Source organism: Hibiscus syriacus, unplaced genomic scaffold (genome assembly GCF_006381635.1).
Source record: "Hibiscus syriacus cultivar Baekdansim isolate YM2019G1 unplaced genomic scaffold, ASM638163v2 tig00111402_pilon, whole genome shotgun sequence".
Taxonomy (NCBI): domain Eukaryota; kingdom Viridiplantae; phylum Streptophyta; class Magnoliopsida; order Malvales; family Malvaceae; genus Hibiscus; species Hibiscus syriacus.
This window is the reverse complement of record NW_024063082.1, coordinates 3,477,491-3,549,579: the sequence shown is the minus strand read 5'-3', so window position 1 is coordinate 3,549,579 and position 72,089 is coordinate 3,477,491. Positions and strand designations below refer to the sequence as shown.

Genomic DNA, 72,089 nt, shown 5'->3' with positions numbered 1-72,089 from the left:
TTTGATAAGTCAAAGATGTTGTTGTTAAGTTATTAAAAGGAATTGTAACGTGTATGGAAAGAGTGCATATGTTTGAAGGAAGTCAAGGATATGTGTATTATGATTTGAATAAGAACTTTACGAAGAATAAGATCTATGCAAGCAGTGTTGATTATCAAAGTTATGAAGAGATGATAAAGATCAATAATCAGAGATGAGCATAAGTAAGAGGAAAAGAGTATGAGAGCACAGCTAAAAGATATAGTTTAGTTATGCTATAAAGAGATCTTGATTTATGGAAAATATTGGAATAAGAAAATGAGATGATGAAGTTTAAGGAATTAGATATGATAAAGGTTATGTTTCTTGGTCATGTAGACGTAATCAGAGAAATAAAGAATGATTTATATGTATTAAGGAAGGTTAAGAAGTAATTAAGTGATGATGGAATAAAAAATTGGCTACTACTGCAAGGTAATTAAAGATTGATAAAGAATTTGATGGATTAATGATTTTGAGTGATAAGAATTGATGCTATTGGTTATATGATAAGTGACATGATAAGGATGTATAAAGGAAAAAGGTAGTTGAGGAACTAAGGGAAGGAAATATTAAGTAAAGGAAACAACATAAGAACATTAGAATATATGTTCTTATTGTGTGTGCAGTGAAAATTCGAGGATGAATTTTCTTTAAAGGGGGGGAGATTTGTAACATCCTGAATCGGGGTCAGTGACTAAATTACAAATTTTGAAAAGTATGTGCTTGATTTCGAAATAAGTTAAAAGTTCATGGATTTAATTAAAGAAATTTGATGTTGAATTTAATGGTAAAGTTTGGAAATAACAAGGGTATTATGGTCTTTTTTAAGAAAAGATATTTATTCTCTTTTTAAGGGATATAAAAACGTGAGAAATGAGGGATGTATCCAGAGTCTTCTTCCTCAGCTTCTTCTTCTCCCCGTAAGCCTCAGTTAAAGGTAAATATAATTTCAGCTGTTTAATTCTTGGATTTATAAGTGGTTTTTGATTCTTTGGGTGTTATATAAGCTTAAGGAAAGCTTATATAATCTTTAAACATCACAAATAGTGAATTAAAGAGGAAATTATATGAAGGGTATAGAAATGAATTGTTAGAATAAAGAGGTTTTTGAAGTTCTAATTATGAATTTGGCTTGTCATCTATGAGAATAAGAAGCTAGAAGTGTTATAATTAAGTTTGTGTAACATGAAAAATTTGGTATGATTATTGATTTCTATATGGAGAATAGAATTTTGAGGTTTAAGATGAAATAAATAGGTATAAATTAGTTTAAGTATATATATTTGAGTTAAGAATATAAAAGGGGTTGAAATATGAAGAACTGAAGTTGGAATAGTGAATTTTCGTAGTTGAACAGTGATTTATGGGCTAGGGGAATCGGTACCCATTCAAGGGGAACCGATACCCCCTCAACCGAACCAGAAATTCCAGAATGTCATAGGGGAACCGATTCCCCCTAAAGGAAAGTTGTGAATATTGGTTTAATAGGTTCGTTTAAGTTGCTAGTATCCAATTACAAAGTGTAGGTATCTAATAATTGCCTTAAAATGTACATTTATGTAGATTCTAAGCGTAAAGCAATTCTGGAATAATTGGCAAGTAAGATCGATCAAGGAAAAGATGAGATCGGTATTGACTAATGAGGCCAGGTGAGTGCATATTGTTAGAATATACGTATTGTATATGGAAATTGGACTTGCGACAAGTCTGTTTCCAATATGATTGTAGGAGTAGAAGTATGATTATGTTTGATATTGTGTGAATATGTTTTGTTCGTATTATATGTTATGTGGTATGAATTTATATGATATGTGTTATATGACAATGATTTATGTATTATAGGAAAAATGTTATATGAGCTATATGAACATGGGATATAAGTTATAGGATCACAAATTATGTAAAGTAACCACGACTTATGTGTTAACAAGAGAATGTGACATAAAATATGGAACAATATATAAATTACTTGATTTAGATATAAGGGAATTGGTGGAATCAACTTAAGGGATTAAATAAAATGTGAGATAAGTTAAATAACATTGACCTATAGAACAATATGAGATTAATAGATATATATATATATATATTAGGAGATATTGATAGAACTGGTTATAGGGATATGCAAGATTAATTATATGGTAAAGATCTATGAAGCTATAAGAAGATATTATAGGAGCTTTTGATGATAATTTATTAGAAGACTTGCATATGTGATAAGTATGTGAAACTGAATTAGGTAAACATGTGTAAAGGTTATATAAATAATAGAAACATAAATGAGACAAGTAAGTAATGATATGATCAATTATGGGAAATTATGCAGTAGAGTTATAAGATTTATGAAGAATGAAGGAAAACTAGATAAGACTGAACTATAAAAGGAACTGAGAATAATATATCAATTAGGAGATTTGGATATAAAGTGATGATATGCACATAGAATATAAAATACATGTTTATAAATATGACATATGTTATGTGTTATATGATAAATATGAATATATGAGAATAAGAGATAAAGTAAGTGACTTTGTGATGGAAGCTATATGACCATGAATGATGTAAATAGGAATAATTTAAGTATTGTATAACTATGAGTATTTGAGTATATATCTAGGTGATGTGATGTATGAGGTCGTATGAAATATTATAAGACTATGTGATTATATGAGAAACAAAATAGGTACAGGTGAATTATATGGAAATGAACTACGTGAATGGATGTGATCTTATGGAAATTTATGATGAGCTATGTGAATGAACTATAAGATTATGCGTATATGTAATTATGAGAAGTCATAATAATATAATGTAAGCAAGGTGTCAAGAAATGTAAAATGACACGAAAAGTTATATAAGCTACGTGATATGTGAAAGTGAACTATGTGTTATGTGAAATAATAAGTATAAAAGAAAATGCCCATGTTATGTGTCTTGAGAGCTAGGGGTATAGTTGGCATGCCAAGAATCGAGGGTCTACGCGGTCCTTCGGGACATATATGTATCATTTGGAACATCTATGAGGTCTTTTGAGACACATATTTGGTCCTTGGAATAGGTATATGATTCTAAAGGAATTTTTCTATGTGGTCCTTCGGGATAAATTTCTACGCGGCACTTCGGTGCAAAACTCTACGCGGCACTTCGGTGCAATTTATATGAGCTGTGGTGACATCATTAGTGCACAACCTCTATAGACTCACATATCTATGGTTCTCACATGTGTACATGAGCTAATAAAGGAAATAATATAAAAGAACCTTGCATGATAGTATGTGCTTGGTTTGTAATCTTTATGGTGTGAAGTGATATATGTGATATGATGATGTGTATATAGCTTGGTTAAGAGGAATAGATACAAGAACATATGACAAAAAGATAAAGAATGAAAATAAGACTAATAAAGAGATAATAATAAATACTTTACATATGATTTACATGTTTTGTGCTATGAAACCTGTTATAAGAATTATATGATGTGATGTGTCCTTCCTTGAGAAATGATATGCGTGTTATATGACAAAATTAATATAATAGGTACCAGATCAATTGTTAAATTGGATTACTTATAATGAAATATGATAAGAATATGTGAATGATGTATGTGTACAAGTGGATAGTGGTTGCATGACAGAATGTATGATTTTGTATGATATAATAAGTATAGATTATAAATGCATTAGTGGTGGTTATATGTTTTTTGCCTCACTAAGTCATCGACTTAGCGTGTGAGTGTTTCAGATGTAGGTTCCGGAAAAGCTAGAAGAAAAGTGAAGAGGAGCAAGACAGGTTAGTTACTTCTTACCGAAGATCATATCAGAAAAGATATCTTGAATTAGATGTATTATGTATATTGAATATAGTTGGCATGTACTAATTGATTGAGTTAAATAAACCGATGTGACTTTAATGAAAGTTTTAAATTTTCTTGAGTTTTTGTCATGAGTCAAAGTATGAAAAGTCAATGTGACACCTCGAACTCGTATCTGGGTCGGGTACGGGTTGGGGGTGTTACACCATCTATAAGACTTTCAGTGCAGGATGTTTTCAAATGAGGTTTAAGAAACTAAGCCTTTGGGGTTTCTTGATTCGTAAGTTCTTCGGGCCATCAGTAAGTCTTTTGGGCATGATGTTTTCAAATGAGATTTTATAAACTAAGCCTTCGGGGGTTTCTTGATTTGTAAGTCCTTCGGGCCATCAGTAAGTCTTTCGAGCATGATGCGTAAGTCCTTCGGGCCATCCATAAGACCTTCAGTGCAGGATGTTTTCAAATGAGATTTAAGAAACTAAACCTTCAGGGGTTTCTTGATTCGTAAGTCCTTCAGGCCATCAGTAAGTCTTTCGAGCATGATGTTTTCAAATGAGATTTTAGAAACTAAGCCTTTAGGGGTTTCTTGATTCGTAAGTCCTTCGGGCCATCAGTATGTCTTTCGAGCATGATGCATAAGTCCTTCGGGCCATCCATAAAATATTCAGTGCAGGATGTTTTCAAATGAGATTTAAGAAACTAAGCCTTCGGGGGTTTCTTGATTTGTAAGTCCTTCGGGCCATCCATAAGACCTTCGGGCAGGGTGTTTTCAATATTTTCGATACTTGGTTCATCACAAATGGGGTTGAATCAGTACGTCTCACTCAATGGACCAACATTGTCAATAGATGATTCATAATAAAGAACTTGTTCAACCTTGGATCAACATTTCCAGAAGAACCTGCGACTTGAAGAACTGAAGATGAAGACTCAGGCAAGAGAACGAAGCAAGATGACATCATTTGCAGCAAGGACTCGATGATTTCACAGAAGGAGAAGAATTGACATTCCCAGTGAAGAGTTCGTAGCGTGACAAGAAGAGTCCAATGTAAAAAAAATGGCGTTCTTTTATATTTGCTTCATTCCTGTTTCACAGCAATGAATAAAGAGGGGCAGTTGTGAGCACCCCATTTTTTTTATTCAAACCATACTAAGCCATCACCAATGCCTCCACGTGAAACAAGTTCCAATGTGAGCACCATTTTCTTATTTTAATTAAAACCCATACAGCCCACGTGAAGTTCCCCCCACATGCTGCCATTTACAACCCCACGTGAAACAATTTAAAACTTGTGCCCATACCTGGTTGCAACTCTCCAGCAAAAGACTCACGCACCAAGCCACCCAAGCCCATGTTTTAGCTCGGTTCCCCACTTCACCACTCTCAACCGAACACATTAGGAAATCAAAAAATTTGTTTCTCTGTTTTAGAATCTTTGTATGGGTATATAACCCAATCGAAAAACAATGTAAGGGGGATGGATTTTTATCAATAGAAGACTACATACAATTTTTTTAGCAATTGAAAAACTAGAATTGATAAAAAAATATTCAAAGGTATTCTAATTTTCTTATATGCTTTGTTTATTTGTTAATTTCTTGGAATGTAACCAAAATATAGTTTACATTGTAATTCTGTTCTTTATTTCCATGCTTTTTTTATGGTTTCTAAAACAAAATAAATAAAGGAAATGGGAGAGAATACCTTACTGCCGATTGGGTTTCGTAAGGGTAGCAGTGTCGTTAGGGATGGGTCGAATGGCCATTGGTTATTTGAAGTCGAATGGCCACCGCTTATGGTGGTTTGGTGCTCGGTTCTCGCTCGAGAAGGGAAATAGCGTAGGTGGTGGTGTTAGATTTAGTGGTGCTTCCCACGCCTTGTAGGTCTCGGCCGGAGTAGAGTGGCCACCCATATAGGGTGGCCGAGGCGGCGCGACTCTATTTCGTCGATGAGTTGGCCGCCGTGGGAGTGATAAGCATGGAGAAAGGGGAAGAGGAGAAGAGATGGAAAGTTAGGGATTCTCGAGCAGAACTGAATTTGGGAAAGGGAAGAGAAGTTGTTTTATTAAGTTTTGGGCCAATCACGTTAAGGTCCCTAGACCTTTAGCGTGTTTTGCATTCTGATCACTAGTTTTTTGGTTAAATCACTGGTTTGGTCCTTTCTGTTTAAAATTATTCGTGTTTTAAAAGCTTTTTAGGGTTAATCATGCATTAGGTCCCTTCAAGTTTAGCGTATTTTGCATTTTGGTCCCCATTTATGTTTATTTTCAATAATTTACGAATTGGATGCATGCTTTTACATTATTTTAATTTAGTCCTCTGATCAGATGTATTATTTTTGTTCAAATTTGGCTACTAGTATTTATGTTATTCCATTTTAGTCCCATATTTATGGTTTTATTATGATTATGGTGTTTCTATTGTGATGTTTTCTTGTTTCTATTGTGATGTTTTCTTGTTTCATGCTATAATATTTGTTTTATTAATGTTTATAATACCTATGTTACTTTATAATCATTTTGCCACTATATAATGAATAGATTCATATATATATTATTTATTTGTACCATTAAAATATGTTTTTGATTTTTTTAGATATTTATTTTGCTTGTATTATTATATATTATAATATTATATAAAAATTATTTTTATATTAAATTTTTAGGAAAAATTATTATATTCTTTTTATTTCAGTTGGAAAGAGAAATATTTGTCCTAAAATATTTTAGGGAGTATTTTCTCTTCAATTAGAAATATGAGAATATTTTCTATTTTTCCTTTGAATTTTTGTTCTATAGTATTATATGGTTAAATTCGGAATAATGGAATCGTGATTTAAATATGTATTCCAATTCTTATATTTCTACTAATTAGAGACAATATATAATCGATAGGTACCAATTTTGGGCGTTGTGGGGGTGCTTATCCTTCCCCATACGTAATCGACCTCCGAACCCGTTTTATTATTAAAAAATGAATTTCTGGTTACACGTAGCTTGGTAAATCTTTTAAATGACATTTTCCTAAAATCTCTTTTAAAAGAACATTTTTGGGTGTTCGGCCTACCTAACTCAAAAGGTCGATGGTGACTCCAAAACATTTCAAAATCCTTTTCAAAGAAAACCCCCCCAAGTCGTACCAAATTTTTTCCGCTCCCGGGCGAAAATCGGTTACGACACCTACTAAAGACAACCGTGATGAAGGTGAAAATCGAAGACCAAAATCAGCAGTAGCCTGCAGATACCTCAGTATTCGTTTCACTGCCTGAAGATGAACCTCACATGGTGCTTGCATGAATTGACAGACCTTGTTTACAGCAAAGGCAATGTCTGGTCTCGTGATGACAATGTATTGCAAGGCCCCAACAAGCTGTATCCTCAACTGGTACTCCAGTGTCAACCTCCAGCTTGCAGTTTGTGACCATAGGTGTATGAAGACCCTTAGCACCCTCCAATCCGCCTTGAATCAACAGATCACGTATGTATTTTTGCTGACTTAAGACAATTCCATCACATTCTCGACATACTTCGATTCCCAAAAAAAAACTTAAGAGCCCAAGATCCTTTAGTGCAAACTGATTGTTAAGGCCATTAATCATATCTTGTACTTCTTCTCCACAGCTTCCTGTGATGATGATATCGTCTACATACACTAGTAGATACATGATGCTGCTAGCAGTCTCCCTAACAAACAGTGAAGCATCAGACCTTGCTAACATAAAATCCTGAGCCACTAAAAACTCCTTTAGCCTCTAAACCACGCTCAAGGAGCTTGTTTCAATCCATAAATGGCTTTGTTAAGTTTGCAAACCAAATTTCCATCACCTTCCTCATAGCCTGGTGGTTGTGCCATATATACCTCCTCAGTTAGAACTCCATTGAGAAAGGCGTTATTTATATCCACTTGCCTCAACTGCCATCCCTTAGCTAGTGCAAGCGAGAGCACAACTCGTATTGTTGCTGGCTTGACCACAGGGCTGAAGGCTTCATGATAATCGACACCAGGCTGCTGCAGAAACTTCTCAAGACAATGACTCCTCACAGCCAAAAGAATATGTTGTTTTCACAACAGGAAATAGAATTCATCAAGAACCACATTAATCCTTTATTTGTAAACACCTCGTCAACCTTAAAGGATGAGTACTCCAATCCAAATCTCGCACAACCATCAGCAGTAGAAGAGTGAGACGACATCGTTGCACAAAGAAAAACAAAAAATCGTCCAACAGAAAAAATAAACAAATCACACCTGATCGAAAGAATCTGATACCATGTTAAACATACTGAAATACCTCAAATTATTTCTTAGTCAAAAGCCTAGCATAGTATACAACTCTACACGTATTTAAAGCATGCACACCTGCATGCGCTTACCACATGTTAGGTAAAAACCGCCTAACTAACCTCCAGTCGTAAGCCAGCTAATATAATCACTTACCTAACAACCCTCCTACGGCATACTACAACAGATTATTACTAATATAATACATTTTTTAATATTTTATTATACAAAACTAAGGTCAGAATCAAAATTAGTGTACTAGATGGATGAGATAAAAAAAATAAACAAAGAAAATAAAGAATTAAAATAAACTTAGAGGTTTTGAGTTCGAGCACCAACGATTGCAAGGATTATTAAACGTTTATTGTCAAATGGTTGAAAGTATTTAAAATAAATGCTACTTTATAATTACAAAATGTTTTATATAAAAAATTATTTTAACAAATAATTATTTGTGAAATAATAAAAAAATGTATTTATAGGTTATATATATTAATTAGTATGAAATGATTATAAATTAAATGTAACACCCCAACCCGTACCCGACCCAGATACGAGTCTAAGATGTCACGTTGACTTTTTGAAATAATATTCTTACAAAATATCAAAACATTTGAACTTATATTAAGAAAATACAATAATATGCCATTAAATTATGCTTCATCATAAAAATTTAAGGCAAAAACGTATTTATGAACAGTACTATATGTATGAATAGTACCATTTATTTACATAAAATGAGTCTGATGCATTGCTACAATACAGCTACAGTAATTTTCGTAAAACGTACATAAAACTCGTAAAAATTTAACCTTTCATCGTTATACAGTTACATTTACATAAATACGTTTAAAACATTACAAAACTCGATCAGAGCATAAATACTTAATTTGCGGACTTTATTTATATGCCAACCTGTTTATCACATATTAAGACATACTATCTAATCTACTTCTGATCTGACCTTCAAGTGGAGATATGTTGTTCTATTGAGTTTATAATGGATCTCTCTTCTTTTCGGTACCTACGTATAAAATACTTACACGCTAAGTCATCGACTTAGTGAGGCATAATAATAATGACAATAAAATATAATGAAAATGTCATAATGAAATGCAATATCATGAAATCATATATTCAATCCATGCAAATTGCATAATCATGTATCTTACCCATAATCTGATCAAATTTACCATCATGAATTCAAATAATAAGTTCAATAGCCCATGATACAATACTGAGAACCTGAGGTATGTGAGTGTTGTGAGGTTGTGCACTATGCTGTCACCACAGCTCGTATAAATTTTCACCGAAGTGCCACGTAGAATTTGTCCCGAAGGACTGCGTAGAAATTTGCACCGAAGTGCCACGTAGAATTGCACCGTAGTGCCATATAAGATTGTCCATAAGGACCATATATAAATTCCTTAAGAATCATACACATATACCAAGGATCAAGTAGGTGTCTCAAAAGACCTCATACATGTTCCAAAGAATACATATATGTCCCGAAGGACCACGTAGAATTGTCCCGAAGGACCGCGTAGACCCTCTACTCTTGGCATGCCAACTATACCTATAGTTCTCATCTACATAACATGGGCTTTCATAATGTATCTCATAGACATATCATTTACATACCTTTATCACGTAGCTCATATAACTTTTCCTGCATATTCATGTCGCATAATGCATATAATATGAATTCATGTCATGTATCATAATATAGAATGTAATCATGTATCAAAGTATTGAATCTAGACTTATCAGAAGTCTAGAACTGAATATAATACTATATTCATGCTATGCATATGCACTCACCTATATCTCTTTGCCTTTTACTCGATCGATCTTACTTGTCACTTGTTCCGGAACTCGTTTAGGCTCGATATCTACATAAATATAATTTTCAAGACAATTATAAGAAGCCTAAACCTTATAACTTGGTATTAATAACTTAGGCTAATTTAATGAACCAAAAATTCACTTTTCCTTTAGGAGTATACCGATGCTGCATCGGTACCCAAAATAGCTTCGAAATATTCATGCATCGATGCATGCCGGTGTGTATCGATGCACCTTCAAAATTGGTCTTAGTGCATCGGTACCCATTCATAGTGTATCGATGCACCTATCCAAAATAGGTTATTTCCCCCCGAAATTCATCAATACTTCACCCAAATTTTCATGTATATAATCTTTATTATGCTATTAAACTCAACTACAACCATTTTAACTAACTTTTATCATTCCAACACCCAATTATCTCCCATATCTCATTCAAATTCTTAAAACTAAGAATCATACCAAAATTTACATGTAATCCAAACTTATTTCTAACACTTATAACTTATTATTCACACCTATGACAAGTCAAATTCATCTTCCAAATCTATTTATACATCCTTATTCAAAATTTCACTTATTCACTTCCTATCTTTAATCCTTCATAACTTACAAATCTTTGAGTTTCTATGACCCTTTTCATCTCCATTATGTTTCCCAAGTCTTCATTAACCAAAGTCATACTTTAATTTTAAGGACTAATCAAAAGAAATCCAACTTACCTTGGCTTGGGTGCTTTACGATTAGGAGAAGAAGATGAAGATGAAGGAATTGTCTGGAAACTTTTTTTCCCACAATTGTGTTCCACGTGGGTTATAAGATAACCCAAATAATATTTTATTATTTCACTTGTTCAATGACCCTTTTACCTTTTTACTCTTCCTTCATTTGTTAATTCACCCTACACCAACATCTTTCAATTTATTTAACCTGGTCATTGAATTTTAAAAATCTTACACTTTAATCACTAACCCGATATTGAGGATGTTATATTAATATATCTTCTAAATATTATGAATCAATTAGGCACTAATTCAGATAAAAAAATTGTTATAAGAATACATATATACTTTTTTTTAAAAATCAAACATTATTATTATTTTTCCTTATGTTTATTTCATATAACCTTTAAATAAAATATTTAAAAATATTATATAAAAGTCAAACGTAAAAGAATTGAAATAAAACTTTCTTATCATTTTACTAATAATTATTTGTTAAAATATTTTATTTGAAATATTTTTATTTAACCACATTATTAGTACGGTAAAATCCAAGTACTCTTAATCCAAATTTAAGGACATGTACAATGAGGGGACTATAGATATGTTGTACTCAAATAACAACAATTGCCCTCAAAATAGTATTCTTATTTTAATAGGTTGTAAGATAGTACACACATATTTACTTGATTTAATTTTTAATACTATAGAACACACATTAAAACTGTTATATATAATATACCCCATGACTTTCTTCCTTCAACATACCAAATACCATCGAAATAAAAAAGAGTTTACATTTGAAAGGAAAAATGGGAAGTGAATCAAAAGAAACATTTCTTCCCCTTGATCCAGTGAGTTTCACAAACGAATCCAAAGCAGTGATTGATTTCATTGCCGATTACTATTTAGTATTTACTATGAGAATATTGAGAAATACTCGGTTCAAAACACTGTTGAGCCCGGTTATTTGTCCGCCATGTTGCCTGAGTCAGCACCGTATTGCCCCGAGTCACTCGAAGATAAAGATATCAACGATTGATCATTCCGGGCCTCACTCATTGGCAAAGTCCAAACTTCTTCGCCTACTTCCAAGCAAACGGCAGCACTGCTGGATTTCTCGGGGAAATGCTTTGCTCGGGTTTTAATGTCGTTGGTTTCAACTGGATTTTATCACCGGCGGCGACTGAGCTCGAGTCAATCGTCGTGGATTGGATGAGGAAATTGCTTAAGCTACCGTCTTCGTTTTTGTTCGCCGGAACCGGTGGTGGAGTCTTGCATGGATGATGGAAGTACATGCGAGGCTGCTGTTTGCGTTTTGGCAGCCGCAAGAGACAAAGCTTTGAAAGAGCTCGGTGGGTGGGAACATATAACAAAGCTAGTTGTTTATGCGTCGGATCAAACGCATTTCACTTTCCAAAAGGCTGCAAAATTAGTGGGTATTCCCCCGTCTAATTTTCGGTTAATCGAAACAACTTTTTCCACAGGGTTTTCAATGCCACCTGAAACAGTTCGTTCCGCCATTGTAGACGATATAAAATCAGGGTTGGTGTCATTATTTTTATGTGCAACCATCAGGACAACGCCCACCGGAGCCGTTGATCCTATTGCGGAGTTAGGCAAAGTAGCCATGGAATTCAAGGTTTGGCTTCACATTGATGCAGCGCATACGCAGGAAGTGCGTGCATTTGTCCCGAGCTCCGCCATCATCTTGAGGAGTGGAGCTCGCTAACTCCATCAGCATGAACCCACATAAATGGTTTCTCACCAACACGGATTGCTGTTGTCTGTGGATCAAGGAACCAATCCTGCTAACCGATTAATTGTCAAGTGACCCTGAATATCTAAAAAACAATGCAAGTAACTCGAAAGCAGTGGTGGACTACAAAGATTGGCAGATCGCATTGAGTAGACGGTTCAAAGCTTTGAAGCTTTAGACTGTGATCCGCAGACATGGTTTGGCCAACCTGATGTACCACATTCGAAGCGATATCGCCATGGCTAAACACTTCGAAGCATTAGTGAGGAAAGATGTGAGGTTCGAGATAGTAGTGCCGAGGAAGTTCGAATTGGTTTGTTTCAGGTTGAAGTCCACGGCGGCGGAGGAGGAGGTGGAGGACGGCAGAGAATTGAACTGGAAAATGGTGGATGCCATGAATTCAAGTGGGAGAGCTTTCATGAGCCATGCAGTGGCAGGGTGGTATTTACCCGTGGAGGATTTATAAATTAAAAATTAGGAGTCTAAAATTTTAATACTCTATTCTAAAAAAATTCAAATATGTAATTTTTTTCTTTTATTTCCATTAATTTAAATTCGAATATGTAATTTTTTTCTTTTATTTTCATTAATAAATTAAACTAAATTTAACATGTTTTCTTGTAATAACAGGTGTACAATGGGTTTCCTAAGTAGTCATGTACATACGCCCCTGGTATTTACGTCATTCGATGTGCAATCCGGTCAGCTCTGACTCAACAACACCATGTGGATGCCTTGTGGAAACTCGTTCAAGAAAAAGCTCAAACATTATTCATCAGGTGAAATAACCATTTGTTTTTGTCAACGCGTGTTTTCTGGGCTTGACTCAGAAAAAACGGGTTAATATACTATTAATATACGGTGTTACCGGATACATTAAAAGATATTTAATAAATTCGGTTTAGCGCTACCGGAAATGTTGACTAATAATAATATAGTAGGTCTAAGTCATGAAGAAATATTAAAAAATTGTGCAACCGACAAACTTAACTTGTCGGTTCGTGTCGATCCAAATTAAAAATGTGTCGATCCAAAACGATATAACAGGTAAAACTATGAAAAAACCGGTATTGAAATGATAAAATCGGTAAAGCGCTACCGGATACTTTTAAAATGTCGATACTTTAATATAAGGATCGACACTTCGTGAATTTAAAAGAGAAGCAGTTTTAAATCCTATAAAGTGTCGATACTTTTAAAAAATGTATCGATCCAAAACGATATACCAGGTAAAAATATGATAAAACCGGTAACAAAATGATAAAACCGGTAAAACGTTACCGGATATATTGAAAGTGTCGATACTTTATATAAGGATCGACACTTTGTGAATTTAAAAGAGAAGCAGTTTTAGCGCCTATAATGTGTCGATACTTTAAAAAAATATATCGATCCACAACGATATAACAGGTAAAAATATGATAAAATAGGTATCAAAATGATAAAACCGATAAAATGATACCGGATATATTGAAAGTGTCGATACTTTCGTAAGTACGTGTAATAAATTATCGACACTTTCAAAGAAATAGGTAATTATCCTTTCGAAAGTATCGACACCTGACATAAAAGTATCGACACTTTTGTATTTGTATCGATTAAATATAAATAACATATCCGATGAAAATATAAAGGTCATAGCTAAATATCCTCTGAAAATAGATAGAACAGACGAGTTTTTGAAATCGAAGCGTAATTGTTGCTGCATTTCAGAAGGTGTTTCTAAAGCGAAGTTTGTTTGTTTGTTGCTGCAGTCAAATCGAAAAGTATGTTGTCGAAACCCTAATTTTTTATTATTACAGTAATCGCGATAGGGTTTTTATGTGTTGTTTGGGGTTTTGGAGTAAAGATGCATTTGGGACCGATTGCAGGTAGAAAGTGATATTCAAGGAAAAATATAAATGTCAATATTTTAATTAAATATTATAGGTAGAAAATGATATTATAGGTTGTATAAATGTGCCGACACATTTTGGTGTGGCCATTCAAATTCTTTTGAAGAAAACCGTTTTACCACAAGAGTAGTTATCTATATTTGTATATTGAATAAAGTGTATGTAACAAAATAATTTGATTTGCGTAAACTGATATATGAAGGAAAAATGGAGTCAATGGGTTGGAAAATTGTTGGTGGAGCAGATGACTTTGAAATTGAGGCCGAGACTCGAAAGCAACCAAAGGGTGGATATATGTACTTCTAGTAAGTATCAATGTCTTTTTGTTATTATTGTTGAAATGGTAATTGGATTAACGTATGGATAAACTTTCAATTGTTTACAAATTTTAAATGTTGACAGTATGGTCGAATGCAAAAGGGTGAAGGAAGATGGCACACAGAGCGGTTCGGTATGTAAAATGAAATTGACATTGAGTAGTATTTAGTGTTAATGTATTGATTAAGAAACGTTTATGTTTAATATTAGGTGACAAAAGATGTGAGGTCCAAATGGAATTCAATGAGTGATGCTGAAAAGGAACCTTACATCACACAGTCAAGGAATGATAGTAAAGAATACAAAGAACGGAGGAAAGCACATGAAAATAAGGTATTCATTAAACTTGTAAATACGTTGATACAAAATATATAAGAACTATAACATTATATATTGTTAAAAAATGTAGGAAGTGTCGACAAGATGCAGCATTAAAAGGGTGAATTCATTAATTAAACACCTTAAGGAGAAGGGTCAGTTGAATGTGCTGGGAGAAATAGGTTTTGGATCGTTGGTAGGAGTAAGGGATCGACCTATTCGGAGGGAATTGTGTCGATCCTTGATGGCGCAATTTGATGTCAGACAATGTATTGCTAAGTATGGTGATTTTTCATTTCCTCTCGGGATCCCATGTGCTGCAGCCGTATTGGGGGTAGAAAATGAAGGCAAAAGTGTTGTAGAAGTCTGTAAGAGTAAGGACTGGAAAGCACTTGCCTCCAAATATGGTTTGAAGCAGAATGTGACATATGCTGAAATTGAAGAGGAAATAAAAAGTGGATCTTACGTTGGGGATGAGCTAAAGGCCATAGTTCTATTATACCTTGTCGGTATCTTTCTTTGTCCAACGGGTAATACGTCAACGAACAAGGAACATATGAAGCTCATTTGCGATGAAGGCTTGAAAGGTGAATTCAATTGGGCTGAATATATCCATTCGAGATTGATTGAATTAATAATCACCTTTAAAAAGGGCAGCAAGAGATACCTCAAAGGGTGCATAGCAATCTTAGAGGTAAATGAGTTGAAGAACTTTTTTGTGTTTTTATATAAAAATATAAATTTTATTATAAATGCATGTTGCACTGTTCGATTTTTGGTCGGGCTGTGAGGCAGTGCCGGCTTATGAAAGAACCGGAGTGGCACGCATCCGTGCATGAGGGAAGGAAGAGGTGGTTAGAGTGATGGTGAAGTTGAAGTTGGATAGAGCGAAGAAGCAAGAAAGGGTAATAAATGTAATTAAATAATATTAAGAATATACTCAATGTCTTAATATTGTAATTTAATTTTTAAGGTTATTGGCAAGGATGTAGAGGAGGCAGAGGAGAAGAAAGGAGAGATGGTTGTATTGGGGGATGACGGTGAGTGGGACGACGGTGAGGGAAAACATAGTAGCTTCGACATTTTGATGTCTGAATTGGCTGATATCAAAAAAATCCAATTTGATATCATGCAAAGACAATCAAGAGTCGAAGAGAAACTTGATAGAGTCGAAGAGAAACTTGAGAGAGTCGAAGATACACTTGAGAGGCATAAGGGGGTAGTGGAAGGAAAAATAGATGGAGTGGTGAAAGAAGTAGAGGTGTTGAGGGGTGAAGTGGTGAAAGAAGTTGGGGTGTTAAGGGGTGATATTAAGATGGTGACGGGTGAAAAATTTGAGGGAGTGGTGAAGGAGGTTGTGGAATTGAGGAGTGAACTTACGGGGGTGAAGGGGGTGGTTGATAAATACTTGGATGAAGGAGATCAATTGAAGGGTGAAATAAAAGAGATAAAGAGCTATGTAGAAAAAAATACGATGAACTGAAAAAATATGAAGAAGAAAAGAGAAAGGAGGAAGAAGAAGAGATAGAAGAAATGAGGAGGAAGGAAGTCGATGTTATTTATACACCGGAGAGTGTTATAGCAGCAAATTTGGATTTGGAATGTCTTGCACCCCAGAAGAAGAAGCATAAGGTAAGTTGAATAAAAGAAAACTTAATTTGATTTTTATTATGTTGTTGTGACAAAAATTTGTATGCAAAATTGTAGGTTGAAAAAGCGGATATTCCAAGCGGAATTGATGACATCAAAGCTGCAATTTGTGATTATTTATGGAATAGTGAGTTAGAATCGGAGTAAGTGAAATATATTGGTTTGTGAGTTATATTTAAATATTTCATGACAACATATTAATCTTAATGATTCATACAGATATTCTGTAATCTCAATGGGAAATCAATTCGCTAGTGTATACGACGTTGCAACGTTGAACCCTAAGGAATGGGTTGGCGGTGTGGTAAGTAGAAAGTAGAAAATGTTAAAACTTATTGAATATGTTCTGATTGTGTAATTAATTTTGTTAGGTTATTGATTTGCTCGCCTGGACAGTATGCTACGATTCTCAGAAGTCACTCCGGAGGATTGGCTACATTCCATACCACTTAGCGGTGAGTTAAATTAATAAATGGAGATATGTAGTGTTATAGACGGTAAATTAATAATGTTTGTTGCGTAATTGCAGCAGCAGGCGTTGGATGCCAACAACAAAGAAAGTGTTGAGAGTATTGCTACCTTCTGGGGTCCCATACTGAATAACTATGTGAAATTCACCGACTGTGAGAAGGTAAGACACCATACCAATTGCAAATGATGTTTTCGGATATAGAATGTTGAATTTTGTCAAATTGGGTGTGAAATTTGTTGCAGATCATGATCACAATAAACTACCATAATTCACATTGGTATCTGTTGGTGTTGGATATGGTAGATCGTGTTGCAACAATATATGATAGTATGTTTACAACTGAAGCAGCTAAACAAAGAGTGAAGGATGCTAAGAGATTGGTATGTATGTATGTATGAAAGGACATTATGTAAATTATAATGCATAATTTTTTTGGATCATAACTTCTTCTATTTTAATGCAGATTAAAATATTAGATTTTTATAATAAGAAACGCATTTGGGTTGAATCCTGTGGATCTCTAGGAAAATATCCCTTGAAAAATTTCAAATTTGTGGAGCATAAGAAGAATAAGCAATTGAATGGGTATGAGATGTTATCACAAATAGAAAGCTTAATTTATGCAGTATTCATCATAATTGACATGTGTGATTTTCAAATTTTGTAACAGACATGATTGCGGCATGTATGTGATGATGTGGATGGAATCGATCGGTTCTACAGGGGCAACTGGTGATTTTGTAATTGGAAAGAAAAATTCGTTTGTGGTAAAATTGTTAAAAGTCATAGATTGAATGTTGTAGTTTACAATACTTAACGTTCTGACAATTTGAATATAGGTTGTTGGAGAGTGGGATCGATCGCGAATATTAAACGATCTCGTAAGCCACAATCAAAATCAACGAAGAATGGAGATAACAAAAGCTGCCATGATACATAAGAATAACAAAAGGATGCAATGATGAAAATGTAGGGTTAATTTTGTATAAGATTTATAATTTTGTATACGATTTATAATTTTGTATGTGAATATAATTATGAATGAGATGAGAAAAGTTAGCAGTATGTTGTTGTACATGTTTCTTATACACATTAAGGGTCATGTTGATACTTTAAAGTAAAAGGCAAATTTACAATATGGCAAACAGGGTGCAACCATAAAGTGTTGATCCATATATAAAAAGTGTCGATCCCAAAAACATCGAAACCCAAAATTATAATGTAATAGGTAATTTTTCAATCTAATCGGTGCAAGTATACTGGTTTTATGAGAGAATAGGTCTAAATAATGTATCGACACTTTTGTAGTTTGTGTCGATATTTCTGGTCCAGAATGAATAGCAAACAGGGTGCAACCATAAAGTGTCGATCCATATATAAAAAGTGTCGATCCCATAAACATCGAAAACCAAAAGAATAATGTAATATGTAATTTTTCAATCTAACCAGTACAAGTATATCGGTTTTATGAGAGAATAGGTCTTAATAATGTGTCGACACTTTTGTAGTTTGTGTCGATATTTTTGGTCCAGAATGAATTGCAAACAGGGTGCAACCATAAAGTGTCGATCCATATATAAAAAGTGTCGATCCCATAAACATCGAAAACCAAAAGTATAATGTAATAGGTAATTTTTCAATCTAACCGGTACAAGTATACCGGTTTTATGAGAGAATAGGTCTTAATAATGTGTCGACACTTTTGTAGTTTGTGTCGATATTTTTGGTCCAGAATGAATGGCAAACAGGGTGCAACCATAAAGTGTCGATCCATATATAAAAAGTGTCGATCCCATAGACATCGAAAACCAAAAGTATAATGTAATAGGTAATTTTTCAATCTAACCGGTATAAGTATATCGGTTTTATGAGAGAATATGTCTTAATAATGTGTCGACACTGTTTAATGTTTTGTCGATACTAATTTAAATATCAAGTGTTTTTCCATCGTTCACTATATATAGTACTCTAAATCGAAAAACCCTAAACATAAAGGCAAGCAGGCGGAAGATAACTCTTCCTCTCCGAAGAATACTAGCGTTATCATAACAGTGACGATCAGATATTCAGGTAAATTTATCGATATTTTATGGGTTTGATTGATTTCTATATTAGAGTTTTTTTCCTAAATGTGTTTGTGTTCCATTGTAATAGCATCCAACCAAAATGGCTCCAAAACGTCAGCGTCAGAAGCGCGGTCTTTCTCAAAGCTCTTCTCAACCCAGTTCTTCTCAACCACAACCTCCTTCTGTAACAAACGATTCTTCTGAGGAAAACAGGTCCTTCGAAACTCTGAACTTTAGATCCGATATGGAGAAACAAAGATGGCAGACGAGTTTTAAAGTAAGGAAGATTCGTCCCGAACGTGTCATTGACCTGGGTTTCTTGTTTGATGATAAATATGCATTTAGTTTTAAATCCATATTTACATCTTGGGGTTGGCTTGAATTCCTTGGTGTAGAACCAAGATATTATCCCAACCTAGTTAGAGTCTTCTACAACAATGCTTCCTTACAGCACGAGCCTAATAAGACTAATATAATAGGAATTAATACACATGTCATGGGGAAGGATATATATATATCTCCGGAAACTATTGCGGAGGGTTTAGGTGTAGCGAATAAAGGGGATTCAGATGAAAATGGTGTAGATTAGTCTACAATTAAACGGGTTGCTAGAAATAGCCCAATTCACCTCGATGTAGAGTCGAGAGTGTTTCACAAAATGTTCACATGGTATATCCGGCCTAGTGGGGGAAAACATTCAACGCTTCGAGACAGCAATTATTGGTGGATAGCAAAGTATAAATCCAAATCCAAAACAGCTCCAAACATTGCAAAACTCATATTTAATACAATTGTATATATGGTCACAATGGGAGCAACAATTTCAACTACACTACCATATGGATGTGTCATCACCCATCTGTTGAAGAAGAAGGAAGTTGATTTTTCGCATGACGCCCCTGTTCGATTAACCCGCAAGATTGACATGGTATTTATTAAAAAAGCGGGATATGATTTTGTTGAAAAACTCGGTTAGAAGCGTGTCAAGGAGGTCGGATTAGATCAAGAGAGGGAGGAAATAGACCCCGTTGGCCATGAAGAAGAGCAACCAAGTGGAGACGCAATGATGGAAGAAGCTCCAGTTGCAGAGGATGTCACAATTAAGACCGTGATGGAATACATGGTCAATTTTCGGGAGCATATTGATTCCCTTGTGAGTGGAATGCGATCCGATATTTCATCATTGCAACATGAAGTCTCCATGTTGCGTGAGCGTGACGAATTACGTTAATGACATCAAACGAGTTAGGTAATTCATTATTTATGTTTCTAAACATTTACACGTTCTGAACTGTATTTTATTTTCTTTTAACAGATGTGGACAACCGAGCTGTCAATGAAGATGAAGTTGACGATGAAGATGACGATGAAGATGACGATGATGATGACGATGAAGATGACGATGAAGATGATGACGATGATGATGATGATGATGATCCAAACAAGTATATCGTGTCTGCAACGCCGCCTTCAAGAAAACTTTTAATTTTTGATCTCAATGGTGTCCTTGCCTACATCCCAAGACTGCCTGCAGGTTTTAATTCTATTCTTTTGTGTCCATTATTTTAACATATAAGCGTAGAACTTTAATATCATTTTCTTCATGTTGTAGATGTTGTCCTCAGAAGAGGATTATTTGAATTTATGCAATTTTGTGTCGACAATTTTGTTGTTGTCCTTTGGTCTTCAAAGATGAGGTTAGAACATGTTTGGAGCAATTGAATTACTGTAGTCAAAATCGTTAATATACATTTGAATGTTAACATTCAAACTTGATTACAATCTCAGGCATAACGTCGACCGTGTACTTGAGAAACTACCTTTATTTTCTGAGCATTTTCTATTCGTGTGGGTAAGATGAATGTCATTACAGTTTGCTGACTTTTTATTGTCTATGATTCCTACATATTTATGTTCGACTGTTTGTGAACAGGATCAAGAAAAATGCAAAACATACGATGTTGTTACCTACTGTAAAGATCTCAATGATGTTTGGAATGCGTGTATAGATTTTAACGAGCTAAATACACTTTTGGTCGATGATTCAGCGGAAAAAATGATTTATAATCTGGTAAGTTGCATTTATGCAATATGTTTTTCCAGTTGAACAGGTGTTCAGACATTGATTATTTTAACAACTTATGTGTTTATATAGAAATACAATTACATATGTCCACATACCTTTGACGATGCTTCCCATTCGAATGACAATGCTCTAGGTATGACACAAATTTATTCATGTTTATGCGAATTTAGTTTATTGTTAGTAAAATTGCACCTTATTAGTTTGATAATTGAAATTATTTATGTATGTCCTCAGAAAAAGGCGGAAACATACGAGAGTATTTGGAAAATTTGTTGAAGGCCTCTAATGTTCCGGACTTCGTTAGAAATAACCCTTTTTCATCGAATTAATTTCGTTTGTTGGTACATTATTTGAACATTCTTGTGTATGTATATTTTGGTGTGATTATATTGTGTGTATATTTTCATTAATTATTCCATATTTGCTTCTCTGTATACATATACATTTGAGGATTGTTGAAATATCAATACTAGTTATTAATGTATTTTACATCTGCTTGCAAATGTATCGAAACACATTTCTATATCATTGTTTTCCATGATATCCACAACAAAGTTTTCACACTTTTTAATATTGTGTATGTACTTTACGTCCAGATTGGAAGAAAAATGTGTCGATACCTTGTCAAAAAGTGTCGACATTTACACATCGGAACCCATAATTATAATGTAATAGATAATTTTGTAATATAACCGGTATAAATATACCGGTTTTATGAGCGAACAGGTCTACAACCTATATCGACACTTTTTAATATTGAGTCGGCACTTTATGTCTAGATTGGAAGAAAAATGTGTCGATACCTTGTCAAAAAGTGTCGACATTTACACATCGGAACCCAGAATTATAATGTAATAGATAATTGTGTAATATAACCGGTATAAATATACCGGTTTTATGAGCGAACAGGTCTACAACCTATATCGACACTTTTTAATATTGTGTCGGTACTTTATGTCCAGATTGGAAGAAAAATGTGTCGATACCTTGTGAAAAAGTGTCGACATTTATACATCAGAACCCAGAATTATAATATAATAGATAATTTTGTAATATAACCGGTATAAATATACCGGTTTTATGAGCGAACAGGTCTACAACCTATATCGACACTTTTTAATATTGTGTCGATACTTTATGTTCAGATTGGAAGAAAAATGTGTCGATACCTTGTCAAAAAGTGTCGACATTTACACATCAGAACCCAGAATTATAATGTAATAGATAATTTTATAATATAACCGGTATAAATATACCGGTTTTATGAGCAAACAGGTCTACAACCTATATCGACACTTTTTAATATTGTGTCGGTACTTTATGTCCAGATTGGAAGAAAAATGTGTCGATACCTTGTCAAAAAGTGTCGACATTTACACATCGGAACCCAGAATTATAATGTAATAGATAACTTTGTAATATAACCGGTATAAATATACCGGTTTTATGAGCGAACAGGTCTACAACCTATATCGACACTTTTTAATATTGTGTCGGTACTTTATGTCCAAATTGGAAGAAAAATGTGTCGATACCTTGTCAAAAAGTGTCGACATTTACACATCGGAACCCATAATTATAATGTAATAGATAATTTTGTAATATAACCGGTATAAATATACCGGTTTTATGAGCGAACAGGTCTACAACCTATATCGACACTTTTTAATATTGTGTCGGTACTTTATGTCCAGATTGGAAGAAAAATGTGTCGATACCTTGTAAAAAAGTGTCGACATTTATACATCGGAACCCAGAATTATAATGTAATAGATAATTTTGTAATATAACCGGTATAAATATACCGGTTTTATGAGCGAATAGGTCTACAACCTATATCGACACTTTTTAATATTGTGTCGGTAATTTTAAGTAACGCGGTTTTTCTTCCTTCATTCAAAATATTTATATGTACATACAATAAGAGTCATGTTGATACTTACGATATATGGAGATCGTTGTCATTCCATTCCGTCTTCGAAAAAATCAGTTGATGTAGGTTGTGTGCTTGTACTCAAACTGAGCTTGACTTGAGGACATGTTAGTTTGTTATGCCCCTCACCGTTGCAGTACCCACATCGCCTAATTTTCTTCTCGACCTTGTTCTTCGGCACTTCTTTTCGCTTGCGTTGTTTTCGTTGAGGGTCACGAACATTGTTTACTACAATGCTCTGGTTGACTGAATCATTCAAACCAAACGAGTTTTCTAATTCTTCTATTAGTTTTTTCATCTCATCTCTTGCGGTTTTGAAAGACTCGTCTGTCTTTGATGCAATGTAGCATAACCTACTTGACGTTGAACGTAGAGCAACGAACCTTGCCATCTGCATCACTTCTGGAGACACATTCATGTCAACATAACTGGGTGCAGAAGACTTCGCATCATTAGTCCACCTACTTTGAATCAAAGTCCCGGGTAAATATGTGTAATCCAAGTGCTTCAAAATGTGAAGTTGATGGCGATACGGAAGTCCAACGGTCTCGAATTTTTTACAGGAGCAAATTAGAGTTTTCGTACGAGAATCAAAACTAATTTCAAATTTCCTATTTTTTTCTACGTACTTTGACAAAATATAATGTTGACATTCATCTATTAAGGACTTAATCTCTGCCTCAATCCGGTACAATGTCTCCCGTATAAGTTCATCTTGGAACACACGAAAAGATTCGCGAGTAAAAATCGCAGCGGCATGGCTTTCAAGGTCGACCAGTTTTGTGATCTGGAAGGGCTTCGTATGGGAACTTAAGTAATCCGCTTTCAACTCGTTCATACGCATTCTACTAATTCCATCTTCAATTACACGAACAACATCTAAATATGTCTTCTTGTGTTTCAGTGCAATAGCTAGTGAAGCATTCATAGACTCGCACCTTTGTGTTGAGCGAATATTCGCAAAGAAATGACCGGTTAGATATGCTTATGCCCATAAGTGTCGTGTATTTCCCTTCTCAATCACCCATGGATGCTTTTGGACGTTGAATTCTGAAACAACCGAACGCCATTGAATATCAAATTCCTTGGTTGTCTACCAGGAAGCCATGCATTTTGAGAATGCTGCTGTAAACTTTGGGTCACCAATGTTAGCTTGTGCATTGCGAGAAAGATGCCAAGAACATAATATGTGCTTAGCATAAGAGATAACAGATTTGATAGCCCTCTGCATTGCCCTATCCCCATCGGTGACAACTGAAATAGGTGATTTATTCATCATGGCTTCTAAAAAATTCTGTAGCACCCACTCGAAAGATTGAGACGTCTCGTCAGCGATTATGGCAGTGGCAAACACAATTGTGTTATGGTGATGATTGACACCAACAATAGGCATAATTGGTCGACCATACAAATTATCTTTGTACGTTGTGTCGAACGCAATTACATCACCGAAGCATGTGTAATCCGATCTCGATGTAGAATCCGACCAAATAAGATTATACAATGCCCCCGATTTGTCTACCGAGTATGTCATAAAAAAACTGGGATCATCATGTTTCTTATAATCAAAGTAGGCAATAAGCGTATTCACATCCCCATCGACGATTTCCTTTGTTTTACCTCTTTGAAGTGCATTGTAGAAGTCTTTATGTGTAAATCCAACATTATGATAGCCCCCTGCCTCCTGCATTAAATAGTTCATTACTTGTGACGTGCCAACACCGACCTCTTTCAATGTTGTTGCCTCATCGATAGCAGCCTTACTTACAGCTCTATTAGAACGCATAAATGGTGTCATAGCAGGTGTGCACAATGCATGATTATGTTTCTGATCAGACTTACTTATAACCCACTGATCGTTTATATTTGTTGTTGTAACTACGACTCTAGCCTTACATCATGTTCTTGTGACTGGCGTATGAGCACGTTGACGATCAACAGTATTGACTTTTGATACTCGAAACCTTTCTTTGGAACAACAAAATTCTTGTGTCTTCACATTCCCTTCCACGTCAAGCCGTGTTGTTCCCTTACGTGCACTAAACCCATGTTCCCGTGCGAATCCCTTGTAAAAGTACCAAGCTTGATCACGTGAACAGAAGAGCTGACCAACCAATCTGTCAGATTCATCAACATTATGTATTTCATGGCATTCCTCGGTTGGCTTAACATTGTCTACATCAGTATTATCCATGGCAAAAATTTTGTTGTGCAAGTTCAGTGGTCCAGGAGTTGATGGAGATGTAAGCAAAGGTTCATTTTGAACATGTTTCAGTCGTGCTGCTTTCAATAGGATGTGGTATTGGTAGTGGTAGTTAAAGGATGGGTACAACATTAAATTCGCAGTACATATTTAGGTATGTACAATAACTACAAGTATATATTATCATTAAATTTAGGTATGTACAATAACTACATATTTAGGTATGTACATCTTTTAAGTGAGTTTTAAGATATTAATTTAGTAATTATAGGCGTCTAATGATTTATTATTATCTTTGGTTAATATTGTTAAATTTAAATACTAAATATTATTTTATAAAATATCAAAACAATCAAATAATTTTTTGTGTAAATGAAATTATTAAATTAATATTATAGGTGGAAAACATGAAACACTATTAAAAAAAATTGAAACATAAATTACATAACTTTAAAAAAATATCGATCCTTTTTATAAAAAGTATGGACACTTTCAATATAATAGGTAAAAATATGATGTAATAGGTAGCGCTTATATAATGTAATAGGTAGCGTTTATATAATGTAATAGGTAGTGCTTATATTGTAAAGTATCTATCCTTTTTATAAAAGTGTCCATACTTTTTTCACTGTGGAAAACATTAATTTAAGGTTATCTTTTGAGTGAGTTTTAAGATATTAATTTAATAATTATAGACGTCTAATGATTTATTTTTTACGTTACGGTATATATTATTATTAAATTAAAAACAATAAACATATATATTACATATTTATTATTATCTTTGGTTAATATTGTTAAATTTAAATACTAAATAATATTTTATAAAATATCAAAACAATCAAATAATTTTTTGTGTAAATGAAATTATTAAATTAATATTGTAGGTGGAAAACATGAAACATTATTAAAAAAAATTGAAACATAAATTACATAACTTTAAAAAGTATCGATCCTTTTTATAAAAGTATGGACACTTTCAATATAATAGGTAAAAATATGATGTAATAGGTAGCGCTTATAATGTAATAGGTAGCGTTTATATAATGTAATAGGTAGTGCTTATATTGTAAAGTATCTATCCTTTTTATAAAAGTGTCCATACTTTTTCACTGTAGAAAACATTAATTTAAGGTTATCTTTTGAGTGAGTTTTAAGATATTAATTTAGTAATTATAGGCGTCTAATGATTTATTTTTTACGTTACGATATATATTATTATTAAATTAAAAACAATAAACATATATATTACATATTTATTATTATCTTTGGTTAATATTGTTAAATTTAAATACTAAATAATATTTTATAAAATATCAAAACAATCAAATAATTTTTTGTGTAAATGAAATTATTAAATTAATATTATAGGTGGAAAACATGAAACACTATTAAAAAAAATTGAAACATAAATTACATAACTTTAAAAAAGTATCGATCCTTTTATAAAAAGTATGGACACTTTCAATATAATAGGTAAAAATATGATGTAATAGGTAGCGCTTATAATGTAATAGGTAGCGTTTATATAATGTAATAGGTAGTGCTATATTGTAAAGTATCTATCCTTTTTATAAAAGTGTCCATACTTTTTTCACTGTGGAAAACATTAATTTAAGGTTATTTTTGAGTGAGTTTTAAGATATTAATTTAGTAATTATAGGCGTCTAATGATTTTTTTTTACGTTACGATATATTATTATTAAATTAAAAACAATAAACATATATATTACATATTTATTATTATCTTTGGTTAATATTGTTAAATTTAAATTCTAAATATTATTTTATAAAATATCAAAACAATCAAATATTTTTTTGTGCAAATGAAATTATTAAATTAATATTGTAGGTGGAAAACATGAAACACTATTAAAAAAAATTGAAACATAAATTACATAACTTTAAAAAAAGTATCGATCCTTTTTATAAAAAGTATGGACACTTTCAATATAATAGATAAAAATATGATGTAATAGGTAGCGCTTATATAATGTAATAGGTAGCGTTTATATAATGTAATAGGTAGTGCTTATATTGTAAAGCATCTATTATTTTTATAAAAGTGTCCATACTTATTTCACTGTGGAAAACATTAATTTAAGGTTATCTTTTGAGTGAGTTTTAAGATATCAATGTAGTAATTATATATATCTAATGATTTATTTTTTATGTTACGGTATATATTATCATTAAATTAAAAACAATAAACATATATATTACATATTTATTATTATCTTTGGTTAATATTGTTAAATTTAAATTCTAAATATTATTTTATAAAATATCAAAACAATCAAATAATTTTTTGTACAAATGAAATTATTAAATTAATATTGTATGTGGAAAACATGAAACACTATTAAAAAATTGAAACATAAATTACATAACTTTAAAAAAAGTATCGATCTTTTTTATAAAAAAGTATAGACACTTTCAACATATTATAATGTAATAGGTAAATTTGTAATAGGTAAATATGTAGGGGAAGTCGTATTTCCAATAACTAAAAAGTGTATCATGCCTGAATCTAATCAGTGTTCATAGTGGACGAGAAAATTCAAATATATAAAATTGATAAAATAATTACGAGTGACGTAAATTTATTACATTACTGCTTCATGAATCATGCTAGTTATTTGTATGAATTGATTGAATTCTACGTAATACTTGGTGGAGCTTAGGAAAGAAATATATGAAACATTTATTTCATTCATTGAATTAAAAAGACCAGATGTCAACACCAGATGCGAACAAGTCTAGGTAATTCTTGATTACATTAAGAAATTTTAAGATAGCATTCAACTCGACTGGTGAAGAGTGGAGAGATGGTAGAAATAATGGCCTGCGGGTGTTTGGTTTCCATCTATAAATAGCAATGTCTGCCATTCAAAATTTCTCAATCTTCTCCAAAGCAATAGCAAACAAAGTATTTGTCGTGTATCATAATGAAAGGAATTCATTCTTTCCTTGTTTTCACACTCATGGCTTTTGCTTGCTCATTGGCCTTGGCCTCCGACCCCAGTCCTCTCCAGGACTTTTGTGTGGCTGTCAAGGACATCAAAGATGGCGGTAGGGCTTTCAAGACTTCATGTTAATGTTCATCATTCAGTTTTGGCTTCGACATTTTAATTAATATTTCTTCATTGCAGTGTTTGTAAATGGTAAATTCTGCAAAGACCCAAAGCTTGCAGTTGCGGACGATTTCTTCTTTTCAGGCCTAAACAAGGCAGGGAACACATCTAATCCATATGGACTTAGTGTCACCCCTGTTGGTGTTGATGAAATAGCAGGGCTCAACACTCTCGGCATATCTCTGGCTCGGATCGACTACGCTCCGAATGGCCTTAACCCTCCTCACACTCATCCCTAGGAACCGAGATCCTAGTTGTTGTCAAAGGCACACTTTACGTCTGCTTTGTTACGTAGAACCCGGACTACCGTCTCTTCAGTAAAATCCTAAACCCTGGAGATGTTTTCGTTTTCCCCATGGGCTTGATTCATTTCCAGTTCAACATAGGGAAATCTGAGGCCGTTGCATTTGGTGGTCTCAGCAGCCAAAATGCTGGGGTTATAGCCATTGCCAGTGCAGTGTTTGGCTCAAAACCAGCGACCAACCCAGATGTTCTGGCCAAGGCCTTCCAGTTGGATAAGGATGTGGTTAAATATCATCAGTCTCGATTCTAATGGGGTTGACAAGCACATTAAGAGCTATATCAAAACCCTACGAGTTCGTTACTCGTTTCCATGCATTTTGCTTATTGAAATCAGAGTATTCTGCTAAGTATCATGTAATAAACAGACTGGTTTATGATGTACCTCTCTCTTCCTAATCATTTCAGTTGTGAAATCAGAATTTGTAACTCTTGGATTTGAATTACCATTGCAATCATACTAAACGTTTTTTTTTATAGCCAAAAGAATGTTCTTTTAAAATAATGTTAGTGTAAAACTAAAGAGTTTTACCAAACATTAAGCGGGTTGTTATCTGGATCATTTGTTTTAAAAGGTGAAAATCGTGTTTACGACTCTGTCATTTGAAACGATTGATTCTCATGGGCATTGTGGATTGTGGTTTTATTGAAGCTTGGTACATAATTACAATAGATGATGATGATGATCTTGGCAATATAGACTAGATCGTATAATGCAAAGGAAGACTGAGGTTTCAGAAGTTGTATTTTAAGACATGCTCAAATACTTTAGTCTACAAAAAAAATTAAAATCAAATATAAAAGCATATTTAAGGGTTTTAGTCGATTTTTATTGTACTAATGGTCATTAAACTTTTAAGGTATTTGTATTTTGATCACTATGATTAAAAATAATTATTGGAGTCATTATTATTAAGAAAATAATAAACATTTTCATTATTTTTATTAATTATATTTATTATTTTTAGGCTTAATACAAAAATAAGTGCCTAAACTTTGCATCGAAAATCATTTTAGTGGCTAAATAAATTTTTGTTAAAAATATGTGTCGACCATTAAATTTGACCATTAAGTGACACGTAACACGTTATAGTAATTTTAAGAATTTATTAAAAATTTTAAAAAATAAAAATATTTTTATAAAAAAAACCCAACACCTACAGCCCACGTGCCCCCACCCCCTTCTCTTTTCCCCCTTCCTCTACCCCTTTCCCCTTCTATGGACGTTGGTCGGCCATTCGTGATCGTCACCGTCACCTTCATTGGCACCGGTGTTGACTTCCAATCAAACTCCTTTGGCCTTTCATCGTAAAGTGTCGCCGTTTGCCGTAGAGAAGAGTTCAAAGGTCCGTCGAATTTTAAGATCTCATCACTTATTTTCATCGATTCCGGTTGATCCCGGCATCCATAAGTCACACCGCCATCACCATTTGAACTACTGTGCAATTTCGATCAAAACTCAAATGTTCGGCGACTATGGTGGCCGAAGATGATCGACGACGGTTAATAATGGGTTGAAATGAGATATTTTAGTTTTTTAGAGTTTTTTATAATTTCATTAAAAATTTGGGGTTTTTTATAAATAAATTAAGTTTTTAAATAATATTTTTATTATTAATAAATTTAAAAATATAAGAATAGACACCTAAAAGTGTAACTGAGAAAAAGTTAAACGTCACTTTTAGTAAAAATTTCTTTAAGATCTAAAAAGTTTTTTGAGGCATTCTTTAGCACTTATTTTTGTATTAAGCTTTATTTTTAAGGTTTAAATCATATGATATTAATTAAATTTATATTATTGTTTTAGTTGTAATGAATAATTTTATTAAAATTTTATGATTTGTAAAAGATTTTTTTAAATTACAATTTTTAGAAATATTTTCATGATTTTAAAATAAATTATGAATATATATATATATATATATATATATATATATATATTAAAATTATTGTTTAAAAATATTGAAAAAAATGAAAGAATCAAATAACATAATTTATTACTAATAGTTGATTCAAGCGGCAGCTTGATGTCATTTTTAAGCATGTTTCAAGTTCGAGACTTTGTGTATATAGAAAATCTCCTTTAGTAGACTTACTCATCAAAATCAGGTTTGCAACACGGATCGATCCGAATTAATAATACAGAATTTTGAAACCAGAAAAACAATAAAAAATGATGTAATTTATTAATTTAGCTCGTCACATTTATTCTCTCGAGCAAATGCAATGAACAAGATATCTATTTTATAACAAGATCAACTTTAATATTTATTTTATAGTATTTAAAAGTTCGATAGGTAAAATATTATTTTGAGATAGTTTAGTGACTATATTTTAACTTTACCCAATCTGTATATAGTTTTTTAATTGAATTCCTTGTTCTCAATCTCTGCAATCTCCATCTCCGTTCTCCAGCAGCCAGAAAGGTTTGTTTATTTCTTTCTTTCTTTTTCATTTGTTTCTCATTACCTTTTTCTTCTCTACCATTTTCTTTCCAAATTTTAAGCTTAGTAATTCGATGGGCTATTCAAAGTCTCCACCTTTAAGCTTCTGTTCCAATTTCTTTAAGATTTTCGATCTCTTCTTTGATATAAGAAGTTATATATGCAATAAAGGTGATGAATCTATTAATGGGTAATTATTTTTAATGTATAAAATTAATTAATTTACTTGGAAAATGTTATTTTCAAGTATCGAGCTTTGCTTTCCCAAACTGGGTTATTTTATTTTTAGTAGTACCCGATTTTAAAACTATGTATGCAATGTTATGGAACTCTTTGCTTCATGGTATTTGTTTTCTTTTCTTCATCAATTATTCTTTTTCAATGGCTTACCGACTGTGCGTTCTTGCTGAAATATTGAAAATATAATCAAGTGAAACCAGAAATTTACATTTTCAGTTTACCATACGCCACTGGATATTAAACAAGTTATTTATGTGAAATGCTTTTAAGAAATTTCCATTTTCTGAAGCTCAGTGCTCCGTTTTTATTGCACTTTGGTCCGGTGTTGGTGAATTGTTGCATGAATTCTCTTTCTTTTCACCTAGAGGACTAGGTCTGAAGAAGCAACGATTGCAAAATCAAGGATTAGCGCGATTGAACTTCAAATGATTAATTTTTATTTATGTTTTTATGTTAATGTGTGATGAGAGTGAGCTTCTTTACCATGGCTTGGTTCATCTTGAGTTGCTTCCTTTTCGATCCGGTGAATGTGGTCAGTATTTTCTGTTTCTTCTTTCTTATAGTACATAAAATTTGGAATTGCAGCATAATTTTCCCTTGTTTCCTCAGTCGATTTTAGAGTATCGAGGAGGGAATGGAGGTTACTGGACTGTAATTTCTACCACAAATGTTCTGGACTATACAACTGCTCCTCAAACATGGAAGTAGATCACAGAACATTCTCTGTTCCCTTAGGACCCTAACCTCGGGAAATTCTCTCCGAATTGCTTCTCTTTCCACCACTGCTGTTTCAAAAGATGACTACTTTGCAGCTATCCACCACATTTCTAACATTGTTCGTCGTGAAATGCATCCGGAGCGCACTCTCAACTGCATGAACCTTTCTGTGAATTCAGAACTTGTCTTCCGTGTACTTCGTTCCTGCTCCAACTCCCCTACAGAATCACTTTGCTTCTTCTCGTGGGCCCGTTCCCACTATACTGCCACCTCAGTTGAATTTGAGGAGCCCATCAAGATCTTGATTCGCCATAGAAAGTATGAATCCATGTGGAAAACCATTCAACAAATGCAAAAGCAGCAGCTTACCCTTTCTTGTGATACCCTCTCTTTTATCATTGAAGAGTATGGGAGGAACGGCCTCGCAGACCAGGCTGTGGAAGTTTTCAACAGAAGCACTAATTTAGGTTGCAAACAAACCGTAAGTGTTTACAATTCATTGCTCTTTGCGCTTTGTGAGGTGAAGATGTTCCATGGAGCATATGCATTAATCCGGAGGATGATCAGGAAAGGTGAGGTACCAGATAAGAGGACATATGCAATCCTGGTGAACGGTTGGTGCTCTGCAGGGAAGATGAAAGAGGCGCAAGACTTCTTGGAGGACATGAGCAAGAAGGGGCTTAATCCTCCAGTTCGAGGTCGAGATTTGTTAATTGAAGGTTTGTTGAATGCAGGTTATCTTGAATCAGCCAAGAAAATGGTGAGGAGAATGACTAAGGAAGGGTTTGTGCCTGACGTTGCAACATTTAATTCATTGGCGGAAACAATTTGTAAAACCGAGGAGGTTGATTTCTGCATCGATATGTATCACAGTGTTTGTAAATTGGGGTTGTCCGATATTACTTACAAAATCTGATACCTGCAGCTTCGAAAGTAGGTCGGATTGACGAGGCTTTTAGACTTCTAAATAATTCGATTGAACAAGGTTATAGACCATTCCCTAGTTTGTATGCACCTATAATCAAAGGGTTGTGTAGGAAAGGGCAGTTTGATGACGCATTTAGCTTTTTCGGCGAGATGAAGATCAAGGGTCATTCTCCGAACAGACCGGTCTATACAATGCTGATAACAATGTGCGGGCGTGGTGGCAGAGTTGTAGAGGCAGCAAATTATTTGGTGGGGACGACTGAGCTGGGTTTAGCACCGATTTCAAGGCGCTTCGATATGGTCACTGATGGTTTAAAGAATTGTGGGAAGCATGATTTGGCTAAGAGAATAGAGCAGTTGGAGGTTTCCCTGAGACGTGTTTGATGCTGCAATTGAGAATTGAAGATTGTAACAAATCCCGTTGTCACGATACTTGACAGCTGAGTGTTGCTACTAATTTCTAAAAGGTCAGTTCCTGTTTCGGGATTCATTTACTTGTAATTTATCTTCAGTAAATCCTTATTTAGCTGAGTTTTACCACACACACGTCTCACTGAGAATTGCTTCCTTCATCCTGTCACTGGTGTTTCATCATTTGAGCTTCAATCAGTTTACTTGATGAAGCCCTTTGAAGAACAATTGTGCCAAATCCTTCTTGCCTAGCAGTGCGTAGGAGCTTAGAGCAGGGTATCACAAGCGTTTATTTGTTGGATTAAATGCTTCAGGAATGTAAATGGTAGTGCAATGTTCATGGAGTGATTGGAATTAACGATTGATGTTATTCGTTGCAATTCCCGTGAAACTCAAGAACTGAACCATTGATAAGTTAGTATTGCTATGAATGTAACAGTCAAACTCCAAGGGGAACGTGTCAAGGAAATGATCTGCTCGCTGGAACGTTTCTCAAATAAGTTGATCTTTTTCTCAATGATCGTATCTAATTTTACTCCATCATGAAACCATCAATGATCTTATCTACTTTTGATACTGGATAATATATGTTCTTTTTAATAAGGGTAAACCATACGCATACTACCTTATGTTTTTGGTCTGATCGATTTTGGTCACCGGTTAAAAGAAAAAGAGTGATTTTAGTCCTTTACGTTATCAGTTCATTCGGTTTAAATCCTTCCGCCCTTAACTTTCGATAATTCATTAACGAAAATCTTAAATGACAATTAAAAAATAAAACAAAAGTCACATCACTTAGATCCTTCAACTTTCGAGTTTTTGGCATCAACACCTGTTGCGTTCTTGACACTTTCAAGTTCAATACTCGGACGTGAAAACCCATGGTTGTGGTAGCGTTCTTCCATATCAGGGGAAACATCGTCAAGAAGATCATCGGATATCATGCTGATAAAACTTTCGCTCTCTTTCAGCACGGGCAGCTTTTAAACCTTCAGAACGTATTATTTTTTGGACAACGAAATGTAATAGTGTGGTCTTGCCATCTACTCCTTTAACATCCGATAACTCCAAAAGCGCCACCATGGTATGTTCCATCGTTCATGCAATTTCCAGTTCTAACAACAGTTCCTAAGAGCTTGACTAATAGACGGCTGTCTCTTAGATCCTTGCAAGCAACCTGCCGAAAGGCATCTTCCATTCACATTTATTAACTATCTAAAAATGCATTTGCAATGTATGGCATAAATTGTATTGAATCATGCAAGTCTTGCAATTTAAAATCTAATGATCAACATCTAATGTTTGGTAGGACAGAAACCTCCTCATTAAGAGAACACATAAAAAGCATCACTTCCATTTGTTTAAAAGCAAACGAGATGCCAGGAATTTGTTTTAGGAATTGCATCACTTCGGCATTCAGTAAGCCCACTTCTTACTATCATCTTCTTTCAATCATGAATTATGAATGCTTTAGTTTCTATTAGATATAATACATTCATCTGGAAATGAGCCATCCGCCTTTCTTATCCTTTCCCAAGGAGAATGAAGGTTCATAAACTAGTATTTCCCAACAGTATTGCTCTTAAGATTTCTTGGCATCTTTTAGCACAAATTAAGTTGGAAGTGAAATTAAATAGTGCATGGGAGTTGTAAGGTTTTGGTCTTGATTGCATGAGTAAAAATTTATAGAGAAACGTTTATTATCCTTGCAGATAAGGGAGAAAAATATGAAAGCACTGGAGCAGTGAGATCCTGCAATCTCACAAGCAAAGAGATGGCAACGAATGATTTCCCGTCTACCAAAGCTCATCAACATGATTCACTATTTTTTCCAGTCCATAAATCGCTCGGTTATTACAAAAGAGGTGCTTATGCACAAACTAACCGTTATGCGAGGAAATTTTGTGTTCTGATGATGATGTTGGTGCCATCTTCAATAACGTCTGAAGGAGTTCTACAGGGACGTCGTTTCCTGATGTTGAAAGAACAGAATAGAAAATCTTTATTGGACATAATAACCACTGAGATCATAATTTTATATAGGATGGAGGATATCACCTTCCCGAAGTGCGTCGCATACATATTCAGCGTCACATTCAAGGCCCGCAGAAGGATTGCTAGATTTTGTGATTTCTTGGGGTCAATTGGTTGAACAAACAGAGGTGCTTACCGGTATTCTTTTTCTTCTCAGCGGTCGAATACCCGAAAAGAGTTTGAATCAGATCCTCATTGAACCTGCAAAGGCAGCATCTAGTAACCCATACGGATGTGTCAGCATTAATAAAGTTCAAAGGAAGAATCTAATGAAAATTAGAATTAAACCCAACTCAACTAAAAACGTGATACGGAACACTACTCTAAACTGCATCTAAATATCTTTTCTAGAAAGAAATTGTATCTCCGAACCCCACGTGAACCTAGGCCTAAAGGAAAATTAGTGTTGCAAATATTAAAGTTGATTTGATCTTGGTTTTCGATTGTTATGTTGCAGTGAAAATCCATCTTTACTGCATCTTTCTGGTTTTGATTTCAATGGACAAGTCGCATACAACACTTTTCCCCTGTGCAGAATATTCAAGGAAACAGCGATTTTTCTGCTTCATAATTGTCGTCTTCATCCGATATTCAAAATGCACGCAAATAAACACAGTAATCCCTAGTCTTAGCCACTTGCTTTAAACATCTTCAAGGCAATGCAAAGGTTTGATGCATCTATGCATAAAACATTTCAACCCCATATCCGAATAATAACACTAAACAATCTTCCTTCCTAAATTAGGAATCTTTTCTCTTCTATATTCTCTTGATTCTTATTTACAAATCCCTGTTTGTTCCTATCTATCATAAGGAAATCAACGTCATTTTCAGCGACTTTGAAGTGCTGTGGCTGTTGCCCCGAGCAATACAGATTCCACATTTTGAAGTATGCTCTCTCCAGATTTTGCACCTGCCAAGTTTTTCCTTTTATAAGTTAAAACAATTTCTTAAGCATTTCTCGTGAAAACAATAACAGCTACGTTAGTACGTAAGGATTTACCCAGCGTGCTGTGTCAAAAAGCGGGCAAGTCATACGAGCTTCCTTGAGCTTTTTGGTGAGAGCATAGAGTTTTGGTCTATTTAATGCCAATTCAACCGCCCTTTCTTCGTATTCCTTCATACTGTGGAGGTGGAGGAAATTACACAACAGAATGTTGCATAAAAGTAAACTAAAAGAACTTGACTCGACCAAGAAGTTGAGGACGATCAAACTTAATATGGCTGCACAGAAAACGATACATCTCCAATTCAATGTTATACTCTTACCTGTTTACAATCATCTCCTCCCCCAAACCAGTAGCTAGACAAAGTGATCCAGCAACCCTTGTAGCCATTTTCTCGAGAGGCAGAGTCACCATGGGCAAACCAGCCCATAATACATCTGTCCCGGTAGTATGTGCATTGCATAAAGGCCTATACAGAATAATGAGGCAACGATCATAACTGAACTTGGATCAAACCAATACTATTACAGACAGACAGACAGACAGAAAGAAGCACAGGAAGAATATTTACGTGTCAAGACAAAGATCAGCTAAAGCACTGCGTCTGATATGTTCTTGTTTCATGGCCACATCAGTGAAAATAATTTGGTCCGGCTGTACCCCTTGTGCGGCAGCATCTGAAAATTAAGATCAAAATCACCAATGAAAACAACAAAATACTCTGAAAGCTGCATTCTTATAAGAAAAACATGAAAAATTAGAATCTACATGCTCGCAGTCTCATTTCTCCGGCAGCTGGAAATCTCAGGAGCCAGAGTGCGCTATTTGGTACACGCTTGAGAATATTACACCTGCAAGTTAAAATAAGTATAAAAGAGAGGTGTGATGGAAAGAATATAGGATTTTACGCCCATTTCAAGATCATCCTCGTATTACCAAGTGTTGAAGATTTCAGGATCCATTTTATACAATTGGTTGAAGCAAGCAAAAATGAACTTATCTTCTGGAAGACCATAATCAGATCGCTTGTGCCGAAAAGTTGGATCCAACACGTCACGATTTTTCTGCAAACAGTGAAGAGTTATAAAATTAGGCCTTTAATGTCTAGCACATCATAGGAGTTCACTGACAATGAATAGATTCTATCTTGTCACACTGTTTAAAATACTGACCTGCTTATAATCGTTCACAAAGTAGCAATGAGGGAGATGAACAAGCTTCTCAGAATAAATGTGTGAATAGCGCAAAGGCGAAACAAACTGAAAGCAGACAAATATGAAGTTAGACAGAGCAGAATCATTGAAGATTTAAGTAAAGCACCGATTCCTACCTCATCAGTGACCAAGTAATCAATGTAATCTGCCCCAGTAGTCCCAGGGAATCCCATATATGAAACCTGTATAGGTGCAGGCTGCATAGCAAAAATTTCATTCCTCGCACCCTGTATCGTTGAGCAGGGCAATTATTTCATGTTAGAGTTTAAAAATTTATGAGGTTGATAATTCAGAAATGTAAAACTAAAAAGACTAATAGCACCATACATTACATAATTCAGGCACCAGTAAAAAAATTCAAGTAATAAACTCAGATCGGATTTTTATTGTCATATCACAGCAGTCAATAAAGCACACCTCCGGGAATAAAATTAGGTTCCTCAAAGGATGAAAATTTTGATCAATATATACCTTGGTATAGCCATTCAGGTTTATAAGGATCTGTATTCCATCCTCATTAATCATTTTGGCAATTACATCTGATGACATTGCAGAGACATCTATAAAATGCTCTGCTTCAGACTGGATACGCTGTCTCCATTCAGTGCCATCATTTTGACTCAAGGCATAGCAAAATACCTGCAAAATACCATGTTATCATGTTCAATCATGTCCCAAGTGTTATATCACAATATGATTAAAAAAGGGGGGGAGGGGGAAGAAAACCTCAACGTTCTCTCTGCTGTGCATGCCAAATACTGATCCCATGAGGTGTGACAAGGGGTGGTTGCCAAAATCACCGCTGACATAACCAACCTTTAGTCTCCCATTTCCACCATTGCCCCTAATACGAATCGGTGCAGGATGATTGAAAGGAGGAAGACCAAAACGAGATGCAATCATGGAGCAATGAGCAGCATATTTACGGCTGCAAGAAAAGGGAGGAAATGTTAACAAAGAAATGCAGGTCGCTATAGAGTAAATTACATACAGTACTATGAAAATAAATTTATACCTTATATCAAGGGCAAGCATTGGATCAATAGGATATGCTATGGCATGGAAAGGTTGAACACTAGGAAGAACTGACATCTGAGACAACAGAATTATTGCAGTTAAGCGCATTGAAAAAGGAAATACTGAGGTATTTGAGCTAGTCTTAAAGTACATGGATATCAATACTCACCTTAATCTGCCTTCGGATAATGCCCTCAACTTCAGTAAACATTTTATCACGATCCTCCCAGTTGCACACACACTGGAAACATAAAATTAAATGAGATTAGTTCATCCAAATTCAGTATGGTGCTCTACAAAAGGCCATCTCAACCATTTACTTTGAAGTAAGATCAGGTTCCGAGGAATACTCTTGCAAAATAACCAATGAAGAAAGCTATTTAAATCTAAGCCATGATTCATCATCACCATTAGAATTGGTAGAAGTATACAGCATGAATATTATCACCCAGAAAAGATTAATGCCTTGAACAAAACTGGCATGTCATGAAATCACTCGTACTGCCACATAAAAATGATATATAAAAAAAATTAGCTGACCCTTATTCCCATATATAATGGGGCAAGGGGGTGGTAGGATAGTAGGCTGCCCCCAACGTCAGGTTGAGAGCAGCTTCCGTGGGAGACCTCCGAATTATGAATTGCCCTCCGTGAAACTCGATCCCACGACCACAAGGTTAAGAGCCTTGAGCTCTACCAACTGAGCTGGACAGGCAATTCATAAAAATGATATATAGTACATGTAAATATAGCTCTTTTCCTAGATTTAACTCGATGGTGATACCTGCAACGTATGCAGGAGATTACAAGTAGCTTCAGGGAAATCTTGTCTAAGAAGCAGTGCCTGCTTATAGCTTTTGATGGCAGCCTCCACATGTCCACTGTTTTACAAGTAAACCCAAATCAAAATCACATCATAGAAAGGCATTTTCCATGCCCAAGAGAACAAATCTTGCATGCAATAAAAAAAATTAGGCTGACAAGAGCAGTATGCATCAGATTTGTTTTTCCTCATTATGGATAAAACATCAACCCCAATACCACATCCTAAAAAAATCTCTTATCAAGGAATGTGAACATTAAAAAGAAATGACTGGAAACGAAGAAAATTACCTATCTTTATAAGCGGAAGCCAGATTTGCATGGGCTTCTGCCATATTTGGACGAATATTAATAGCACGAATATAATCTTCAATTGCTTCAGTCACTCTACCAATCTCCTTGTAAGTGTTACCCCTATTTACTAGTCCATCAGCTGCCAAGGGATCAATCCGCAAAACCTCATTGTAACAAGATATAGCTTCCACATAGTTTCCCTACAAAAGAATTGATACTAATTAGATGATAGAGGCAAAGAAAAAGGCACTTGCTAACTTAATTTTAGTATCAAAGTTGATAACAGAAAATCAAACACCAAAGATCAACCTGTTGCTTATAGATTACAGCAAGGTTGTTGAATGGAGCAGACAGCCCTGTTGTGACAGCCAACGTAGCCTTGTAATAAGCAGCAGCAGCAGCAACCCTGTTCCTGCAAAGTTAAAAAGACCTTCTAAGAGATCCATTCACTAAGCTGTATTTTAGTAATCGACATATCAAGAATTTGAGGATAGCATACCATTCCATATATATGTTCCCAAGGTTGGTAAGTGCTTGCGGATGATTAGGTTGCAAAGTAAGACATTGCTTCACCCAGCAATAGAAAATTTTAAGTTGAAAAGATCAATAACAATAATTAGAAAAAACAAAACCTAAATGACCAGGAAAAAACCTACGTTATAGCATTGAATTGCCTCATCAACACGACCCACATCTTTCAAAGCATTTCCCTTCAAGAAAATAATTAATAGCAAATTCACGTTAGCATACTTTAAAAGACAAGGCAAGAAGCAAACTACAATGTTTACAATCTGTCAAAATTTGGGAAACCAACCAAATTATTGTAAGCCTCCAAAAATCTTTGATCACAAGAAATAGCTTGTTTATAATGGAGGATAGCCAGATCTAGTTGACCTCGCTCATAGTATGTACTTGCCAGATTTCCTACACCAAAGTCATATAACTTATACTTCAACAACATTATTTAACTTGACTTTTAAAGGTGTACTAAAAAAATCCAAACAGGTCTAAGCACAAAAATAAGCAGCCATGCAACAGTTAAAAGAAACTAAAAATCAGAAGATAAAATAAAGCACAAAAGAAATGTTCAAAGAAATTTTTCATCCTTGATCAAAGAAACTATATATATACACGTAGTAGGCACTTACCCAAAGCAATTGGATTATTTGGCCGAGTCTGAACAGCACGCTGATAACAAACAATAGCCTCTTGAGGCATCCCCAAAGCCTGGAAAGACGAGAGATATCTTGTTTTTCTCCAATACAAGAATGGTCCATGCACTAGCGGAAACAAAACATTATCAGGACAAGGCAAGTTGGCTTACCTTATAAATATTCCCAAGATTTAGATAGGCATCAGGGAATGTGGGTTTAAGTTTAACTGCTTCCTGCAAATTCAAATTTGCATATTAGATCAGTACTGCATCAGAGAAAATAGTTTTTTGTACTAACCAGATTTTTTTTTGTTTGGGGGGGCAGGGGGTGGATAGTAGATCATATCTCATGGAAAATTATTAAAGCAGCAGCGCATGAAACATTGGTCGTGCCATCTTTTACAATCAGAAAGATAAAAATTACATAATTTTTACAAGAAAAAAACAACAAAAGAAAAAATGATGGAAACAAGATTCTGCATACCTTGTAATACTGAAGGGCTCGATTTAAGTCCCCCGAATCCATGAACAGACCCGCAAGATTTGACCATGCAATAGAAAAAGTAGGCTGTATCCGTAGAGCCTCAAGATAGCAACTGTATGCCTGCAAAAAATGTTAGTTCTGACAATTTCGATCTCTGAAGAGTAATAATAAGAACAACCATCATCTGAGCCCCGGCCTGTGGATAACAAGTTGATATCTGTATTGAACTGTGATATCGAGACACAGTTCCACACATGAATTACCTCGATCAGTAACTTACCAGATATAGACACTACAAAAATCTAAAAATATGGGAAGGATGTTTTCCCCTCACAATCTGTTCGTGAAGGATGGTAAGAGGCTAGGCCAGGTTAATCAGCAATGAGCATACACACTCAAAACAGGAAAAAGATTAGACCACTTCCACCAAAAGATGGAACGGAATGAGGTCCACCCAAATCCTAATTGAAGAGTTCAACATGGTAATGCAAAAGACATGAATTATATCAGTTAACAATTTAACATAACTGAACCCAAGAATTTCACATCCCCGGCTACTATTGGTAGGCAATCAAAAAGTAGAAGCATTTCATTTCTTGACACTTACTTCTTGAACCAGCCCTTGAGCCTTCATCAGATTTCCAAGATTACTATGAGCGTCAACCTGTAAAGCAATTAAAAGATGTCAAACAACGGGACCAAAAAAAAATTGAAATGTTGAAATTCATATTGAACTATAAGTTTAAAACATCTAACTGGATTCTATTAAGTCATAAAAACACTAAAATTATACCAAAAGAGGATTTAATTGCAGTGCTTGACGGCAACACTGTGCAGCCTCGTTAAATCTTCCTTTTCGCATGTAAGCACTTGCTAAATTTGACCATGCATCAGCAAAGTTTGGTCGAAGCTGCAGCAATACAAGTTTAAACAAAGATTAATAATCTCATAAAATATTTGGCTGGCAAAAAAGGAAGACAATACTTTACCAACAAAACAGAAGTTTATTACAATATACAAACCTCAATTGCAATCATATAGTACCGAATGGCAACATCAATATCACCTTTTTCCTACATAATAGGGGGGGAATACACCTCCATCAGTTTCTTCAAAAAAAAATCCTTATTTAAAAAAAATTAACTTCAAAAGATTAACATTAATAAGTACCTTCCAAGCATTTGCCATGTTTCCATAACACTCTGCAAAACGAGGCTCAATTCTAAGGGATTCTTCATTTTTGGCGATGCAAATATCATAATTATGTAACTGCAAACATATACAAAAAGATTTATATAAAATTATAAAACAACGTCCCTATAAAAGGAAGACAAAAAAGGCAATCTTTTAACCTGATAATAAATAGCACCCAAAAGAAGCAGATTATCAGTACGAAGCGGGTTTTGATTATAAATAGCATTGCTATGTTCCAATGCCTGTTTGTAGTTTCCAGATTTATACATTTGATGAGCTAGAGCCAAGTGCATATCTTCATCAACTGCATCAAAAGCAAATCATTGGCCACATCAGAGATTAAAATAAGATATTACACATTTACAATTTTACAGTATTTAATAAATTCTACAGACAGGTATGAGGTTTTTAAATTATTTCAATTTTGAAGGCAACAAATCATAACCATGATAAAATTAAAAAAAAAAACCCTAAAAGGCTAAAATTTATGGATCGACAGAATTTTAACAAAACAAAAAGTCAGATCTAACTGAAAAATATGGTTTTTTTTAGAAATCCAGTAAGAAACTTGATGATCAAACTCCAAATTGTAAAAATTAACAGCTATAATCTAATATAGTAATATTTTCTCGCGTCCAATTTTTTCATGAAAAAAATAAATATTTAACCTCCAAAATTAGGAAACAACAATAATATAAAAAATATTGATATTAAAACTTAAAAGAATAAGCAACGAACCTTCATGTGAATCATGCCCACTACGAGGCACGATACCGAGCGAAGAAGACGGCTCCTGCTTCACCGCATACACGGCAGATTTCCCGGCAGCCACCGACGAAGCATCGGAGTTATCATCAGCTCGATCAACAACTCCAACGCCATACGGTGGGGCCCTAGAGATCCCAACTCCGTTTTGCAACGACAACATCTCCGATCTCCCTCAGTATAATACAATCATCAAAAAATAGGAAAACAAAAAGTTCCAATACTTATCAGATCAAAGGCCTAGAAGTGAAACGCGACGGAGAAGATGTGCACTCGATTAAACGTCACCGTTTCCCTAATCGAGCTTTTCTTCTTCCTTTTTTTCGTTTTCTATATTTTTTCAGCTAATTTTGCGAGACCATTCGTCGAGTAGATTTATATATTGAAGAGAGGAGAAATCTGAACCGTTGATTTGTCCGTGTAGGGATGAGATGGAGCCGTTTGGTGCGTAGGGGGAACAAAAAAGAAGTTTCTGCTAGTTACTGACACGTATCTAGTTTGAATGTTTGATGATCTGTTTTTGATACTAAACTGGTAAGCTTCTTTACGGTATTGGCCCTATAAAAAAATAAAAGAGAGTAATTTTTACCCGGTAAAAAATTAATAATATAAAAGTGCTTTATATTTGCATATGAAATAAAAATAAAAAATAAAATTTTACTCACATACATTGCCAAACAGAATAGGAAAATTTCTAGTAAAAACATTCTGTTGTGAGCAAATACGAAAACCATGTCGTCATGTCGTTATTAGGCATTATTAGTTTCACAGTTTTTAAGAAGTGTAAAACATTTTGTGTTTATAAGAATTAATATAATTATTTTAAGTATGTTTGGAGCTCCATTAATTAATTAAATTTAAATATAATTATTTATCGTTATATTAATGAATTATGTTTGGATAATGATTATAATTAATAAATTTTACTGAACTAAATGATTGAAATATCGATTATATTATTTAATTTTAAAAATTGTAATATAATTACGCGTACAATTAATTAACGAGTTTTTGAATCTTTTTATTTAATTTTTTAATTAACTTGATCACATTAAATTATGTGTAAGTATACTTTCTACAAATTATGTATACATAAATTGTAATTCTTTATAATTACAAGGTCGTATAATTACAATTGATCTCAGTAATTAAGAAATTAATTGTTAACTTTTAAAGTCTTAACTTCAAGCACCGTAAATATTAAAAGTATGAGCGTTCAACGTTAAATAATTAAAGTATTCGAACATATATTACTTTGTATTTATCTTAGATTTTTTATTAAAAAAAACTAATTTATTTGGACTCAGATAACATGAAAGAAGGACTTTTAATTACTTTTCACAATCAAGAATATATTCTAACTATCGAAATTTGGATTTAGATTTAGTGAATTATTTTCAATAAAAAAAACAATATTAATACTAATATACGAATGGTATCATTTTTAATTTAAAATTAAGATAGATGAATTTAACCAATTCCTAAAATCTTAAAAAAATGTTATAACATGTTATATAATTTTAAGTAAGTAGAAAGAATATTTATGTTTTCATGATCTTCAAAGTTTATGCGTCTAAACTTATGCAAAGATGGCTTCGGCTGGTGGTTTTCTAAAGAAAATAGCATGATTGAAAGTACTTAGAACAAATATTATTTTGTAACGCTTTTCTCTTAATAAAAAATGATATTTTAATATAAAATACAATCTAAATATTATTTAGATTAAATGAATTTTGTCAAAAAAATTATTTACTGGAATATCTTGTGTAATATTAGCTTTTCATATTATTTACCATAACCATTATGCCACAACAATTAAATGAATTGAAAACGATCTATTGGGGAAAATAAATTTTAAAAATTTTGAGACATATTTTCAATGGATAAAGATAGAGATTTGAATCATAATATTATGATTTTATATTTTACTCTATAGAACCTTTACAATAATATATCATATGCTGAAAATTGTTGAGTGATGAATGAGAAATTAATGGTCGAGTGATGAATTATAAATTAATGGTCAAAGTAAATTCCTTGTGTTTTGTGAGAGTTTGAGAAAGTTGTTATGGTCTAGTATTTTGTGACGACTTTGTTTCAGGTTAAATAGTGTTATGATTTTGTTTATTTATCAGTAATGGTCTGTTTTTGTATCTATCTGGTCAAGTGATTCATTAGTTTTCCCTTCACGTAGGTATCTTTGTCTTTAATTTCTATTATTAACAAAATTCAATTGTTGAGCGGAAAAAAAAATTAATTATGTCAAGAAAAATGAAAAATTTATATCTCACATCAATGGGTTAGCAAGTGTAAGATATGTTTATATATATGAACCATTTTGAGAGTTATAGTATATGCAAGACAAGACTTTGTCTTGCGCACAAGTACAACTATGTGAATTGTTGTAAATTGGTCCCTAGTTTGGGTGTACTCTCATGATATGGGCGATACATGTTATATCTTAAGAGATAATGGACCGCACTGTAAAAATAAATGCATCTATTTTGTTGTTGTTGTTATTATTATTATTATTTTGGTATGTTCAATTTAATAGTATTCTTCTTATTATTATTGTTTTATTTCTCATATTTATCAATCATCTAATACATTTATCTTTATCGAATATGAACCTTTACTTTGTCTTATTGAAGCATATTATTAAAAGATATTATTTTTTATTCACAATGTTGATATCCATTGATAATCACTACTATCTGTTTATGAATTGTGGCTGATTAACTTTAAAAATTGTATCATTTCGATGGATTACCATTGCTGAAACACTAACTAAATATTGTTTGCATGCATAGACACACGGATTCAGAGCTCTCAAGGATTTATTAGACTATTCAAAAAAAATCCACGTCATGTATCTCCCCTGCATATATTTCAACTAGTATAAAAGAAGAGAAATGAACCCTTTATGTTTCGGGTATAATTGTGCAAACTTCTCGAGGCTGGTAAAGTTTCGGGTGATGGTCATGAGATTCGACCACGTAACTCGGATCCTGCATAGATTTGTGTTTATTATTATATTTACTTAAGATTTTTCAAAGTAATAATCCATGGTAGCTTCCATGAAATCTTGCATCTCACTTGATAAGCCATGTGAAGTTACACCCATTATCATGCTACTTATCCCCATGACTTTCAGCTCTTTAATTGCCTGTAAAATACATAGTATTACTGTATCTGTATAGTTAAACAAAATTAAATTCTAAATCTCAAGGAAAAACAACAGTCTATTTAATTAGTGAAATCACTTAATAAATTCTAATTTTAGAGAATGGATCATTCATATCTAGGAAGTGAATGAGGTGGGTAGCTATCGTTTGACAGTTTTATCTTTCTACTACTTTCATACAAGACATAACCCTTTTTCATATGATATGGGTCATATTTAAGTAGAAGAAAAATTATGATTATTCTTTTTATCTCGTCTTGATTTCGGTTTTAAATTGAGCAAATCTGATTGGATTTTACTTTTTCACATTGGTTATATGATATTTAAAAGGATGAATTAATTTTAGAAGCAACGTTTATTATTGCGATTATACCAATTCAAAATTACTTAAAATATACACTAATAAAATAATTAAATGGTTTTTATAATTAAAAATTAAATCACTTAAAATTACTATTTTGTTTTATAATTTTAAGATTTTAAAATTAAAGTTAAGTAAGTCAAGTGAATCTTGAGGATGTTATAATCCATATAAAAAATTAAAGAAAAAGTAACTATTTTTAGATATAACTAAAATAATCCACAAATAATTCAAAGGATTATACAATTTCAAAATTTAGTATTCATATTATTTATTTAACATTCAAAATCGTGTCACATATAAATATAATTAAACTAATAAATTAAAACAACATTAAGGAAATTATATATAATTTCAAAACATATTGCTTATAAACCCTATCTTCTATAGAAAATTAATGCAATTAATCTGAACTCTAAATTAATAATCAATATAATACATTGAACTTTAAAAACTTTTATATTCTGAAATTAGTAAATAACTTAATGATAAAAGGAAGTGACGTTCTCCATAGAATGTTTCAGGTTCGAGCAGAATTGTATCTAAAGAGTATGTGAGCGTTGTTAATAATTAAAAAAGATAATGGATGAATACTACCTTTCGCTCATCCAAACTATTAGAAAATCTTTTATGTTCTAATTTCATCAAACACATTATATACGACAATTGGGTGGAGTGATTAATTTGTTTTGTGGGATTTTTCAGGAGATTTGAATAAATTTAATTTTTTATTTTCTTAATCAATAGTTTGCAACACATATTATAAACGAAAACTAAATAAGAAATTAAAATGAGAATGGAAATATAATATTAGTGATTCGTTTAGCAAGTATGAGCGATGCGATTGTTTGTGTATGGTGGTAATTTTTTGCAGTAAATAACAACTTTCTTTCCACGGAAAGATTCCTTCGTGTCCTGGCAGCTAAGCTAACCTGTATCATTATTTTTTTATATAAAGACTAAACCAACGACCATTTGTTAATGCTGTGTACTTGGCCAACTCTTCTTTTATTTTATTCAGTCCCGCATCCTCTTTCGAATCCATGGCGACAACATCAACACCAGAATCAGATTCGTCTTCTGATTTAAGCATCACAGTCGAAAGCAACCCTACCGATGCTCGACTATCTGAGCTGGGTATTCAATCATGGCCAAAGTAGGCGTACAAATCAAAAGTCATATGTTTTGTAACTGTTAAAAGTTTTTTTAATGATTATGATTTTGTGGGTTTGTTTTTATGGTAGATGAGATGTCCTCCTGAGAAATATATGTTGAAATTTTGTTATTTGATGAGAGGGAAAGTGAAAGTTTATCCAAAAGGATCATATGTAGAATTTGAGACATGTGATCTTGTTATTATCACTCAAAGTCTTACTTGTACTTGGGATGTATCTATCGCCATTGATAAACACTATACATTTACTTCTTCTTCTTCATAATTCTACTGTATTTTTTCTCTCCTTTTATTACCATCTTTAACCAATTGACAATGTCTCTAAATTTCCTCCAAGTGGAAGTGGTTGTTCTTCATCTTTAGTTATGGTTAAAATCCTCCATAACATCCGTAATGTAAGCAAGTTTAAATGTTCAATTTCTGCACAGAAATATAGTAATTCAAACACAAATAATATCAACAAAGTAATCTGAGAATCGTGAAGAAGAATAAAGCAAAGACATGCCAAACGACGAACCAAAACGACATATCAAAACGGCAGACCCATAAACATATTTAAATGTTCATTATCTTTTGATTAAAAAATTAAATACAATATGCTTGATTACCAAATGTTTTTTAATGTAAACTAAAATTATTTTCGATGACATAAAAAATAAAAAAAATATGAAATTTAGTGAAATAAATTAATAACATTTAATAATTTATATTTTTTTTTATCAATTAAATTTGTATGAAACAAAAATTGAGTTGAGAATTGTATTAGGAAGTAAAAGCAGCCGCACGAAACAGCAGCAAGCAAGCGAAGGCAGAGTTTGGGTTTCTCATTGCTGAAAGCTTCGAAGAAAGGGAAAAAAATGGAAAAATCAGATGAGATGGTAACGCCGGGAGAGGTACTGGGAAGAGCCACAGAGCTGAAAGCAGGGAAAGGAGCGTACGTCGCGTCTCAAAACAACACCATATACGCTTCCCTCACCGGCTTCCGCCGCATCCAGCCCCCTCCTCCCGATTCTCCTGACCAGGTTTTGGGTCTTTATTCTTTTTGTTTACAATAGTTTAACACCATAGTTTTCCTTTTATTTTTTTCTATTATTTCATTAATGAAAATTCTGGGTTTTAACTTTATGAGAGAGTTTTAGCTTGAATTAATATAACCCATGATTGTTTTTCCTTTGGTATAAGTTGTTTCTCGATGTAATTTTTGGGGTTCTTATTTTGATTACTTTGAACATTTTTTACCATTTTTTTATTATGCTATTCTTACAAATATTCTCAAAGGTTTTAACTTTATGATTTAGCTTACATAAATTCTTCTCTCTTTTTTCCTTGTCTCCATGGGATGGAATATGTTCTTGTTTGTTTAGGTAGGTATAATTCATTCTTTAAACCATACTTTTAGTCTTTTACTTGAATTAGTGCTTTGGTGAATCAAAATTAATGGCCTATAAACTGTCTCACTATTCTGGACATTATTATTGATAATATTTTATCAAAATCATTTGCAGAGACCAACTGTGGAAGTAACTGGTCACAAAGCCCATGGTCCTGTACCGGAACCTGGTTCGGTTGTCATTGCCCGAGTAAGTTTTGGATTTATCATTTTTCAAACAAGCATAATTTTACGTTGTGGAATCAAAATGTGATTTTTATTTGAATAAAACAGGTTACTAAGGTGATGGCTAGGACAGCTTCAGCTGATATTATGTGTGTTGGTCCGAAGTCCGTGAGAGAAAAATTCACCGGAATAATTAGGTACGCAGTCTTCTTTACCCCTTTATTTTGACTAAGGTTGAATTTCCGCATTTGAAAATGATTTAATCATTTCACATTCAGTTATCGATTCCAATTGATTAGTTATCCCAACAACTATATACACCTTCTCCCCTCTCTTTATAAAATGAAAGAACTGTCGCATTTCCATTTAGAACCACATGGTGTACTTCGGTTCTATGAACCCAAGGTCGTACAACCAATTTGTTCTTGAGATATTTGTATTTTGATGTAGCCCATGATTCATGTAATAAACGCCATGTTCAGCAGCTAGCCGTTCCATACAGCCAAGTATTTGGACTTGATGGTTTGATGAAATTCTGCTGTTGGAGTTTACCATATCCTCACTCTATCTATTATAAGTTTAAAACATGCTGTTTTTCCTTCACTTTTGAGTTGCATAGAGTCCATGAAATGTTCAAATGTTTGATAAATTTTATGTACTTCTGGCTAGATCTTTCTAGAGCGATATGCATTAATTGAAAGATTGTTCATTTTAACAGGCAACAGGATGTTAGAGCAACTGAAATGGACAAGGTGGATATGCATTCGTCATTTCATCCTGGTGATATTGTCAGAGCTGTGGTTGTATCCTTTATATTGTAGCACTGTCTTATTTGTAGATCTTAACCCTTGAGCGAGTCAGTTTAAAATTCAAGAAATTTGTTGCCATTTATTTTGTTGTCATGTGATTAGATTTCCTTAACGTGGTTCCTTTATTAAGTTCTCTTGGAGATGCGCGGGCTTATTACCTATCAACGGCTAAGAATGAACTAGGTGTTGTGTCTGCCGAGAGCTCAGCTGTTCTCCCTTCTCTTTTCAACTTTGGCCCGAAGCATAGACGTTTGTAGTAGTCCTATACTTATTAGCTTTCTATTTTTGTAAGTTCCCTGTATTGTGTGTTCAAACTCCTCTTTTTCTGCTTCATTATCGACTGTAGGTGCAACAATGGTCCCAATAAGTTGGACCGAGATGCAGTGCCCATTGACTGGCCAAATCCAGCAAAGGAAGGTAGCGAAGGTAGTAAGTTAACCCAACTGAAACCAAACTAAGTTAGTACCAGCCTCAGATGTACCCATTTTCAAGTTTAGGCTTTGAAAGTTGCATTTGAGAAACATGGATATTGGGGATTTTGTATCACAAAGCCCTTCCCTAGCCTGATAGGTACCCATTTTCAGGCATCAACTTTCTTATCCCATTTTTGTAAAACCATATGTTGGTGGAGAATTTGAAACATGCTTTGTCTCTGTTTGACTTAATTATTCATCTCTCAAAATGGAGAAAAAGATACCTTGAATATCCATAAGGTACTTCGATAAAAATATGTATATATCAAAGGCTTATATATATAGAGGGGATTTTATCTCTATACTCTTACATGGATGTGCTTCAAAAATAGGCGTTCAGGCTACCTCTCGATGGGCGATGCGATTAATTCAGTGCTGGCGCTGAGATTAAGAGATTAGGCACGGTGGCGACAATGAACAACATTAAAATAAATTTATAAATAAGTGATACATGCTTCTTCCAATTGCAAATAACAACATTAAGATAAATTTACAACCAATTACTGCAATAGACTTGTAGCAGGATATCCTTACAAGTTATGGCATCATGGTTGCTCAACAATCATATCTAGTGACAAAATCAAAAGCTACAACAATGCCGTTCACCATCGGCTGTGATATTCATATCCAAACAAAGATGAATATTCCTGGTAGCTATTATCCCATCTATCATCAAACTCATTTTCATATCTGGTTGAACCATGAGACCATGGTGAATGTCTTAAAGAACTATAGGAACCATAACTAGCAAAATCTTTATACTTCAAGGGCTCCATCTACCCCTCTTGTAATAGCACCTCCCCCAGGGTGGGCTTCGTGGCCTTGAAATAGGACCTCTTGGAGTTGGAAAACTGTAAGCAGAATCATAATTATCATACCTTGGGGGATAGGGCAAGCAAAATCTAGAGTCGACTCCGGGAGGACCTTCATCTTCAAAATCACCATAATACCTTCGTTCGAGCCCTCTGCTGCCAGGTTCAGAAGAATGGTTAGAATGGTTTAATTTATAGTGGGATGTGACCTACTCCTAAACGATTCTGAACTTGAAGGACCAGGAGCCCAAAGTTTTTCATCATACCTTGGGGGGTAGGGCGAGCTAAATCTAAAGTCAACTCCGGGAGGGCCTTCATCTTCAAAATCGCCATAATACCTTTGTTTGAGTCCTCTGCTGCCAGGTTCAGAAGAATGGTTTGATCTATATTGTGACTGTGACCTACTCCTAAACAGTTCTGAACTTGAAGGACCAGGAGCCTAAATTTTCCATCTGCCTCTGCAGGGAAGGGTGCATTTATTCCTGGAAATTCAACGGTCATTTTCATCCTTCGTTCATGCTGCACCATTTTGGCAATTTCCCATCTTCTATCCATCAGTTTCTGCATCAGCATATATTGTAATTCCAGATGGTCCATCCTCACATTCAGTGACTGAAAATTTTAGAGATGCTCAATTTTATGATCATAAGAGAACTATAATTTACAAGTATTATTTGGATAATGTTTAAGCTGCTAACACAATTTAAACAGGCATACAATGGTTCAATCTTAGACACGGTGGTTTGAGATCAGAAGATAGAACGTAAGAGTTAAAAGGGGAAGCCATTTTTATGTAGCCAGGAATTCAATAAGATTTTTTGCGTTCATGCATTTCCTAATTTCCTTCAACCAAACACTTTGCTTCCATATTCTACTTTCTTGATGAAGATGTGGGGCCCCTCGGATATTATTGCTCCAATTACTTGCAGCAACTAACTGATAATAGTTTTTTGGCTCTCTGTTATATGTGAACTAATATGACACATCGTGTATGTGTCCAAAAACTATTTTCCACACAAGATGCCAAATAGTTGAGGGCTTGGGGCAAATGGCGTGGCCCTTCAGAGACAGCAGATTGCAATTTCTTCCAATTGTGGTGGATCAAACTCCTGTGGAAGGAAATAAATAGGGAATTAACATCTATTTCTTGTTAATATATTCATCCATAGATAATGACATAATTGGGACTGCCGTTCTTTTTCCATTGACTTCAGTTATGCATCTATAACAGCCAAATAAGACTTCAACAACTTAAAAATGACTACATTTCCTACTGTTTTATGAGCTGAATATGCCAAGAGTCGGTGCTCATAATGAACAAAAATAAAAAGTGTTCAAAAGCCATGTAGATTATGTCATTGGCCCATGGCCAATAAGAACAAAAGACAGGTGGAATGCATTTATCAGCTACACTTGGTACCAATTAATGGAGTGTACATGCTTCCCACTAATCCTAAGCATACAATGAAGAAATAATACTAAATGAAAACAAGAAAAAGCTTTTGGAATAGGATGTTGATTCTTTGATTACAAATGTATGATGACCAGGAACTTTAGAACTGTAAGCAAAAAATCTAGTCGATTTACATGTAATATATTTAGGTGCATCATTAGGTACCACAAAAAGAAGGGTGCAGAGGAGTTGTCATGGAATTGAAGGAGAACATTACCCCAAGGCCTAATAGTTCTCGTGTTTCAGCACCAAGCACTCCAGGCTTTATATCATCATACTTTCCACCTTGAGTGCTCTGATAATAGCGAACTGCATAGCGAGAAGCAACATTCTGAATATGCTTTAACTTTTGGTGTTGCTTTCGAGCATTGTTGAAAGCAACACTGTCACGAGGCTTTGGACATTGCTTCAAGGAATGACTATAAGAACCACAGTTGAAACAACGGGAAGCCTCTTTTATCTCTGGGCCTCTGCAACATGCAACACAAATAGGTAAGAAAAGTTTAACATTTAAGGTGGAGGGTGGAATCACAGGCATAGACATAGGAGAGACCTACAGGAGACAAGATGCACCATTTTTATAGTTATATCAACCAAGCTAAGAGACTATTTTTTTCTGGAATTTAATAGAATTGATTGGCAATAAAAAATTTCCTTACTATGAAATATAGTTTTTTGATAATTCAAACTGGTGACTGGAACGTTAACAGATTAACAATCAACCTACCACTGCTACTTGTCGACATAATTATTCTTATCCTTTTTTTGGTGGGTTGTGCAAGCACATAAAATAGGCCCTTAAGGCATATAACAAACTTGCATGTCAATATCCATGTACATGACAAACAATATTTACAAAATCACAGAAGTTATTTACCCTTCCAAATTACTTGAAGCATCTGCTGAAGTCAAACCCATTGCAAACCCACGATCGTAAAGTGGCACAATGTTACTATCCAATGGGATGAACTCCGCATCAAGTGGATTCCTAGTTTGGTTATCCAGAATGACAACAAATCCAATTAAAAAATCAAACTAAAATATTGAGAAAATGCAATAAACTCTAATGCACCATGAGCCCTTTTACAACAGAAAATATAGAACTTTAGAAACTTTAATATGCATAAACTTTACAATTATTAAGGGACGAATGGTATGGGATGCAATGTCAAACCCATTGAGAGAGTAAATAATTGAACCGCCACCTTTTCAAGAGAAAAAGGGCTCACTCATGATTCAGAATTCTGATAATGAAAAAATTATTTCATGATATAACAGATTGGTAATGACAATAATTGGAAAAATGTTAATTATTCCAATCAAGGAAATCAAAACACATGCATCAGTTCGAAACATTAATGCCTGGGGAACTATAGACAAGTTTACCACAGAAGAGGGCTTCTCTGCACCAACACACAGAGCAGGAAAGTACGTCTCTTCACCTGAATCTGTAGGTTCCTTTTCATGACCAGGATTGAATTACATTCAGTAACACTTACTGTGAAGGATAAGAAGAACTGCAAGATGTAACAATAAAAGGGCCAGATTCATACACATTTGTGCTTATGCACCCACATATGCATACATAGATCCATCTGCATGTTGGAAATAACAGAGTAACAAGTAATTTCTCTATAACAAGATTAGTGAGAATGAAAAATAAAAGCGGAAAAATAATACCCGAAATTGATAACGGAGTTCAGTCAATTTTGCCTACGTCTCTGGACTGCTACAGATCTTTTACTAAGAGAGAAAATTTACAAGTGTTTACAAAACACTCACTACTCGCAAGAAAAAACTCTAGTATTGAGAGAAAGAAGTGATTTGTGATGATTTTGAAGCTAAATGAGCTAGGGTATTTATAGTTGAAGCTTAGGGACTAATCGTTGAAAATACCCTAAAGTTCAATGACTCAATTTTGTAATTATCCCTATTACAAAATAATAAAAAATTCAACAGCCCCATTTTTCTCAAGCAACCCATGTGCTTTTTAATTTTCAACAATCTCCCACTTACCGATTTTAATCTGTCTTCACACCTTGATCAATGCAGTAGCATTTATGGTCTTTTATTCTAACATGCCAATTGAAGCTGAACACAACTTCAGTTTGTCCGTAGTCACCGTATTTGTCAACATGTCTGCCGTATATATCAATTGTATGTGTTTCGTCCTGGAATGAAAAGACATATTCTTTGCTAGATGGATAACACTTTGACTGTCGCAATACAAGACATTGTTTTCTTGTTTATTGCCTGACTCTTCCAAGAAACTTTAGAGCCAGACCATCTCCTTGCTGGCTTCAGTAACAACAACATATTCTGCTTCAGTTGTGGAGAGAGCAACTATCTTCTGTAGTTGAGAAACCAAACTCACTGCAGTACCTCCTAGAGTATAGACTTACCCTGTAGTGCTCCTTCTGATGTCAACATTTCCGGCTAAGTCAGCAGCTACATAGTCTGTCAGTATCGTATCTCCACCTTTGAAATTTTGTTTGTAGTATCCCGCAGATATCTGAGGATCCATTTGACAGCTTCCCAGTGTACCTTGCCTGGATTATTCATGTACCTGCTAACAGCTCTCACTGCATGAGCAATATCTGGTCTGGTACAAACCATGACATACATCAGACTTCCAATTGTTGAGGCATACGACACCTTCACCATGGGTGCACGTTCTTCCTCCGTCTTTGGTGACTGTTCTTTGGAGAGTATAAAATGAACACCTAAAGGTGTACTTACTGGTTTAGCATCTTGCATGTTGATCCTGGAGAGTACTTTGTTGATGTACTCAGCCTGTGATAACGTCAAAGTCTCCGACTTTGTGTCTCTCTTGATCCTCATCCTAAGAATCTGCTTTGCAACGACCAGATCTTTCATTGCAAACTGCTTCGACAATTTTTTACTTCAAGTTTATAATCTCTTGCATGACTGAACCTGCAACGAGCATGTCATGAACATATAACAATAAAATAATGAAGTTGTTGTCTAACTTCTTGATGTAGCAACAATGATCTGTTTAGAATCTGGTAAAACCACTGCTACTCATGAAACTATCGAACTTCTTGTACCACTGTCTAGGAGCTTGTTTTAAACCATACAAACTCTTCTTCAACCTGCATACCAGGTTTTTCTTACCTGTCTCTATGAAACTTTCTGGCTGCCTCATATAGATTTCCTCCTACAAATCACCATGAAAGAAAATTGTATTCACATCTAACTGCTCAAGATGTAAACTCTCTACAGTTACAATTTTCAACACCAGTCTGATTGTAGACAGTTTTACGGCTGGAGAGAAAATTTCATTGAAGTCAATACATTCTTTTTGCTGAAAACCTTTGACTACCAATCTTGCTTTGTAGCGTTGCTCCCATCGTGCTCTTCTTTGATCCTGTAAATCCACTTGTTATTAAGCGCTTTCTTGCCTGGTGGTAATTCAGCTAATTCTCACATCTGATTTGACATAAGCGAGTCCATCTCATCTTTCATTGAAGACTCCCACTTGACTGAATCCTCCACCTGCATTGCTTCATCATAGCACTCTAGATCACCATTATCAGTCAACAAGTAGTGCAAAGAATTTGAATGACGCTGGGTTGGTTTAGGAATTCTGGAGAAACGTCTTAGTTCTGGTGTGCCTGGTTCTTCTTGAACTGCTTCAGGACTGATTTGAACATCATTTCCAGAAATCTCTTCAAACACAGCAAATTCCTTTGTTTCAGCTTCGGTATTGGAGCTATTTGATTCTAGGTTGACATGTCTTTGTACATCACATTCTCATTGAAAATGACGTCTCTGCTTCTTATAATATTTCTATTTTCGTAGTCCCAAAACCGATAACCGAACTCATCACCACCATAACCAACAAAGACACATTTGTTGGACTTGGCATCAAGTTTACTTCTTTCAGCAGAGTTTATGTGTACATAAGAAATACAACCAAACACTCTTAAGTGTGAAAGGTTTATTTCTTTTCTGCTCCAAACTTCCTCTGATATTCCACCATCCAAAGGAATTGAGGGCCCACAGTTGATCAGGTAAGCTGCAGTGTTGATAGCTTCAGCCCATAGAAATTTGTGCAATCCGACATATATCCTAATGCTTCTAGCACGTTCATTCAGAGTTCTGTTCATGTGCTTTGCTACGCCATTCTGTTGCGGTGTCATGTGAACTGTTGTCTCCGTCTTAATCTCATTGTTTGCGTAGAAATCTCTGAATTTACTGTTTATGTACTCTCCTCCATTGTCAGACCTCAATCGCTTGACTTTCAAACCAGTCTTGTTTTCTACCATGACCTTCCAATTTTTGAAGGTATCAAAGACTTCTGATTTCTTTTTCAGAAAATAAAACTACACCTTCCTTGATGAATCATCGATGAAGGTGACATAATATAGTGAGCATGCAAGAGATGGAACTGGAGATGGTCCCCATACATCAGTATGAACCAACTCTAACTTTTCTGCCTTGGGTGTCTTGCCAATCTTTGCAAAACTGACTTTCTTTTATTTGCCAAATGTATAATCCTCGCATAGTCCGACATCTACATTCTTTATATCCGGCAGCTTTCCTTTTGATAAAAGTGTTTTCATCCCTTTCTCGCTCATATGGCCAAGCCTTTGGTGCCATAGGTTTGATTTTCCATCAACATCTGCAATGATATTCTCTAAATTTGAGGTTACATAGAGAGTATCAGTCTTCTTACCACGAGCAATGACGAGTTCGCTTTTGGTAATCTTCCATTCACAGCCTGAAAGTGTTGTACTATATCCTTCTCCATCAAGCTATCCTACAGAAATCAAATTTCTTTTGAGGTTAGAGATATGTCTCACTCCTTTCAGCGTCCAGGTGATATGGTTTGGCAAATTTAGTCGAATGTCTTCTTTTCCGACGATCTTCAAGGTTTCATCATCAGCTAGATAAACCTTCCCAAAATCACCACTGACATAGTTCTACATGATTTCTTGGCATGAGGTGGAGTGGAAATATGCCACTGAATCCAAGATTCATGATTCAATCGGACTGTTGACGCTTAGAATCATGACATCACATATCTCTTCTGTTATGTTGGCAGATTTCTGTGCGTCGGTATCTTTCTTCAGTGCTCGACAATCTCTTTTAAAGTGACAATTTTTGCTACAATTATAACAAGTAAAATATTTCTTTCCCGTTCTTTATCTTCATCTTCTAGATTTCGATCTGCCACGATTTGAATTTCTTTCTGAAGTTCTCCTTCTAGACTCCGTGTGTAAGGCTGAGGAGGTTAAAACTTCACCCGATTCTATCCGTCAAATTTCTTCACTCAATACCAGATCCCGAACATCGTCGAATTTCAATTTGCTATTTCCCGACGACCTGTTGACTGCTGTAACAGTAGCATTTCAACTGTCTAGTAGAGATGATAAGAGAATTAAAGCTCGAACTTAATCATTGAATTCAATTTCCACTGAACTCAACTGGGTTGTGATGAGTTCATTTAGATGTTGAGCCACTAATGCCCCTTCAGTCATTCACAAATTGAATAATAGCCTCATTAAATGAACTTTGTTTGAAGTCGATAGCTTCTCATACATACTGGAGAGAGCCGTCATAAGACCCGCTGTGGTCTTTTCATTTGCTATATTGAAAGCAACATTGTGGGATAACGTCAGTCAGATAACTCCGAGGGCTTGTCTGTCGAGAAGAGCCCATCGTTCATTTTTCATGCCCTCTGGTTGCTTTCCTGAGAAGGGTTGATATAAATTTTTCTAGTACAAAAAATCTTCAATCTGCATCTTCTAAAAGTCAAAGTCCGCACCATCGAACTTTTCAATTTTCACATTCCCTTCGTCTGCAGCCATCGCTCCCACTCGAATCTGACTTTGTTTGGATCGTTTATGATAATTCTTGCGAACCACCGTGTATTAGAACAGCTCTGTCAACAAATTCGTATGGCTGACAAAATTTTTACTATTCACGAAATTCACTATTTACGTAAATAGTAATGAATAGTAACATCGCAAAAATTGACACAATTCACAACCAAAAGCTCTGATACCAATTATTAGAAAATAACAAGTAATTTCTCTATAACCAGATTAGTGAATGCGAAATAAAAGCGGAAAAATAATACACAAAATTGATAACGGTGTTCAGCCAATTTTGCCTACGTCTCCGGACTGCTGCAGATCTTTTACTAAAAGAGAAAATTTACAGGTGTTTACAAAACACTCATTACTCACAAGAAAACTCTCTAGTATTGGGAGAAAGAAATTATTTGGGATGATTTTAAAGCTAAATGAGCTAGGGTATTTATAGTTGAAGCTTAGAGGCTAATCTTTGAAAATACCCTAAAGTTTAATGACTCAATTTTGTAATCATCTCTATTACAAAATAATAAAAAATTCAATAGTTCCAATTTTTTCAAGAAGTCGACTGCTAATTTCGAGCAGCCCATGTGCTTTTTAATTTTCAACAATTTGTAATTATTTCTTGCCCAAATTCAAAAACATGGACTGCCTAACTTTGAAATCAAAGCAGTCCATTTTTAAAATTTAAGCAACCGAAGCTGTTAAATTTGTCAAAAAGGGTTGCATTGATTTCAAAGTTAGGCAACCCATGTGTTTGAATTTGGGCAAGGGATAATTACAAATTGTTGAAAATTAAAAAGCACATGGACTGCTTGAAATTAGCAGCCGACTGCTTGAAAAAAATGGGACTGCTGAATTTTTTATTATTTTGTAATAAGGATAATTACAAAATTGAGTCATTGAACTTTAGGGTATTTTCAATGATTAGTCTCTAAGCTTTAACTATAAATACCCTAGCTTATTTAGCTTCAAAATCATCCCAAATCATTTATTTCTCCCGATACTAGAGAGTTTTCTTGTGAGTAGTGGGTATTTTGTAAACACCTGTAAATTTTCTCTCTTAGTAAAAGATCTGTAGCAGTCCGAAGACGTAGGCAAAATTGGCTGAACTCCGTTATCAATTTCGTGTATTATTTTTCCGCTTTTATTTCGTATTCTCACTAATCTGATTATAGAGAAATTATTTGTTACTCGGTTATTTCCTAACAACTGGTATTAGAGCTTTTGATTGTGAATTTTATCAATTTTTATGAGGTTACTATTTATTACTATTAACGTAAATAGTAAAATTTATTAATAGTAAAAAATTTATCGGCGATATGAATTTGTCGACGGAGGTGTTATAATACACGGTGGTTCGCAAGAATTGTCAGAAACGATCCAAATGAAGATAGATCTGAGTGGGAGCGATGGCTGCAGACGAAGGGAAGATGAAAATTGAGAAGTTCGATGGTGTAGACTTTGGCTTTTGAAAGATGCAGATTGAATATTTTCTGTACCAGAAAAATTTATATCAACCTCTCTCAGGAAAGCAGCCAGAGGGCATGAAGAATGAAGACTGAACTCTTCTCGACAGGCAAGCCCTCGGAGTTATCCGACTGACGTTATCCCGCAATATTGCTTTCAACATAACAAAGAAAAATACCACATCGAGTATTATGGCGGCTCTCTCCAGTATGTATGAGAAGCCATCAGCCTCAAACAAAGTGCACTTGATGAGACGATTATTCAATTTGCGGATGGCGGAAGGAGCATCAGTGGCTCACACTTGAATGAACTCAACATAATCACAACACAATTGAGTTCCGTCGAAATTGAATTCGATGATAAAGTTCGAACTGTAATTCTCTTATCATCTCTATCAGACAGTTGAAATGTTACTGTTACAGCAGTCAGCAGCTCATCAGGAAACAGTAAATTAAAATTTGACAATGTTCGGGATCTGGTATTGAGCGAAGAAATTTGACGAAGAGAATCGGGTGAAGCATCAACCTCCTCAGCCTTGCACACGGAGTCCAGAGAGAGAACTTCATAAAGAAATTCAAATCGTGGCAGATCGAAATTCAGAAGAGAAAGATAAAGAACGGGAAAGAAAGATTTTACTTGTTATAATTGTGGCAAGAATGGTCACTTTAAAAGAGATTGTCGAGCACTGAAGAAAGATACCGGCGCACAAGAATCTGCTAACATGACAGAAGAGATATGTGATGCCATGATTCTAAGCGTCAACAGTCTGATTGAATCATGGATCTTGGATTCAAGGGCATCTTTCCACTCCACCTCATGCCAAGAAATCATGTAGAACTATGTCTGTGGTGATTTTGGGAAGGTTTATCTAGCTGATGATAAAATCTTGAAGATCGTCGGAAAATGAGACATTCGACTAAAGTTGCCAAACCATACAACCTGGACGCTGAAAGGAGTGAGACATATTTCTAACCTCAAAAGAAATTTGATTTCTGTAGGACAGCCTGATGGAGAAGGATATAGTGCAACATTTTCAGGCTGTGAATGGAAGATTACCAAAGGAGCACTCGTCATTGCTCGTGGTAAGAAAACTGATACTCTCTATGTAACCTCAAATTTAGAAAATATCATTGCAGTAGCAGATGTTGATGGAAAATCAAACCTATAGCACCAAAGGCTTGTCCATATGAGCGAGAAAGAGATGAAGACATTTTTATCAAAAAGGAAGCTACCGGATCTAAAGAATGTAGATGTCGGACTATGCGAGGATTGTACCTTTGGCAAACAAAAAAAAATCAGTTTTGCAAAGATTGGCAAGACACCTAAGGCTGAAAAGTTAGAGTTGGTTCATACTGATGTATGGGGACCATCTTCAGTTCCATCTCTTGCAGGCTCATTATATTATGTCACATTTTAGAGTAATTATCTTTTGTAGTTGAGAAACCTAACTCACTGTAGTACCTCCTAGAGTATGGGTGTAAACAAGTCGAGTCGAGCTCGAGTATTTCTGAGCTCGACTCGAACTCGAAAACTTTAATAGTAAGCTCGACTCGAAAACTCGTGAGCTAAAAATTATCAAGCTCGGCTCGAACTCGAAACATAATATTGAAACTCGACTCGAACTCGAAAAAGCTCAAACTCAAAAAAAAAATCAAGAGCTCGATTGAAGCTCGAAACTCGAGCACGATTTAAGCTCGATTCAAGCTCAATTTTGAGCTCGATTCAAGCTCGAACCATACGGCTCCGTGAGTTTTGAAGGGTGCTTCACTGCTACTTGTGGCTTTATAAACATGAGGAAAAGTTGTTAGCATGCTTTCTCAACAATGTCGGATAGTGAAACTTGACTTATTTTGGAGTTTTCACCTAAATTTCAAAACCTGAAGGGACTACACAAACTAAGATTTTTTATTTCTTGCTACCATCTCCAAAATTAAATAAGCATAAATTATACTCTCATGGTACTAGATATATCAAATATTAATTTTTTTTATTACATTTATATATTTTATTAATCGTTCTCCAATTTAGAGAAGATATAACAGTCGTTGATTACAGGTAGAACAAGTTGGTCTATTGCATTTCAGTTTTTCAGCATGTTCCATGTAGATTGTATTATTTATTTAGCGATTTATATTCTAAGATTGAACTAAGTGGTAGTATGCATTTTAAATTATTTATTTTAATTTATTCATTTTTTAGTAATGCAACTTATATAGTATGTAAACGAAAATTCATATCTTCAAATTTATGTTACCAAAAATTAATATTTTTGTTTCAAGTGATAAAAAATTTGATATCACTTTAAGTAAAATTTCAAGTTTAAATCCTTGCATATACAAAAATTCTATGTCGGGAGACGTGCCCATCAAAATCATATGTACGATACGGGTCTATTCAAATTAATCTGCCACCTCTTAAAACATATAAGACAATAAAAGAATTTAATTTTCGAATTATGTGGTTGCATAAATAAAAAGAAAATGTTTTAGAATTTAGGGTTTAGGGTTTATGTTTTAGGGTTTATGGTTTATGCTTTATGGTTTAAGGTTTAGTGTTGATGGCTTAAGGTTTATGATTTAAAGTTTAGAGTTTATAATTTAGGGTTTAAGGTTTATAGTTTAGGATTTAAGGTTCATTACAAAAATATTAATTAATCGACTTGGTATTGATTTATGAGGTAAATACAATATATTATCTTGATATTAAATGTTCAAACCCTTTATATTTATTATATTTGAACCCGAAACCTGAAAATATAACAACAATTTAAAAAATTAGTTATTAAAAATATTAACATTAGAAATATATTAAATATTTGTCATTAGATAAATAATTTTTTTTATTAATTTAAAATAAATATAAGAATATTTATTCAAAAATAAATTTTAACAATTTTCAATTTTTCTATTGTTTGGCTGTTTTTTCTTATTTTTTATTTTATTTTTCTACGTTGTCAAGTACTTGTGCAGTAAAAAGTTAAAAAAAGAAAGAAAAAAATCAATCAATCATGTGTAATATAACATGTGCTTAATTATATGGGCTTTTATTTTTCTTTTAATAATATACAATGTAACAATTCAACTTGAATTGGTTAATTAAAAAAATTAAAATTTGAGGATAGTTGTATTTAAAATTTTTAATATATTTTCAAAATTTTATAATTATCAATAGTGTATTTTTAATATATTTTTAATAATGTAATTTTAAAAATATAAAATTATAATATAACATTTTTCGATATGTTCACGAGCTTTTCGAGTCGAATATCGAGTAGCTCGTTTCGACTCGTTAAGAACTCGAGTCGAGTCCATTCGATCCGAGTATTTATCGAGCCTTGATCGAGTCAATCTCGAGTAGCTCGCGATCTATCTCGTCTCATTTATAGTCCTATCCTAGAGTATAGACATACCCTGTAGTGTTCATTCTGATGTCAACATTTCCGACTAAGTCAACATCAGTATCATATCTCCACCTTTTAAACAAGTGCTTTGTTTGTAGTACCCCGCAGATATATGAGGATCCATTTGACAGCTTCACAGTGTACCTGCCTGGATTATTCATGTATCTGCTAACAGCTCTCACTGCATGAGCAATATCTGGTCTGGTACAAACCATGGCATACATCAGACTTCCAATTGCTGAGGCATACGACACATTCACCATGGGTGCACGTTCTTTCTCCGTCTTTGATGACTATTCTTTGGAGAGTCTAAAATGAACACCTAAAAGTGTACTTACTGGTTTAGCATCTTGCATGTTGAACCTGGAGAGTACTTTGTTAATGTACTCAGCCTGTGATAACATAAAAGTCCCCGACTTTGTGTCTCTCTTGATCCTCATCCCAAGAATCTGCTTTGCAGCGCCAAGATCTTTCATTGCAAACTGTTTCGACAATTTTTACATCAAGTTTATAATCTCTTGCATGTCTGAACCTGCAACGAGCATGTCATGAACATACAACAATAAAATAATGAAGTTGTTGTCGAACTTCTTGATGTAACAACAATGATCTGCTTGGCATCTGGTAAAACTACTGCTACTTATGAAACTATCGAACTTCTTGTACCATTGTCTAGGAGCTTGTTTTAAACCATACAAGCTCTTCTTCAACATATATATCAGGCTTTTCTTAACTGCCTCTATGAAACCTTCTGACTGCCTCATATAGATTTCCTCCTCCAAATCACCATGAAGGAAAGTTGTCTTCACATCTAACTGCTCAAGATTTAAACTCTCTGCAACTACAATTTTCAACACCAGTCTGATTGTAGACAGTTTTACGGCTGGAGAGAAAATTTCATTGTAGTCAATACTTTCTTTTTGCTGAAAACCTTTGACTACCAATCTTGCTTTGTAGCATTTGCTCCCATCGTGCTCTTCTTTGATCCATTAAATCCACTTGTTATGGAGCGCTTTCTTGCCTGGTGGTAATTCAGCTAATTCCCACGTTTGATTTGACATAAGCGAGTCAATCTCATCTTTCATGGAAGACTCCCACTTGACTGAATCCTCCACATGCATTGCTTCATCATAGCAATCTGGTTAACCATTATCAGTCAGCAACAAGTAGTGCAAAGAAGGCGAATAACGCTGGGTTGGTTTAGGAATTCTGGAGGAGCGTATTTGTTCTGGTGTGCCCGGTTCTTCTTGAACTGCTTCAGGACTGATTTGAACAACATTTCCAGAAATCTCCTCAAACTCAGTAAATTCATTTGTTTCAGCTTCGGTATTAGAGTTATTTGATTCTATGGTTGACATGTCTTTGTACATCACATTCTCATTGAAAATGACGTATCTGCTTCTGATAATCTTTTGATTTTCGTAGTTCCAAAACCGGTAATCGAACTCATCACCACCATAACCAACAAAGACATATTTGTTGGACTTGGCATCAAGTTTACTTCTTTCAGCAGAGTTTATGTGTACATAAGAAATACAATCAAGCACTCTTAAGTGTGAAAGGTTTATTTCTTTTCTGCTCCAAACTTCCTCTGGTATTCCACCATCCAAATGAACTGAGGGCCCACGGTTGATCAGGTAAGCTGCAGTATTGATAGCTTCAGCCCATAGAAATTTGAGCAATCTGGCATGTATCCTCATGCTTCTGGTACGTTATTCAGAGTTATGTTTATGCGCTCTGCTACGCCATTCTGTTACGGTGTCATGGGAACTGTTGTCTCCATCTTGATCTCATTATTTGCGCAGAAATCTCTGAATCTACTATATCTATACTCTCCTCTATTGTCAGACTTCAATCGCTTGACTTTCAAAGCAATCTCATTTCCACCATGATCTTCAATTTTCTGAAGTATCAAAAACTTCTGATTTCTTGTTCAGAAAATAAGCACACACCTTCCTTGTTGAATCATCGATGAATGTGACATAATATAGTGAGCCTGCAAGAAATGGAACTGGAGATGGTCCTCATACATCAGTATGAACTAATTCTAACTTTTATGTATTGGGTGTTTTACCAATCTTTGCAAAACTGAATTTCTTTTATTTGTCAAATATGCAATCCTCGCATAATCTGACATCTAAATTCTTGAGATCCGACAGCTTCCCTTTTGATAAAAGTGTCTTCATCCCTTTCTCGCTCATATGGCCAAGCCTTTGATGCCATAGATTTGATTTTCAATCAGCATTTGCTACTGCAATGATATTCTCTAAATTTGAGATTACATAGAGAGTATCAGACTTCATACCACGAGCAATGACGAGTGCTCCTTTGATAATCTTCCATTCACAGCCTGAAAAGGTTGTACTATATCCTTATCCATCAAGCTGTCCTACAGAAATCAAATTTCTTTTGAGGTCAGGAATATATCTCACTCCTTTCAGCGTCCAGGTGGTCTGGTTTGACAGCTTTAGTCGGATGTCTCTTTTTCCGACGATCTTCAAGGTTTCATAATCAACTAGATGAATCTTCCAAAAATCACCACTGACATAGTTCTCCATGATTTCTTGACATGGGGTGGAGTGGAAAGATGCCCTTGAATCAAAGATCCATAATTTTATCGGACTATTAACACTTAGAATCATGACATCACATGTCTCTTCTGTCATGTTGACAGATTCCTGTGCACCGGTATCTTTCTTCAGTGCTCGACAATCTCTTTTAAAGTGACTTTTTTTGCCACAATTATAACAGGTAAAATATTTATTTCCCGTTCTTGATCTTTCTCTTCTTGATTTCTATTTACCACGATTTGAATTTTTTTCTGAAGTTATCCCTCTAGACTCCGTGTGCAAGACTAAGGAGGTTGATGCTTCACCTGATTCTCTCCGTCGAATTTCTTCACTCAATACTAGATCCCGAACATCGTCGAATTTCAATTTGCTATTTCCTGACGAGCTGCTGACTGCTGTAACAGTAGCATTCCAACTGTTTGGTAGAGATGATAAGAGAATTAAAACTCGAACTTAATCATCGAATTTATTTTCTACTGAACTCAACTGGGTTGTGATTGTGTTGAGTTCATTTAGGTGTTGAGCCACTGATGCCCCTTCCGCCATCCGCAAATTGAATAATCGCCTCGTCAAATGAATTTTGTTTGAGACCGATAGCTTCTCATACATACTGGAAAGAACCGCCATAAAACTCGCCGTGGTATTTTCCTTTGCTATGTTAAAAGCAACTTTGCGGGATAACGTCAATCGGATAACTCCGAGGGCTTGTCTGTCGAGAAGAGCTCGGTCTTCATTCTTCATGCCCTCTGGTTGCTTTCCTGAGAGGGGTTGATATAGATTTTTCTGGTACAGAAAATCTTCAATCTATATCTTCTAAAAATCAAAGTCCGCATCATCGAACTTTTCAATTTTCACATTCCCTTCGTCTGCAGCCATCGCTCCCACTCGAATCTGGCTTCGTTTGGATCGTTTCTTACAATTCTTGCTAACCACCGTGTATTAGAACACCTCCGTCGACAAATTCGTATCGCCGACAAAATTTTTACTATTCACGAAATTCACTATTTACGTGAATAATAATGAATAGTAACCTTGCAGAAATTGACAAAATTCATAACCAAAAACTCTGATACTAGTTGTTGGGAGTTCATAACAATGCCTAATTCAATCTAAAATGTAGGCACTATAAAATAGTAATTGCCATTAGATTCTCAAACATGGAAGGATACGATACCCTCAAGGGGAAAACAACAATATACAATCTATTGATAGGGCATTACAAACCAAGCAAGATAAAGAATGGTAAATCAATGCTCTACCCTCAGTTTAAATTTTTTTTGAAAGGCCTTCAGTTCAAATTTGAATAAGGATTTAATTAGTGATGGATGCAAGTAGTAGTGTACTGAAAACCAAAAATTTAGCCAGACATACTTGCAATGATGAACCATGTTCAGCTTGCCACTTTGACCACTTCTATAAAAGATCCTCAGGCTTCAATTTACTAACTCTGGAAAAAGGCATGAGGGAAATAACAATAAAGAACATAAATAAAAAGAACGTAAATTAGTACCCAAACACACTTTATCTTAACAAGTCCTACTTCAACCTATTAAACAAAACTTCAACAAAAGGAAAAAACACATGAATATTTTCATTCATTGATTTTCAGAATTAGTCCCAAGTCCTAACCTTGTTAAGAAAGTATGGACAATACGAACAGAAGGTTGTTGATCATCAAATGTCATCCGGGGTCTCTTAACACCGGATATAGCTGGCACATTAAATTATGGAAAAACAAAAACGATCATCATGCCAAAGGCTCTAGAGAAATATTTACTTCTGTCACATGGAATTGAGCTTATGAAACATAAAATTGCAGAAGCAAAGTTCTTATGCTAGAGTCAGTGAATACACAAGAAAAAACTACAGTAACAACTGAGAAGCAGGATACAATTACCATCCATTGTGTGGTTCTGGATGGGACTTCCATTTTGGATATCAAGACACCGCTTTTTGGTAGTAACTGATGAGACATCCATTTTTCCCTCAACTGTAAAAGATATAGAATGAGCTCCAGGGCTAACGTCATCCAATTTCTTTTCAACTCTAAGAGTTTCAATTTCTTCATCACTCATTTCCATATCAGATGAATTGCCAGCAAGAGTATTGTCTACCTTTGCTTCTATAGCTAAATGGTTCTGAGGGTTTCTAATATCCCTTTCATTCACCTCCAGTATCTCAGCTTTTACTTCACCATCTTCAGCCTCAACATTATTAGGTTGAGAATCCACTTGATGGTTTCCATCATCCACATCTCGAAGTTAACCATTCTCAGTTCCAGGCATAGAATTACCAGATGCAGGAAAGGTAATTAAATCCTGACCTTCTACAATTGCATTCTGCATAGCATGAGCCGTCAATAGAAACTACAAGTTAATTAATACATAACCAACTGTCATCACGAATCAAAGGATATATTACTTTCGAGTGCTTTGGACCCATTTATGTGTTTAGTGTTGTATTTGGAATAATCTTTATAGAGGAAGAAGGCATTTTTATTGTTTTCTTCTTAAAATTCATAAGCAATATCTTATCATGAAATCTTAAATTCAATATCAGGAGTGAATTTTTTTTCTTTTCAAAAAGGAGATACAATTATTTACTTTCTGAACTATAACAACAGAAAGTAACAAATTAGGGTATAAATGAAAAATAAACCCTATAAAGTTTAAAGTTTAAGCATAATGATGGAATATAGTTTTTGCACTTCTAACCTTTAACTCATGATGCACTAATTTGGACTTGTATAGAATTGAAGGATGCAAGTCACACTATAAGAACAAAGATCAAAACAGCCATAAGAACTAAAATTGCATTCCAATCCCCGGAAATATAAAACAGGTCATATCCAAGTTTCTTCCCCTATGCGAGGCACATTACAGCACATGAAATATGAAAAAAATAAAAAGCTAACTTAATCGTGCACTGACAGAGAAAACAAATCAACCAGTGAGTCTATAAAACCAAGATAATATAGCCCAGTTTCCCAAACATCAATAATCTATGCAACATTGAGAAGCAGAACTCCACACATTAAAGTTATAAAGGTAACCAATTTCAGTTCCCATATCACTTCTCATCCTTGCAAAAATTCTTTATCTCTTTCTTTAATGTGCTTCTAAACCTAACTAAACTAAAAAAAAGAAGAGAAAAAGAAAACCCCAAGAAGCTTCTTTCGTTTTTTTTTTTTACATGCAGACTATAAACAGCATTTTTCAGATCTCAATGGGTTATTGTTGGGGGAAAGGAGGAAAACTAACCAACAATTTTGGGAATGAGCACCTAACTTATTGTTCTCATGAAAACAGAGAAAACATTAATTTGGGTTAACCAGAAGCTTCTCATAAAATGAAAGTGAGAAAAAAGGGTAAACTATGCGAATAGTCCCATATAATTTTGATCTGACCGACTTTAGTTACTAATTTAAAAATTAAGAAAAAATTGTCTATAATATTATCGATCTATACGATTTTAATCCTTAATATTATTAATTCATTCAGTTTTAATCCATCAATTGTTAATTTCATTCAATTTTAGTTCCTCAACTGTTAATTTCATTCAATTTTAGTCCCTCAACCATTGTAGTGACTTAAAGAAAATGGACTTAAACAAAAGGGGATTTAATTGAATTTAATAACAAGGTGACTTAAATCGGACGGACAGATAATGTGAGGAATCATTTACCTTTAATTTTTAAATTGATGACCAAATTCAATCAGACCCTAAAAAAAAGAGACTATTCGCATAGTTTACTCAAAAAAAATGAAACTTAACAAACTGAGTGTTGGAGTTATAGACTTATAGTCACAAGGCTGTAAAGAACGAGAAGAAGACAGGGGCTTAAATATTATTTCCCCCTTATTTTAAAAATTAGAGTAAACTACAAAAGATATCATTTTTGTTTCCTTTTCTTTTTATTTTGATAATCAATTTTTTTTAAAAAAAAAATTATCTTTTACACTATAAGTATAATTTTTTACAATTTGGTTGGCATGAGAATAATTTATTTTTAATTTATCTTTTATACTTTATATAAAATATTAATTTGATGTTATAATTTGTTAGCTCTTTTTTATTTCACGTTATTATTCATTGTTCTTGTCACTCCAATTAATAATGACACTAATCAAAAATTTCTTAACTTATTAATAACATATACACGTTTTATAGACGTAACTATTTGAATTTAAAAATTTTAAAAAGAATAATCTTTTTTTACCGTTAAAACCACTTCATAAATTATAGCACTACCAACTTTATCAAGAAAAATCATAACACTATCCACAGTGTTTGTATATACTTTCTTATATATATTTTATCTTTTAATTTCGACATGTGAAGTAGGCCTCACATGTGTATGAATGGACATTATTATTTAATACATTATTTTCTCTTCACACTGGCGGAGCTGGTACATATTTAGGAGTGTCAATTAACACCCCAAAATTTTTTAAAATTCTATTTTACCTCTACAAATTATATAAATTTTCTGACTTCGTCCCTACATCTTCAGCACATAGATAATCTCATAATATATCAATAAACATCAATGAACCATCATTGATGGACATTGCATATCACACGATCAATTCTACTCAAGGCCTGGCCCTAATAAAGGTTACCCTCCTAGTAGCATAGGAAAAGGGCAGGGCCTCTTTCGTAGTAATAGTGGGCTGAGTGTGTCTAATGATGAATTTTATAATATTAAAGTTTGAAATAACGTTTAAAGGCTAAACAATTTATTTAGTATGAAATAAATAACTAAAATATTATTTTATTTAAAATTGACGTATATAATTTATATGGTTAAATCCTAATTTATGAAGGTCAAATTAAACAAATAAATTTATATATAAAATAATAAAATTTTATAACACTAATTTAGTTTTACATTACAAAAATCTCAGTTTTAAATTATACATCTTTTAATAATGGTATACTCTTGTCGTGTGGTTGTTGATGCAAGAGGCCAAATGCGCCTTCCAAAACACGGCAAGAAAATGCTAAATAGCTTAAGGAAAATGCCAAAACACAGCTGCAATATTACACGGCAGGAAACAGTGGAACACTTCCATTTTAATAATTGTATACTCTTGTCCAAGACGGAACTATGTGTAGTCTATGGTTACTGCCCCTATAGTTTTTTTATTAGAAAATATATAAAAATAAATTTTTATTTGAATTTTTAAATTTTTAAATTTTTATTTATTTGAATTTTATTTTTTTCATTTTTATTATTAATTATACTTTATCTTCTTTAAATTTAAATCTTGGTTTCGTCCTTACTCTTGTTGTGTAGTTGTTGATGCAAAATGCCAAATAACTTAAGGTCTTCCACTGTTAACGGTGGAAGAATTCGAGCCATTCATGCGGGCTCCAATTTATCTAACAAAGAGGAAGTTGTCGGAGAAGATAAAGGGATTTTATATTCTTTTTGCAATTTAAAAAGAAAATTGGGTTTTTTTAAATAATATTAATATTTTTATTTTTTAAAAAGAAAATAAAAAGTTT

The 72,089-nt window shown here is 34.2% G+C and overlaps 4 protein-coding genes and 3 pseudogenes across 7 annotated transcripts; 4 read left to right on the top strand and 3 right to left on the bottom strand.

Annotated features, from left to right (window-relative positions):
• Positions 1–11,464: 11,464 nt before the first annotated feature.
• On the top strand, positions 11,465–13,222 carry LOC120162459 (annotated as a pseudogene).
• Positions 13,223–28,328: 15,106 nt separating this feature from the next.
• LOC120161666 lies at positions 28,329–29,197 on the top strand (annotated as a pseudogene).
• Positions 29,198–32,059: 2,862 nt separating this feature from the next.
• Positions 32,060–33,971, top strand: LOC120161754 (annotated as a pseudogene).
• A 2,065-nt stretch (positions 33,972–36,036) lies between these two features.
• Positions 36,037–43,847, bottom strand: LOC120161753 (probable UDP-N-acetylglucosamine--peptide N-acetylglucosaminyltransferase SEC). Its single transcript, XM_039171966.1, has 27 exons — positions 43,451–43,847; positions 42,871–43,016; positions 42,689–42,787; positions 42,541–42,591; positions 42,312–42,428; positions 42,126–42,182; positions 41,519–41,638; positions 41,206–41,268; positions 41,030–41,108; positions 40,696–40,805; positions 40,538–40,591; positions 40,381–40,448; positions 40,191–40,293; positions 39,879–40,081; positions 39,550–39,646; positions 38,935–39,006; positions 38,764–38,840; positions 38,475–38,676; positions 38,220–38,387; positions 37,865–37,975; positions 37,707–37,793; positions 37,471–37,598; positions 37,303–37,385; positions 37,106–37,211; positions 36,857–37,003; positions 36,591–36,711; positions 36,037–36,500 (listed from the first exon to the last, which is right to left on the bottom strand). The coding sequence occupies exons 1-27, from the start codon at positions 43,638–43,640 to the stop codon at positions 36,324–36,326; spliced, it is 3,036 nt and encodes a 1,011-aa protein (XP_039027897.1). The 5' UTR covers positions 43,641–43,847; the 3' UTR covers positions 36,037–36,323.
• A 5,113-nt stretch (positions 43,848–48,960) lies between these two features.
• LOC120161855 (exosome complex component csl4-like) lies at positions 48,961–51,220 on the top strand. Its single transcript, XM_039172066.1, has 6 exons — positions 48,961–49,218; positions 49,702–49,776; positions 49,860–49,948; positions 50,470–50,554; positions 50,691–50,770; positions 50,907–51,220. Exons 1-5 carry the CDS (start codon positions 49,054–49,056, stop codon positions 50,730–50,732), a joined length of 456 nt encoding a protein of 151 aa, XP_039027997.1. The 5' UTR covers positions 48,961–49,053; the 3' UTR covers positions 50,733–50,770; positions 50,907–51,220.
• A 345-nt stretch (positions 51,221–51,565) lies between these two features.
• On the bottom strand, positions 51,566–52,870 carry LOC120161648. 2 transcript variants are annotated; one of them, XM_039171863.1, is made up of 2 exons: positions 52,112–52,870; positions 51,566–51,998 (listed from the first exon to the last, which is right to left on the bottom strand). In XM_039171863.1, exons 1-2 carry the CDS (start codon positions 52,440–52,442, stop codon positions 51,790–51,792), a joined length of 540 nt encoding a protein of 179 aa, XP_039027794.1. In that variant the 5' UTR covers positions 52,443–52,870; the 3' UTR covers positions 51,566–51,789. The 2 variants fall into 2 exon arrangements, with proteins under 2 accessions (XP_039027794.1, XP_039027793.1); XM_039171862.1 differs by having other exon boundaries at positions 51,566–52,001; positions 52,112–52,869.
• LOC120161649 (zinc finger CCHC domain-containing protein 8-like) lies at positions 52,334–69,864 on the bottom strand. 3 transcript variants are annotated; one of them, XM_039171866.1, is made up of 9 exons: positions 69,839–69,864; positions 68,470–68,917; positions 68,208–68,289; positions 67,950–68,025; positions 54,852–54,893; positions 54,685–54,746; positions 54,176–54,286; positions 53,516–53,768; positions 52,334–52,954 (listed from the first exon to the last, which is right to left on the bottom strand). In XM_039171866.1, exons 5-9 carry the CDS (start codon positions 54,891–54,893, stop codon positions 52,907–52,909), a joined length of 516 nt encoding a protein of 171 aa, XP_039027797.1. In that variant the 5' UTR covers positions 67,950–68,025; positions 68,208–68,289; positions 68,470–68,917; positions 69,839–69,864; the 3' UTR covers positions 52,334–52,906. The 3 variants fall into 3 exon arrangements, with proteins under 3 accessions (XP_039027797.1, XP_039027796.1, XP_039027795.1); XM_039171865.1 differs by lacking the exon at positions 69,839–69,864 and adding an exon at positions 69,293–69,803; XM_039171864.1 differs by lacking the exons at positions 67,950–68,025; positions 68,208–68,289; positions 68,470–68,917; positions 69,839–69,864 and having other exon boundaries at positions 54,852–54,979.
• Between the last annotated feature and the right edge of the window lie 2,225 nt (positions 69,865–72,089).

Coding starts and splice junctions, on each gene's coding strand:
- LOC120161753 (XM_039171966.1), bottom strand. CDS start 43,640: ATGTTGTCGTTGCAAAACGGAGTTGGGATCTCTAGGGCCCCACCGTAT. Junction 41,269..41,518: donor GAGCCCTTCAGTATTACAAG/GTATGCAGAATC, acceptor TTGAATTTGCAG/GAAGCAGTTAAACTTAAACC. Junction 39,647..39,878: donor GCTTCCGCTTATAAAGATAG/GTAATTTTCTTC, acceptor CTTGTAAAACAG/TGGACATGTGGAGGCTGCCA.
- LOC120161855 (XM_039172066.1), top strand. CDS start 49,054: ATGGAAAAATCAGATGAGATGGTAACGCCGGGAGAGGTACTGGGAAGA. Junction 49,219..49,701: donor CTCCCGATTCTCCTGACCAG/GTTTTGGGTCTT, acceptor AATCATTTGCAG/AGACCAACTGTGGAAGTAAC. Junction 49,949..50,469: donor AAATTCACCGGAATAATTAG/GTACGCAGTCTT, acceptor TCATTTTAACAG/GCAACAGGATGTTAGAGCAA.
- LOC120161648 (XM_039171862.1), bottom strand. CDS start 52,442: ATGGACCATCTGGAATTACAATATATGCTGATGCAGAAACTGATGGAT. Junction 52,002..52,111: donor AGCTCGCCCTACCCCCCAAG/GTATGATGAAAA, acceptor TGAACCTGGCAG/CAGAGGGCTCGAACGAAGGT.
- LOC120161649 (XM_039171864.1), bottom strand. CDS start 54,899: ATGCAGATGGATCTATGTATGCATATGTGGGTGCATAAGCACAAATGT. Junction 53,769..54,175: donor GCTTCAAGTAATTTGGAAGG/GTAAATAACTTC, acceptor TGCATGTTGCAG/AGGCCCAGAGATAAAAGAGG. Junction 52,955..53,515: donor GAGAACTATTAGGCCTTGGG/GTAATGTTCTCC, acceptor TTCCTTCCACAG/GAGTTTGATCCACCACAATT.